This window comes from Macaca fascicularis, chromosome 16, assembly GCF_037993035.2.
Source record: "Macaca fascicularis isolate 582-1 chromosome 16, T2T-MFA8v1.1".
Classification (NCBI taxonomy): domain Eukaryota; kingdom Metazoa; phylum Chordata; class Mammalia; order Primates; family Cercopithecidae; genus Macaca; species Macaca fascicularis.
The window spans coordinates 41,778,699-41,839,646 of NC_088390.1; the positions used below are offsets into that span (position 1 = coordinate 41,778,699).

Here is a 60,948-nt window from a genome sequence, read left to right on the forward strand (position 1 = left end):
AGGTTTGTCTCTATCCTGTCTCAAGGAGGCTACCAAGTCCTGGGGTCTCTAGCATATTCACACGCAGAAGGGAGTGACGTCCCCTGTCCTTGGTCCCTTGCCAGATGCCATAGTGCTGGAGGAGGTCACCTCTCCCCCAGACCCCTTGGCTACCTGGGAAGCTCCTTTGGATTGACTGAGTGAAGAGCAGTAGAAGTTCACAAACTATATGAATGCCACTGCCAACCACCATACGTGATGGAGCTAGGTGGAATATTACTGAATGCTGGATGCCCTGGCCAACAAATGGCCCCATCTCCACATTCTTTATGAAGAGTTGAGCCATTGCCTAATGAATTGTCCCTTTTAGATTAAGGAACACTAAGAACCTCTTTCCTCTTAGATATCCAAAATCACATGCCTGTGTATATTAAGGCCACCATATGAGGCCTTACAATTACCGAGGTGATAACCAAGGCAGACATTTCACATTGCAAAATACACCCTGAATGGGCTCCTGAAAGAGGCATTCAATAAAACTTTCATGACTCTAATAGGTCCCAAATAGCCATTTTAACTGAGAAACATAAGAGTCTCTCCAAACAACTTCTTTTAAAGTTCCAGTCCAACAAACGGACCTCTCAATGTGTCTTTATCTTGCCCCAGGCTTTAACTTAATTTTATAGATTTTCAATATCAAACCCCTCCCATCAGGGGGACACAGCAAGTGTGTATATTCTCTGGGGACCAATTAATAGTGATTGTCCAATGGGCTAGGCAGCTGCTTATCTGATATGAGACCCGTTTGAGCCTAAACTTCAACCATAAAACAAGCAAGCAAGAAAAACCAAAACTCTGTCAAATGCAGCTGCACACCATTCTGTTTTGTTTATCTTTTTTGTTTTGTTTGTTTGTTCTTGCTTTTTGTTTTCGTCTGAGACAGGGTCTCACTCTGTTACCCAGGCTGGAGTGCAGTGGCATGATCATGAATCACTCCCCTCCTCTACCTCCTGGGTTCAGGCAATCCTCTCACCTCAGCCTCCCGAGTAGCTGCAACCACAGGCACACGCCACCACACCCAGCTAATTTTTTATGGTTTTTGTAGAGACAGGGTTTTACCATGTTGCCCAGGCTGGTCTTGAATGCCTGAGCTCAAGCAATCCACCTTCCTTGGCATCCCAAAGTGCTGGGATTACAAGCATGAGCTGTCATGCTCAGCCTGCTGATCTTACTATTGATGTGGGTGCTTTTGTTGTTTTACCATCTAGAGGCACCAACCCTCCATACAAGCCATTGTTTCAATCAATCATGGCAAATGCTAAGCCCCACATCAACCTGAGTCTGTATCCACTTAAAAGAAACACTCAAGACCTATATCCTAGATGACATTTTCCTGCATCGGAGCTCAATTTTAAGCAGAGAAACAGCAAGATGTGATTCCAGTCTTCATGTAAATTTTGTGGTGTTTAGAGAAAGGACTGGAGATGATGCTGCCTCAGATGACACTGATCCAGCTTACCATCAGAGATGAATTTACTCCTGCACCAGACATGGCATCACCCTAGACACAAAAACCTTCGCCCCAGTGACATCCATGGACTGTCTCTTCTCAGGCACAAACTGGACACAGAACATTTGGCCTTTTTTCCTCTGATATCAGGGATTCTATTATGTTTCTGAGTGTACTGTCTGCTTAGCCTATCATCCTGGCATACTCCTTGTCTCAGCCAAAACATACACCCCACACTCCCATGCCTGAAGGAAAATTTAACAGTAGTTACCACTACCTATGCCATTCTAAAAATTAATGGAGGGCCAAGCACAATGACTTGTGCCTATAATTCCAGCACTTTGGGAGGCTGAGGCAGGAGGATTGCTTAATTCCAGGAGTTCCAAGCCAGCCTGGGCAACATGGGGAAACCCCGTCTCTACAAAACATATAAAAGTTGGCTGGGCATGGTGGTGTATGCCTGCAGTCCCAGCTACTCAAGAGTCTGAGGCAGGGGAATCTCTTGATGTCGGGAGGTCAAGGCTGCAATGAGCTGTGACCACACCACTGCACTCCAGCCTGTGACAACTCTTGACCTCAAGTGATCCACCTACCTCCGCAAGTTCTCCATTTTGATTAATCTCTTCATTGGCTGAATTTCATTGCAATGTAGTTTTCAAGAAGATATTAGAGAACTATGTTTTCCATGTCCATTGGATAAGAATGTCGGATATTTCCTTTATAGTCAAATGACATCTTGGTATGGCAAAACATGCGTAGATAATTAATTTTCCTAATATCCCTTAAGGAATATCTATAAAGAACTTATGAAGAAGTGAACATAGGCTAATCCCAGTTTTCCAACATCACGTCAAGTTGCTTAACTTGCAAAGTTTTCAAAGACGTATTTTTAGAGAATTAGAGAATGTTATCAAATATATAATGAAAAATATTTCTGTAGCCCAGTCCATCTTCCATGATCCAAGTGAGCATTGGACAAGATTTAAACATCCTTATCTATACTGATTATCTGGGAGACACTGGAAAATGTCAAAGGCGAATTGGTCTGTAAAAGAATTGATTCTCTGGCCGGGCGCGGTGACTCACATCTGTACTCCTAGCGCTTTGGGTGGCTGAGGCGGGTGGATCACGATGTCAGGAGTTCAAGACAGCCTGGTCAAGATGGTGAAACCCCATCTCTACTAAAAATACAAAACAAAATAGCTGGGTGTGGAGGCGGGCACCTGTAATCCCAGCTACTCAGGAGGCTGAGGCAGGGAATTGCTTGAATCCAGGAGGCAGAGGTTGCAGTGAGCCAAGATCATGCCACTGCACTCCAGTCTGGGCAACAGAACGAGATTCATCTTAAGAAAAAGCAAACAAACAAAAACAAAATGAACAAACAAACAAACAAAAAGATTTGATTCTCCTCGGGTAAGATATTTGAAAGAGCCTCTTCCAAGTCTTTCACTGTTCGAGTTGTTGTCCGATAGTAGGATTCAGGGTAAATTACTTGCAAGTTTAAATCATACTGGCAGCTTGTCTTGCCTTCAGGACTCAAGTAGAAGATCTTTGTCATGACACACACTTTTTCAGTGTAACCACCAATTTTTGCCAGTTTCTGTTTTAAAGTTTGGGCAGTTTGTGTAGAATAGCCTTTAAACTCCTCATCCTGTACCATGTGGAAGGTGTATAGGACTGGAGGCTTGTCCTGGGAAATCAGAAGAGCATCACAGAGGACTTTGTGGTTCTCTTGCAAGCCCAGATCCAAAGACCAGCTCCTAGAGAAGATTAGTGAGCCCTTACTGACAGAGCCCATTTCTTCACATATTAATTGCTCAAGTCCTTCATGCTGTGAGAACAGATTTCTGCAGAGGGTTTCTGGAGTACAAGTTATCTTTTCTGATAGCCCTAGATGGGGAAATAATGATAAATTATAAAAGATTGAGAACTTCCAACTTAAGCCATGAATACAAAGCAGCTTGTATCAGATTAATTCTCCCACCAAAAGCAACTATAAAAGCTGTGTAAAAGTGTATCAGGGCCAAGCATGGTTGCTCACACTTGTAATAACAACACTTTGGGAGGCAGAGGCAGGAGGATCACTTGTGCCCAGGTGTTCAACACCAGTCTAGGCAACATTGTAAGACCTCTTCTCTACAAAAAGTTTAAAAAGTTAGCCAAGCACGGTAGTGCATGTTGGTAGTCCCAGCTACTCAGGAGGCTGAGGTGGGAGGATCACTTGAGCCCAGGAAGTTGAGGCTGCAGTGAGCTGAGATCATGCCACTACACTCCAACCTGGGCAACAGGGTGAGACCCTGTCTCAAAAAATATATACATTTATATATATTTTTTAAATTTTATATATATATGTGTGTATATATAACATAAAACTATAATTTAAAGGACTGGAGAGCAACCAATACAAGCAGGACTTAAAGGTCTACAATCTTTAATAGAGAAGAAGCACAGGAAGTAGCTTCACATTCACCTCTGCTTTTTCCCTAAGGAGATTTTCCATATCACAGCATTGGTAAATAGAGCCCACACAGAAATCAGCAGTTTTACTAGGCGAAAGAAAAAAGAGGTCAGAATTCAGGGTGGCCAGAGGAGCTGGGATTTCAGAAGCAAAATCCCAGAGAAGATGAAACTGCAGAGAAGCCAAAATCTACCTACAAATTTCCCTCAACTCACTGGCTAATACAGGTGAGATGAAACACAGAAGAAAATATAAACTGGGGCTGGGTGCAGTGGCTCATGCCTGTAATCCCAGCACTTAGGAGACAGAGGCAGGTGGATTGCTTGAGCCCAGGAGTTTGAGACCAGCCTGGGCAACATGGTAAAATCCTGTCTCTACAAAAAATACAAAAATTAGCTGCAGTTAACTGTAATCATGCTATTGCATTCCAGCCTGGGCAACAGTGTGAGACCCTGTCACAAAAAGAAGGGAAGGGAAGGGAAGGGAAGGGAGGGGAGGGGAGGGAGGGGAGGGGAAGGGAAGGGAAGGGGAAGGGAAGGGGAAGGAAAGGAAAGGAAAGGAAAGGAAAGGAAAGGAAAGGAAAGGAAAGGAAAGGAAAGGAAAGGAAAGGAAAGGAAAGGAAAGGAAAGGAAAGGAGAAAATATCAACTGATCAACTGGGAGATTAAAGAGCTGAACATCAATTTCATCAGCTTCATGGTGCTCAGGAGACACAAATTGGAATTCAACTCCCAGCCAAGTAGAGGGGTCTTGGTAAATATCCCAGACTTTAAGACCCCAGAAGAGCCATGACCTAGTAATTGTGCAAAATTAAAAGCTACTATACCTAGAAAAGCATAAAACAAAACTTCAAAAGAATAAAAGTAATCACTGGTGCTCTACCTGCCTGCCAAAAAAAAAAAAATGTGTAACCCTATCTGGAGAAATGCAACATCTACTGAAGTCTCTACAATTTGTAATCCATGATACTATACAAAATTAAGAGACAGGATAAAAATCAGAACAAATTACTAGAAAATAAGAGAAAAACTGGATGAGAGAAAAAGACTGGCAAGTGCTTCAGATATTGGAGTCATCAAAGAGGGACTTTAAAATTACTATAATATCTTTTTTAAAAGCCCCCAAAAGAAAAAATAGATGAAAAGATAAAGATATCCTGATTCTCTTACAGGCTCAGAAAATTGAAATCAATGGATAAAAATCATCAGGGGTTTGATACCCGTAAGCCCCGCTTTGTTCAAGGGTCAATTGTATGTAGTAATATCCCAGAGGTAGCGTGACAGATCAGTGGGTGAAACTGAGTTTTCAGTAACTGGATCTAGGAAAAGTGGTTATCCACATGGGATAAAATGAAATAGCCCCCTACATCACTGCTTATGGATGTGGATTACATATTTAAATGTTAAGTGCAAAATTTTAAAATTTTTAAAAGAAAATAAACAGAAATATCTTGATAACCCCAGGGTAGGGAAAGATCTCTTATACAAGGCACAAAGAGCACTAAATCACAAAATTTTCAAATGGTAAGTTTGACTATATCCAATTTAAAACTACTAAGGAGAATATGCCTTGCAAAAAGAAAAGATGCAAGTCATGAACTTGGAGAAGACATCTGAAATCCATAATATCTGTGACTAAATGAGAATTTTATGTTAGAATATGTGAATTGCTCCTAGAAATCAGTAAGTAAAAGACAAAACCTATTACAAAAATGAGCAAAAGACAGAATCGCCACTTCATAGAAGATACAATATCTTCTATGGCAATAAGCATATGGAGAGGTGCTCAACCCAATCAATAACCAGGGAAAGGCATACCAAAAAGAGAGAGCATTTTATACCCATTTGACTGAGGGAGAAAAGAAGTTCAAGAGGTGAACAAGCAGAAAGATGAAGAGAGAAGTCTGGCATTGGAAGAGACGTGGCATTTCCAATATATTGCTGGTGGGAGTAAAGTGAGCCACCTACTTTGGAAATTATCTTATTGGCATTATCTTATTACTTAAATATTCACACACTGCCTGAACCAACAATTCTACCCCTACTTAGGCACCCAAGAGAAACTCTTGCACGTATGCATCAAAAGACTGAATAAGAATATTAAAGGTAACACTGTTCACATAGCAGAAAACAGGAAGTAACTCATTGCCTATCAACAACAACAGGTGAATAAATCAGAGATGCTGAGTATTTCTTCAGTAACTGAATATAGCCTGCCTGAAGCTGGGTGCCAGTCCAGACTGCTCAGTGACATGATGTATATTCTTCCTTTTCTGCTTAAACTAAGCTGAATTGGGTTGCTCTTATTTTCAAGTAAAGAAGTTTCTATTACACCAAGAAAATTATAATCCAAAGCTAAAGAAATAGAATTTGACAAATTCAATGACTAAAAACACCAAAGAATTTCCATAAACACAAGAATGTGTTTCCATAGCAAATGTCAAGACAGAGCTAGTTTGAAGAGGAGGAGGCTTAAACATAGTCACACCAACAACTCCATGGAAGCCAGAATTAAACTACCTGGAAGGTGATATCTCCGTGGCTGAATTTTGAAGTTAATATATTCACGAAGAGGACAACTCTGGGAGACAGGCGATGATGTACTCGCTGGAGAGGGCAGTTCTTCATATACTAGGGAATAATATTAGAAAACAAAATCACACTCTTAATTTGGCACAAGAGAGATTCAACCTAAGTAATGAAAAGTCTACTTAGAACTGACCCTGCATTCCCAATACAAAATATTAGATATTGTGGTTACATATTGTGGTTAGATTCCTAGGTCAGATACAAATTGTAAAATTAACCCTTGATGCTGCTGAAACACTCTATACTTGGAATGAAAATTAACAGTAAAAATGCTTTGATAGCAACTTAATACATTGCCATATAACTGACTTTATTTTAAAAGAAGTTAAAATTAGAAGAATGTGATGGCTAGTGAAGGAAAGCTGGGTTTTATGCAGATTCTGAGGGACAAGCTTGCATTTTCAGAGATTTTGTTAAGTTGCTAGTTTTGGTCTAATTTCACTGGAGTCTTTCCTTTTCCAAAACCAGATAAAATCTCAGCATTATTCTTCGCTCATTGGTACAACTTAGGGTTACTCTTTGGCTCATAAATGTGAGAGGAAGAGGGAAAAGGCTTTACAGGAAATAAATGGAAAGGGGGTAAAGAAAGATGAAAGAGCAAGTAAGTAAAAGAGTAAGTGTTCCCGAAAGAAAGCAATGGTTAGTTACAGAAGCTAAGCTCTGAAAGAAAAAGGAAAAGAATTGAACAGGCTTTCCTTGAAAGTGAGCAAAGATGTGGTAGAGAAGAAACATCTAGATCTTTGCATCAGATAAGGCTACTAAGAGTAGATATTTACTTATTGTATGAAATATCTGTCTTCTAAGTGTGTAGAAGAAAACAAGAGGCAGGGAAGTATTGATTATATCCACCAGAGATTAGTAAATTAGATGTTGAAATTTGAAGACTTTTAATCTCGTCCCTAATCCCAAAGATACAATAAAACCTTCCTGCCACCCAAGCCAAGTGTGTCCTTATTGCCAATCCTCCTTCCTCAACCTCGTTCTGAATCCACCATGAACTGGATCCATTCCTTCTCGGTCAGCTGCTTCACTCTGTTATCTTTCACGTGCCAGGAATCAGGCTTTTTAGCAAACACTGCACAGCAGAAGCGCTCCACTCTGAGTGCATACACATATCCACAAAGACTTCCTTTATCATATACTCCAAGGAATTTGCATAAGTAATTTATCGTCCCCTTCTCCATACAGAAGTGATGCACAGGCAGTTTCCCAATGGAATTTTTTGTTACTTCTTCTAACTTAGTAAGGTAACTCTTCTCTGATTTAAAGCCAATTATTTCTTTATCTTTATTTAGACCAACGAATAAATATCCTCCATCAGTATTTGCAAATGCAGAAACATATTGAGGGAGAATCTCTCTAATTCGTTGTAACAACTTTTCTGTTGAGAAGTTTTTAATTTCAACGTGTGTGGATTCAGTAAAGGTCAATTTTTCTTTATAATTAAGTTCTGTTCTGTTAAAAAAATCAGCAGCCAAGGCTTCCATGTTACTTTCTTCTTGTACATCAACACAGGCCCTCTTTGCGGGCAATTCTGGTCTTAAATATGCTCTCCCTCCAGTTTTTTCCTTGTCTTTGAGGAACTCCAGTGCAGCAGAAGCATTCATGACTTTTGCAGACGTTACATCTCTCTTGTACAAACTGGAGCTCAACGTGGCAATCTGCAGACTAGAGGTGTCCAGGCTCCATGATTTCACAAAAATGTGAAAGTAGTTACCATTCTGCATGAAGTCCAGGAAATTAGGAACAAATGGCAGCATATTACTAAAAGAATTTTCCAAATCTAGTCCTATTCCATCTTTTTTGTAACTGTAGTCTTCATTCTCAACTTCAGCCTTGATCACTCCCCCTCCAGAATTCAGCAGAGCACACACAGCTCGTGAGATATTTTCATTCTGCTGTTTACTCAGTTGACGATCCTTCATTTTGTTTCTATTGTTCTCTCCAAGAGTGACTCTTCCCACATTTAGAACCAGCTCAGCATAATTTGTGTCTAAATCAATACTGATGTTCATTTTCCCAGCAGTTAAGCAGTTTCCAAGCAGAAGTTCTTTTCTGTAAAATAGACAGAGTCGTTAGAATAGGAGCTAAACCAGACAGACAGCACATTCTGCATTATGAGGCAAACACAGAAAAATCCTTTACTGTATATTTTCCACTAGACTGGTAAGTATATGAGTCTGAGATAACTAATTTCTGACAAATTTTGAGCTCAGGCGGTCATAATTTATATGCCTACTGAATTTTCAAATTTGTTACAACTGTTTTATATGATCTTATTCTAATAATTTTAATTTTGTCTTTATATGTCCTTGTGTCCTTTCTCATCACTAATATTGTACAATTTGTTTTCTCTTTTCTTTCTTTAAGTAAATCCCTGGAGGGATTCTACGTTTTTATCTTCCCAGTGGACCAGGTTTTAGTCATACATATTATTTCTGCTTTACTTTTTATTTTAGTAATTTCAGCTTTTACCTTCATTGATTATCTCCTTTTATGGGAAATCCTTTTGGAAAACTGCCAGATAGGGTCTAAGAGAGTCCAGCAATAAAAATCTTAATTATTTTTTATTCTTATAAGAATGAATTAGATTCACAAATGTTGGGCATTGATCTCAAGCAAAGTAGAACAACTCACTGTGCCCTTTCCCTATCAAACATCCATGTTTTAAATGAGGTAATTGTGGCGGCAAGCCACCCAGGTGCCAAGGCAAGAGACCAAGGGCACTAGCTGTTCCAGTATAATAAAGAAAAAATATAGAATTAAGAATAGGTATACTAAAAATAGATTATAGATATGATTCTATATGATTATCATTAATCATTAGTTTGTAGTATTATTCTTTATTCCAATACTATAATAATCTTTGTTCTACAATTATAACCTAGAAAAAAACAGGCCATACAGAGATAGGAGCTGAAGGGACACAGTGAGAAGTGACCAGAAGACAAGAGTGTGAGCCTCTGTCACACCCTGACAGGGCCATTAGAGGGCTCCCTGGTCTACTGGTAACGCCAGCACCTGGGAAGGCACCTGTTATCTAGCGGACCTTGGTCTAGTGGTAGCGTCAGTGCCTGGGGAAGGCACCCATTACTCAGCAGACCGGGAAAGGGAGTCTGCCTTCCCCAGGGGAGTTAGAGAAGACTGCTCCACCACCTCTTGTGGAGCAGCCATCTGGAGGCCTAACCATCTCCCTGTGATGCTACGCCTCAGCAGTCACGTTCCTGGTCCACTTTCATGTTCCACGCTGTACACCTGGCTCTGCCTTCTAGATAGCAGTAGCAGAATTAGTGAAAGTACTAAAAGTCTTTGAAATGCATAGAAAAAATAATGGCATGAGCTGTCCTCTCTCCACCTTGGCTACCAAACAGGGAAGGGCCCCCTGTCCAGTGGACACGTGACTCACATGACCTTACCTATCATTGGAGATGGCTCACACTCCTTACCCTGCCCCTTTGTCTTGTATCCAATAAATAACAGTGCAGCCTGGCATTCGGGGCCACTACTGGTCTCCACACCTTGGTGGTAGTGTCCCCCTGGCCCAGTTGTTTTTGTTCTATCTCTTTGTCCTGTGTCTTTATTTCTATGATGTCTCATCTCCACACATGAGGAGAAAAACCCACAGACCCTGTAGGACTGGACCCTACAGGTAATATTGGTTTTTTTGTTTGTTTGTTTTGTTTTGTTTTGTTTTGTTTTGTTTTGTGACGGAGTTTTGCTCTTGTTGCCCAGGCTGGAGTGCAATGGCACAATCTCAGGTCACTGCAACCTCCACCTCCTGGGTTCAAGGGATTCTCCTGCCTCAGCCTCCCAAGTAGCTAGGATTACAGGCACCTGCCACCACACCTAGCTAATTTTTTTTTTTTTTTTTTTTTTTTTTGTATTTTTAGTAAAGACAGGGTTTCACCATGTTGGCCAGGCTGGTCTCCAACTCCTGACCTCAGATGATCCGCCTGCCTCAGCCTCCCAAAATTCTGGGATTACAGGTGTGAGCCACCATGCCCAGTCAAGGTAATATTCTTATATACAAAACACCTGTGCCCTACCTTGAATGTTTGTGTCTTCCCAAAATTCATATGTTGAAATTCTAATGTCCAACATGATGGGGCCTTTGGGAAGTGATTAGATTAAAGGGTGGATCCCTCATGAATGAGATTAGTACTCTTCTAAAAGGGACCTTAGAAAGCTAGCAATGGCAGCCTGCCATCACAAAGGCAGAAGCAGGGAGGTGCAGTTAGGGTTGCACACTTTCTGGAGCCCATGGGAGCCCTGCCTCTTCCAAGCCGGGATGTGAGCTTCCCAGGTGCTTCTGCAGCCACCCAGACCACCACTGTAGACCCAGGCCTTCCGCTCTAAGGAGCATGCTGGAATCCTGCCCCACAACCCTGCCCCATGCAGCTGCAGTCACCCAAGTCGAGATTGCAGATTCAGGCATCCCTGCAATCTTGGGGCCTGGGAAGACTCCCCTGCCCTCGCAGGCTCAGAAGTGGCTGCTCCCACTGCCTGGCTTCTCCTTCTCCCTGCTACCAATGCCCACTCTGGTCTGAGAGCAAAGACTGGCCAAATTCCGGAGACATAAATGGTAGTGGGAGGCAGACAGATTCCTGGGTCAAAGGAAGTAGTCCCTGGTAGGGCCACATCTTCAGGGCCTGAAGGCTGGGGACCGGGCTGCCAGTCCTGTGGACTGTGGGGGCTTGTGGTGCCTCTTCTGGGGCTGCATGTGGACTGATGGCACACACTTTCTCCACTCTGAGGTCTATAAAAGCCTTGGGCTCAGCCAGAGCAGGGTCAGAGGAGGAAGAGACGAAGAGAGGACCAACTTCAGAGAGGAACTACCCTCTCTGCTGATAGCAGGAGAGGACAGGACAACAAGCTGCAGAGAGGAACTATCCTCTCTGCTGAGAGCTTCAGAGACCTGCAGAGACGTTGGGACTACAGCTGCAGAGAGGAGCAACTGTCCCCAGGGCCTCCTCTCTGCTGAGAGCAGCAGACGTAGGAAGGACCAGTAGCAGAGAGAAGCTACCCTCCCCAGGGCCTCCCCTCTGCTGACAGCTGAACATTCCACAGGATGACCTGCCTGCAGAGAGAGGAGTTACTCACTGCAGGTCTCCGTTGAGCTGTCCTAACACTTAATAAAATTCATCTTCGTCTTGTTCACCCTTCATTTGTCTGCATACCTCATTCTTCCTGGACACAGGACAAGAACTCTGGCAAAGGTGCCACCAGCCACAGAGGTTTCTGGCCAGAAAATCGACACCCCAAAGATCCCGTAACACTAGTTCACCCCTTCTGCCATACGAAAAACACAGAAGAAGTTGACAGTCTGCAATTGGAAGAGGGTCCTTACTAGAATCCAATGATGCTGGTATCTTGATCTTGGACTTCCCAGCCTCCAGAACTGTGAGTAATAAATTTCTGGTATTTAAAAGCCACTCAGTTTATGGTATTTTGTTATGGCAGGCTGACTAGACTAAGACAGTGTGCTTTAGTCTATGTATACCTAATCCATTAGCTCTTTTCCTTTAAAATCTATTGGGATCACTGTATTGCTATAGACGAAAATCTAAAAATATTGTAGGTTTTTCAAGTGGCCTAGAGACAGTTGAGAGTAAAGTCCATCATAGGTAGTAATCACTACACTAGGAAAGGGCTATAAAGGGGTCAGAATATTCCTGTCCACTGCTAGACCAATATCATGCAGATACTCAGCTAAGGTTGTGGATACCACCTGTGTCTCTATAAATTTCTGATCATGTGTAAACAATAAGAAAATTGAGGCCCCAGATCATTTGGACAACTGGGGTTACATCAAGAGAATTTATATGCAAATCATGGTAGTAACATACAGAGGGAAAAAGTACCATCTATTCCATATAACATTTAACAATTTACAGGGACCAGACTAGATGTTCAATAAATGACACAACTCCTTGTGCACCAGAGTAGTCACCACTCCACATGTGATTTGGGGACTCTGTGCTTTTGCATAGGTGTGCTCTGAGACTAACGTTTTCCTCCACCTTTGTCGCCTGATAAACTCTTTATCATCCATCCCAGAACTCCCATATTTGTCCTTCACTCTCTGCTACTCCCACTGAGCTTTGTACTTGTACTTGGCACTAATTTCATCATAGATCTAGGGAAATATTTAGAAACAAAGCAGTGAAGTGGCCAGAGCAGTTGTTTTCTTTTCTTTTTTTTTTTTTTTTCACTCAAGAAATTATTTTATTCTAATAAATAATTTCAGAATTACATAAAATTCATAGTTAATGAAAACATAGCAAATAATTAGGATTTAACTTCTATACAGAAATGAATGAGCTCAAATATTAATTTAATTTTAGAAATTAAAGAAATTTTATATGGAAACTTTAGAAACATAAAGTTTGACCTCATAATAATTCTCACTGGAATTTTAAAGTAGTTTAAAGTTTAAAGTTTAAAGTAGTAACTTTATAGTCCTATAGTGCTATTGACAACATTTTGGATATTCAGGTTAGTGAACATCATTTTTTCCCAATTTTAATAAGATTTCCTAAAACTGCAGCAACATAGTTTCTTTCAACTTTGAGTTAAATGTCTTTCTATGACTGCTTGAATAGTTCGCAACCTCCAGCATAAATGGGTTAACTATTCATAGATATTACTTTATGTGGGAGTTAAAAATATAAGAGGTAATCAGACTCACACTTTGTGTAATCAAAAATTTCATAGTTATCCAAATATAATTTACTTTATAATATAGTTACATAAATGTTGATTGTAAAACTTCCTCATTTTTGTTCATATATCTATTTTTTCCCATTACCTAATAAAAATTGTCCTATTTAATAAGCTACTAAATCTAAGGTTTGTGTAAAATTTTAAAATATTAGTCCTTCTATCTTCTTTATCTTTTCAGTTGTTTTCAAACTGCAGGAAATCAAGCAAGGAGTCCTAATCATTTAAGATACCAGAAGGAGAAGCTTTGGTTCAGTTCCTACCTTAGACATTGAACCTCAGGGGGTTCAAAGCACTTTCTGTGTTCTGGAATGCCCTCCTTGAAATTATCTAAGCCATTTTCAGTGCCAGGTACCAATCAGCACCAGCAGTGTCATCCTGGCAGGGTGCCCCAGACTGGACAGAACTACCCACATCCCCATTCCTTCCATTTGGGAAACTCAATGGCCCTTCACCCAAGAAACCCTGGGACTTGTGCCTGTGAGGTTGTCCTAGGACCTCATGGCTAGGTCCTATTCCAGGAGAATAGCCTGGCAAGTGCATTGCTCTCACCACCTGGAGCAGGATTTCTTTCACAGGATCAAGTCAGATTGGATTGCCAGGATGGTGCTGATAATGCTGATTTGGGTTGATTCAAATTGTTTATATTGACAGAGGCGCACAAAAAAATATTTACTCAGGTAAAATTTATTACTGAAGCCATCTGGTCCATGGCTTTTCTTGGTTGGGTTTTTGATTACTGATTCTATCTCCTTACTAGACATAGGTCTCTTCGGATTTTTTGGCTTTTCCTGATTCAGTGTTGGTAGGTGATGTGTTTCTAGGAATTTGTCCATTTCATCTAGGTTATTTGATTTGTTGGCATACAACTTTTCACAGTACACTCTTATAATCCTTTTGATTTCTATAAAATCAATAGTAATGTCCCTTCTTTCATTTCTGATTTTAGTTGAGATTTTTCTTTCATTAGTCTAGCTAAAGGTTTGTCAATCTTGATCTTTTCAAAAAACCAACTCTTGATTTTTCATTAATTTTTCCTACATATTTTGACTTTTTAGTATAGTCATTCTGACTAGTATGAGATGGTATTTCATCGTGATTTCACTTTGCAGCTCTCTGGTGACTAGTGATGTTGACATTTTTCACGTTTGTTAGCAACTTGTATGTCTTCTTTTGAGAAGTTTCTGTTCATGCCCTTTGCTCATTTTTTAAATGAAGTTGTTTGGTTTTTTCCTGATTCATTTAAGTTCCTTATAGATTCTGGATATTAGTCTTTTGTTGGATGCATGATTTGCAAACATTGTCTCCCATTGTACAGGTTCTCTGTTTACTCTGTTGAGACTTTTGCTGTGCAGAAGCTGTTTAGTTTAATTAGGTCTCATTTGTCTATCTTTGATTTTGTGGCATTTGCTTTTGACATCTTTATTATAAATTATTTGCCTAAGGCAATGTCTAGAAGAGTATTTCCTAGGTTTTCTTCTAGAACTTTTATAGTTTGTGGTCTTACATTTAAGTCTTAATTTTGAGTTAATTTATGTATATGGTGAGAGATAGGGATTCAGTTTCATTCTTCTGCATATGGTTAGCCATTTATTGAATAGGATGTCCTTTCTCCATTGGTTATTTTGGTGGACTTTATCAAAGATGAGTTGGTTGTAGGTGTGAAGCTTTATTTCAGGGGGCTCTATTCTGTTCCATTGGTCTACGTGTCTATTTTTGTATTAGTACTATGTTTTGGTTACTGTAGCCTTGAAGTGTAGTTTGAAATGCAGTAATGTGATGTAAGGCTCCCTACCCATTTTGTTCTTTTTGTTTAGGATTGCCTTGGCTATTCAGGCTCTTTTTTGGTTGCATACACATTTTAAAATCATTTTTTCTAATTCTGTGAAAATAACATTGGTAATTTCATAGGAATAGCATTGAATCTGTAGATTGTTTTGGGGAGTGTGAACATTTTAATGTTATTGATTCTTCCAACCCATGAGCATGGAATGCTTTTGCATTTGTTTGTGTTATCTGTGATTTCTTTCAGCAGTGTTTGATAGCTCTCCTCGTAAAGTTCTTTCACCTCCTTGATTAGGTGTATTCTTAAGTTTATTTTCCTTTGGCTACTATAAATGGGATTATGTTTTTTATCTGGTTCTCAGCTTGAACATTATTGTTGTATAGAAATGCCACTGATTTTGTACATTTATTTATTTATTTATTTATTTTATTTTGAGATGGAGTCTTGCTCTGTCACCTAGGCTGGGGTGCAGTGGCACAATCTCGGCTCACTGCCAACTCCACCTCCTGAGTTCACGCCATTCTCCTGCCTCAGCCTCCTGAGTAGCTGGGACTACAGGCGCCCACTATCATCCCCGGCCAATTTTTTTTTTTTTTTTTTTTTTTTTTTGTATTTTTTAGTAGAGACGGAGTCTCACTGTGTTAGCCAAGATGGTCTCAATCTCCTGACCTCGTGATCTGCCCAACTAGGCCTCCCAAAGTGCTGGGATTACAGGCATGAGCCACCGTGCCCGGCCTGTACATTTATTTTTTATCCTGAGAATTTGCTGAAGTCATTCATCAGGTCTAGGAGTTTTTGGCAGAATCTTCAGGATTTTCTAGGTCTACAATCATATCATCAGCAAAGACAGATAATTTGACTCCCTCTTTTCCTATTTGGATTACTTTTATTTCTTTTTCTTGCCGGATTGCTCTGGCTAGGACTTCCAGTATTATGTTGAATAGGAATGGTGAGAGTAGATGTCATGATACTATTCTAGTTCATAAGGGAAATGCTTCCAGCATTTTCCTGTTTAGTATAATGTTAGCTGTGGATTTTCTCATAGATGGCTGTTGTTATTTTGAGGGCTGTTCCTTCAATGTCTGGTTTGTTGAGAGTTGTTAATCACAAAGGGATGTTGGATTTTATTGAATGCTTTTTCTGTGTCTATTGAGATGATCACATAGTTTTTCTTTTAATTCTGTTTCTGTGGTGAATCACATTTATTGATCTGCGTATGTTGAACCATTCTTGCATCCCAGGAATAAAGCCCACTTGATTGTGGTGAATTAGCTTTTTGATGTGCTGCTGGAATCAGTTTTCTAGAATTTTGCTGAGGGTTTGTGCATCTATGTTTATCAGAGATATTGACCTGTAGTTTTATTTTTTCTTGTGTCCTTGTCAGATTGTGGTATCAGGATATACTGATTTCATAGAATATGATTTAGGGAGGAGTCCTCCTACTCAATTTTTTAGAACAGTTTCAGTTGGATTGGTGCCAGGTCGTTTTGTACCTCTGGTAGAATTTGTCTGTGTATCCATCTTGTCTAGGGCTTTTTTTGGTTGGTCGATTTTTTATTACTCATTGAATTTCCTTACTCATTATCTATCTGTACAGGATTGCTGCTTCTTCCTGGTTCATTCTTAGAGGTTGTGAGTTTCCAGGAATTTATCCATTTTCTCTAGATTTTCTTTTCTTTTCTTTATTTCCTTCTTTCTTTCTTGCTTGCTTTCTTCTTTTTTTTTTTTTTAACAGGGTCTCACTCTATCACGTAGGCTGGAGTGCTGTGGTACAATCAAGGTTCACTGTAGCCTTGAACTCCTGGGCTCAAATGATTCTCCACCCTCAGCCTCCTGAGTAGCTGGGACTACAGGCATGTGCCACCATACCTGGCTAACTTTTTAAATTTTTTTGGTAGAGACAGAGTCTCACCATGTTGCCCAGGCTGCTCTTGAGCTCCTGGGCTCAAGCAATCCACCTACCTCAGCCTCCCAAAGTGCTGGGATTATAGGTGTGAGCCACTACACCCTGCCATTTCCTCTAGATTTTCTAATTTGTGTGCATAGAAATGTTCACAGTAGTCTCTGAAAATCTTTTATATTTCTGTGGGATTGGTCATGATGGCATCCTTGTCATTTGTGATTGTGCTGATTTAGATCTTCTCTTTTTCTTTGTTAATCTAGCTAGTAGACTATCAATTTTGTTTATCCTTTCAAATAATCAAGTATTTGTTTCATTGATCCTTTGTATAAATTTTTGAGTCATAGTTTCTTTAGGTTCTGCTCTGATTTTAGTTATTTTCTTCTGCTAGATTTGGGTTTAGTTGTTCTTGTTTTTCTAGTTCCTTTAGGTGCAAGGTTGGAGTGTTATTTCTTAATACAGGCAGTTAGTGCTATAAACTTTCCTCTTAACACTGCTTTTGCCATATCGCAGAGGTTTTGGTATGTTGTATCTCTATTTTATTTTGTTTCAAAAAACTTTTTGATTTCTGACTTAAATTCATTGCTTACAGCTAAGCATGGTGGCACATGCTTGCAGTCCCAGCACTTTGGGAGGCTGAGGTGGGTGGATCACTTAAGCCCAGATGTTTGAGACTAGCCTGGGCAATATGGCAAAACCCGATCTTTACAAAAAATACAATTAGCTGGGCACGGTGACACATGCTTGTAGTCCTAGCTACTCGGGAGGCTGAGATGGGAGGACTGTTTGAGCCTGGGAGGTGGAGGCTGCAGTGAGCCAAGATCATGCCACTGCACTCCAGCTTGGGTAACAGAATAAGACCCTGTCTCAAAAACAAAAGGTAATTATTACATGTTTTCATTATCATAATAATGTTAAAAAGTAAAAAAAAAAATCATTGTTTGTCCAAAAGTCATTCAGGATTATGTTGTTTAGTTTCCACATATTTGTGTGGTTTTGAGAGTTCCTCTTGGTATTGCTTTCTATTTTTATTCCATTGTGGTCCATGAAGGTGCTTAGTATGATTCTGATTTTTTTGAAATTATTAAAATTTGCTTTATGACCCAGAATGTGGTCAATCTTTCAGTGTGTTCCATGTGCAGATGAGAAGAATGTATATTCTGTGGTTGTTGAGTGGAGTATTCTGTAGATGTCTATTAGGTCCAACTGGTTACATGTCAATCTTAAGTCTAGAATTTATTTGCTAGATTTCTGCCTTGATGGTCTCTCTAATGTTGTCAGTGGGGTATTGAAGTCTCCCACTATCATTATGTGGCTGTCAAAGTATTTTATTTGGTCTAGAAGTACTTGTTTTATGAATCTGGGTGCTCCAATGTTGAGTGTGTATATATTCAGGATAGTGAAGTCCTCTTGTTGAATTGAACCCTTTATCATTATGTAGTGACCTCTTTTGTCCTTTTTTTTTTTTTTTTTTTTTTTTTTTTTTTACTATTGTTGACTTAAGGTCTATTTTATCTGATACAAGAATAGTGACCCTTGCTCTTTTTTGTTTTCCATTTGTGTGATAGATATTTCTCCATCCATTTACCTTGAGCCTATGGGTGTCATTACATGCAAGATGACTCTCTTGAAGACAGCAGAAGGATGGGTCTTATATTTTTATCCAATTTGCCAGTCTGTGTCTTTTAAGTGAGGCATTTAGGCTGCTTACATTCAAGGTTAATTTGATATGTAAGGTTTTATTTCTGTCACAGTGCTGTTAGTTAAATGATTTGTAGTCTCATTTGTGCAGTTGCCTTACAGGGTTTGTGGGCTATGTGCTGGTAGCAAGTATTGTTCTTTTGTTTCCATATTTAAAACTCCCTTGAGCATCTCTTGTAGGGCTAGTCTGATGATGCTTAATTCCCCTAGCAATTGTTTGCCTGGGAAATACTTTATTTCTCATTTGCTCATGAAGCTTAGTTTGACAGAATATGAAATTCTTGGCTGGCATTTCTTTTCTTTGAGAATGCTAAGAAGGGGATCCCACTCTCTTTTGGCTTGTAAAGTTTCTGCTGAGAAGTCTGCTGTTAGTCTGATGGGTTTCCCTCTTAGGTAATGTGGCCCTATTCTCTAGCTACTTTTAAGATTTTTTTCTTTTGCATTTACCTTGACTAGTCTGATGACTATGTACCTTGGAGATGGTCATCTTGTATAGCATCTTCTCAAAGGAGTTATCTGGATTTCTTGTATCTTCATGTCTACCTCTCTAGCAAGATTGGGAAATTTTCCTGAATTACATCATCAACTATGTTTTCCAAGTTGCTTACTGTCTCTTCTCTCTCAGGAATGCCAATAAGTTGTATACTTAGTCAATTTACATAATATCATATTTCTCAAAGGCTTTGTTCTTTTTTATATATTCTTTTTTCTTTGTTTTTGTCTAACTAGTTTGATTTAAAGGAAATGTCTTTGAGTTCTGACATTCTTTCTTCTGTGTCATCTCATATGTTGTTAACACTTCCAACTGTTTTGAAATTCCTGTAGTGAATTTTTCAATTCCAGAAGTTCTGTTTGTTTCCTTCTTAATATATCTTTGTCATCTTTCAAACCTTGGATCATTTTTCTGTTTTCTTTGTGTTGGATTTCAACTTTCTCTTGGATTTCTTTGCCATTCATCTTTTGAATTCAATATGTGTCACTTCAGACATTTCATTCTGATTACGATTCACTGCTTGGGAGTTACTGGGATCCTTCGTAGGAGAAGAAATGCTCTGGCTTTTCGTATTGCCAGAGTTCTCACACTGGTTCTTTCTTATCTGAGAGAGTTGATGTTTCCCCTGTTTTTGAATTTGCTGTTATTTAGATGGGTCATCTTGATATTTTATTCTTTTTTCCCTTGGGGGTATTACCATGGTATATACCTCCATTATATGGCTCCAATATATGACTCCATTTCTGGGTGTTTTCAGAGTGCCAAGGCTCTGTACAGATTACCTTGTTGCAGATAGGTTTGTGCAGTGGCTTTCTCAGACATTACTTGTTGTAGTGATGTAATATTGTTTGGTGGTGTAGTTCAGGCTGCAGTCCAGTATATGGTGCTTAAAAGTAAGAGCCAGAGGGTAGGGCTAAGGGCAGAGGCAACAAGAAAGCATGCACTCCTCCATCTCACCTTCAGTGGGGGAGGAGCTGCTGCAGAAGCCCAAGAAACAGTCTTTTTCACCTTTATATTTTCAGTGTGGCATTCAGTCACTGGTTAGTGTCCTTTCATTTCAACTTGAAAAACTCCCTTTAGCATTTCTTGTAGGGCAGGTCCAATATAACGAACTCTCTGAACTCTTGTTTAGGAATGTCTTAATTTATCCCTCGTTTTTGAAAAGTTTTTGCCAGATATGGAATTCTCAGTTGATAGTTTTTTTGTTTTTGCTTTTTGTTTGTTTGTTTGTTTTTGTTTTTAGTACTTTAAATATATCAGCCTTTTCCCTACTGCCTTTTGGCCTTCAATGTTTCTGCTGAGAACTTGGCGGTTAATCCTATTGAGGACAACTTATACATGATGAGTGTCTTCTCTTTTGCTGTTTCCAAAAGTCTCCCTTTATCTTTGCATATTGACAGTTTGATTATAATGTGTTTTGATGTAGGTCTCTATGGATTTATCCTACTCAGAATTAATTTAGCTTCTTGGAGTTGTAGATTCACATCTTTCATAAAATTTGGGACATTTCCAGCCATTATTTCTTCAAATCATTTATCTGATCCTTTCTCTCTTCTCCTTCTAGGGTTAATATAATGCATATATTGGTGTCCTTGATATTATTCCACAAGTCTCTTGTGCTCTGTAGGCTTTTTTCTTTTTCTTTTTTTTTTTTTTTTAATGGAGCTTTGCTCTTTCACCCAGGCTGGAGTGCAATTACTCAATCTCAACTCTGCAATCTCTGCCTCGGAGTTCAAGTGATTCTCCTACCTCAGCCTCCCAAGTAACTAGGATTATAGGTATGTGCCACCAGGCCCCCTAATTTTTGTATTTTTAGTAGAGATGGGGTTTCATCATTTGGCCAGGCTGGTCTCAAACCCCTGACCTCAGGTGATCTGCCCACCTTGGCCTCCCAAAGTGCTAGGATTACAGGCATGAGCCACCACACCCATCGCCTTCATTCTTTTCTTTCTGCTCCACAGGCTTGATAAGTTGTATTGTCTTGCCTTCAAGTTCACTGATTTTCTTATTTCTGCCTGCTCACATCTCTTATCGAAACTCTTTAATATAATAATTTTTTTCCATTCAGTTATTTTTCAGTTCCACAGCTTCCATTTGGCTCCTTTTTAAAATTTCTAGTTTGTTTGTTTGTTTATTTGTTTAGATGGAGTTTTGCTCTTCTTGCACAGGCTGGAGTGCAGTGGCACTCTCAGTTCACTGCAACCTCTGCGTCCCCGGTACAAGCGATTCTCCTGCCTCAGCCTCCCAAGTAGCTGGGATTACAGGTGCTCGCCACCACGCCCAGCTAATTTTTTTGTATTTGTAGTAGAGACAGGGTTTCACCCTGTTGGCCAGGCTAATCTGGAACTCCTGACCTCAGGTGATCCACCCGCCTCAGCTTCCAAAGTGCTGGGCTTACAGGCATGAGCCACAGCGCCAGGCCAATTTCTATTTTTTGTTGATATTCCTATTTTGCTCATAAATTTTTCCTAATTTCCTTTAGTTCTTTGTCCATGTTTTCCTTTATCTCTTTGAAAATATTTAATATAGTTGTGTGGTTTTTGTGTTTTTAAAGTTACAGACAAAATTACATATATTGGTTATGTACAAAATGTTTTCTTGAAAAATGTGTACATTATGGAATGGCTAAATTGAGCTAATTTCCATATGCATTACTTCACATACTTATTTTTTGTGGTGAGCACAGTTAAAATCTACTTTTTAAGCAATTTTCAAAAATAAAACACATTAATTATTGTCACTATGTTTACAGTAGAGCTGTTCAACTTATTTCCTCTATCTAACTGAAATTTTGTATCCTTTAACCAACATTTCCCCAACCCACCTCCACCCACTCCATCAATCTACTCTCTATTTCTAAGAGTTCAATTATTTTTAGATTCCACATATAAGTGAGATCATGCAGTATTTATCTTTGGCTGCCTGGCTTACTCCACTTAACATCCTCCAGATTCATCCACATTATCACAAATTACAGAGAATCTAAGAAAAGAGACTCAACTCCTGGTAGATGAACAACAGTGAAGCCAGGTAAGCACAGTCATTTAAGTTTAAATTTAAAATTTGGCCAAGTGTACTGGCTCATGTCGGTAACACCAGCACTTTGGGAGGCCAAGGCAGGAATATTGTGTGTGCCCAGGAGTTCAAGGCTGCAGTGAGCCATGATCATGCCACTGCACTCTAGCCTGAATGACAGTGTGAGACCCTGACTCAAAAAGAAAAAGTAATAATACTCTTAATGTGGCAAAGTTACACAAAAAAGCAAAGGGAGATATATGATCCCACCATGCCAAACTTTCTCCACAGTACTCTACCACAATTAGCATCCTTTAGACCCAATTTCTTCATATTTCTTAGACACGAGGATGCCCCAAGGGCGAGTCCACCTTCCATGCTGACCTGACAGAAAAGAGTCTTCATTCTTTTTACTCCCGCAAAAGCAGCAGGGGAATCGGTTCCACATCTGCCCAGTCACACAGCCCCAGCCCTACCATTTTCCGGTAATGCCTGGCCAAGCAGCCCCTGCTCTCCAATTCTTCCTGCAGCCTCTGTAACTGGAGTCCTGTCCCCTTTCCTCCCTGCCCACCTTCCTGCACTGTCTGCATCAGGCCTTGCTCTGGATGAACCCTTTTGGTTTACCCACCATACACAGAAGGGGACAGAAATCACATCTCACCCTCAGATTGCTTAAGGAGGGTGCCCATACCCCTCGGAAACTTGGAACCCATGGGAGCTCAGTTGAGCCATCTTATAGAGGACTCAGCACTCGTGGACTAGCCTGGGATCCTGGCCACTCCAGTCCAACACCTGCAGCCATGTAAAACTTTCCATGGTTCAAAACCTCTGGCTTCAGGCATACATCTGGAACACAATGCTAAAAATTAATTAATTAATTAATTAATTAATTAAAATAAATAAAAATGAGCTGGGGACTGAGCCGACCAAATCCCTAGGGCCTAAAATTCACTGGCCTCCCTTAAACCTTGGGTCTAGGTTTACAGGTTAGATGTTTCCACTGAAATCCTTTATACTTTTGACTATAGGGGAAATTCTATCAGAATTCTATCAGAACTCACGATTTAGGCTATATTGTTGGCTATCTTTAATGGGAATGGGGGTGGCATTCATATCTCCTTAGAGTTATGCCAGAACAGCAGGTTGGAAAGAACTACAACCCCCAAGGGTGGAACAGGAAGCATAAGAGCCACCTCCTGGGGAACAAAAAGCATGGAGCGTGATTTGTGATTTGCCCTCCTCGGATACCATTTTGCATTTAGTTCGGGACAGCACTGCTCTCACCCTTCCCCTCTTCTAGATGATAAATCAGCAGCGCAAGAGGGTGACTGGTTTTTTTCTTTCAGGATCTAGCGACGCAGTTCGTCAGTGCCCGGTCACATTTCCCTAAATAACCCATTCCCCAACTCCCTGAATGCTCAGGACTCCAGGAGGATGGGCAACCCCCATCCGACGGATACCTGCCAAGTCTGGCCTGTCCATACAGCACTCCCCGCTTCTCTAGCTCTGCTCCAACACCGCAGATCCCCGCGGCTCTCCCTGCGGCTCCCCTCGCCCGCCCTGCGGCTTTTTAAGGCGCTCCCCAGCCCACGCAGGGGCAGAAGTTTTGTCACCCACAGCTTTCAAGTCTGACATTGCTAAGTCCACCACAGCCTGCGGTTTTGACAGACGTTGCTACAGAGACAGGAGCCAAGGAGCCAAAATGCTCAGAAAGGAGAGAAAGCAGCCCCGGCAGGTTTTTTTTTGTTTTGTTTTGTTTTGTTTTGTTTTTGCGCTGGCAGCACCCCACCTCGTCCCGGAGCCAACAGACCCCCCTGGGAATAAGAAACGGAGGCTGGAAGGTTTGGCAATGGAACGGGACGAATTTATCTCCGCACAATTCCCTGGAAACAGGATACCTTGCAGGCGCGAGTGCACCGCAGGTGCCAGCGCCCTTCCCTTGAGCAACTGAAAGTTAAACGCCCACGTGAATAGCTCTGCGGGATCAACGGAAATTCCCGTTTCGTCTGTACCTATTTGTATTTTCTAAGCGGAAAAAAAAAAAAAGTCATTTAAAGAGACCAAAGAAAGAACGAACCTGGAGACGTCCACTTCTGTGCACTCTTCACCGAGTAAGGGGACCTGAGTTCTTATCCACTTTCCCGCTGTCGGCGTCTGATGAGCGGCTAGCCCCTCCCTCAGCTGCATTTCTATTGGGCAGTCCATGCTCCGACGCTCCGGAAGTGGTGGCCGCACGCGCTTTTAGGGACTCTGCGCCTTTGCAAAATTGTGTCCTCAAAATTGACGCAGCACTGCTATCCGCTTGCTTGAAAGCGCAATTGACGCCAGAAACGCGGGGAGAGCAGCTGCTACTGTACAGGGGAGGAGGGAGGTGCGAGGAGCGGGTTGCTCCCAGACAGACAGATTGGGACCCCTTGCGGTGTAGGGAGTATATTGCGGCCATCTAGGCCCATTAGTTGGCTTCGGACATTCCAGTGGCTCCTCCAACTGGATACAGCCCTCCTGCCACATTGCTTTCGTGGGTAATTATGATAATTACGATAATACAGAATTCTCCAGGCAACACGTCTAAGAATTGTTGCGAAAACCCATACCTTTTGAAATGCACACAGACCAAAGTGACTCACTAACTGAGGAGTTCACCAGTCTGAATTGCCCTTTCTCCCTAGCTCCATCCCACTCCGGACTCAATTAAGGGCCTGCCATTGAAAGTCCCATCTAGAATCTCAAGGTAGAGGCAGAGTACTTCTTCACATTGAATGAGCACATACATTGAAAGCATATAGCTGGCAGGGCCCGGTGGCTCACGACTGTAATCCCAGCACTTTGGGAGGCCGAGGTGGGCGAATCACCTGAGGTCAGGAGTTTAAGACCAGCCTGGCCAACATGAAGAAACCCCGTCTCTACTAAAAATACAAAAATTAGCCGGGCGTGGTGGCACACGCCTGTAATCCCAGTTACTCGGGAAGCTGAGGCAGGAGAATCTCTTGAGCCTGGGAGGCAGAGGTTGCAGTGAGCCTAGATTGCGCCACTGCATTCCAGCCTGGGCGACAGAGCGAAACTTTGTCTCAAAAGCAAAACAAAACAAAACAAAGTACATAGCTGTGCTTTTCTTCATTTCATCTGATTCTCATGCCAGCTCTAAGGAAACAGTTTCACTGAAGTAAGGAAACTCTTCTTCAGTCACTGACTTAAAAAATTTAGTGCAGGGATTTTCCCAGAGCACCAAGAAGGCGTCCAAGAAGTAAGCAAAAAGATTACGATGTTGTTCCTATGCCGTCGCAGTGACTCACCCCTATAATCCCAGCACTTTGAGCGGAGGAGACAGAAAGGTCGCTTGACCCCAGGAATTCAGGACTAGCCTGGCAATATAAGGAGACGTCATCTCTACAAATAATTTTTAAAAATAACCGGGCGTGGTGGCAGTGCACTTGTGGTCCCAGCTACTAAGGAGGCTATCATGGGAGGACCACTTGAACTTCGGCTGTTGAGGCTGCAGTGAGCCGTGATCAGGCTACTGCACTCCAGCCTGAGTGACAGAGTGAAACCCTGTCTATATATATATACACACACACACATATATATGTAAAATGAAAGCAGCAATGTACCCCCAAAATTGTATTAAGACCAACAGAGGTTTACTCCAGGTATCCAAGAGTGATTTAGATGTGAAAATCAATCAGCCTATTCACTGCATTAATGAAAAAAGGAGCACCACACGATTATTTCAATAGATGCCAGAAAAGCATTTGACTCTTGAAAGTTACGCTCAGAAAGAGTACACCTGACGTTTGCACTTATTCCATAGGTCAAAACAAGTCACCTTGCCAAGCCTAATATCAATGGGGCAGAAAACTATCATCCACTTCCAGAGAGGAACACCAAGCTGTGGAACATTATTACAGTTTATACAGCACAGCATCTTATGCTCCAAGTGGGACAAAAATCCCACAACCAGTCATGATTTTTAAAAAGAACCCTTAGCAAATTAGGAATAGAAAGAAATATCCGACATCCAGATCCTCACCACCAACACTTCCACCATTTCCTGTTCCTCCTTCCTCCAAAGGGCTCCGTAGCCACCGGCCCCCTCCTCCCCAGTGCCCCCAGCAATGGGGGACATTTAAGCATTCCTGTGGTACCCATCGTCATTTCAATTTAATTGTTTACTTTGAAGCGGTTTTTGCAAATTCACATTACTTAAGCAGAGGGAGAGAACCTGTACTGATCAGAACATGTAACCCTGTGTGATCTAAGGTTTGTCAGCCTCTGCAAGGAGCTTTGTTCCATTGTCCTTCCATTCCCAGGAGGAGGAGCTTGAAGCGAGTCAGTCCTGTGGCTTGCTGACATGGGTGGCCCATTGGAAAGGAGAACCAGGTGAGGTGAAGCAGCAGGCATGAGTCCCTCCACCCTTGGGCTTCCCGGACCCCTGTGATAGGAGAAAGGGCTCTCTTAACACCGCACTCAGGGAAACCATTTCTCAGGGTGGGGTCTGATGGAGAGACCTCTAGGGAGAAAGACATCCCCGTTGTGTGAGTGGCATTTCCTTAAGCTGGCAGGAACAGGGAGCTCCCACTGTGTCGGGGGGTGAAATAGTTCTGGGCAGACCCTGTTCCCCTTCCTCTATGAAGGAATAAGTTGGACCAAGGTAAGTCGGGGACGTAGAAAATGAACCAAAACAATGCCAGGGCGTCTCCTACTTTACTCTTCAGGAATGGTGTCCCAAGTTGGAGGCTTTGTGTCAGCTGCAAATCCTACCAGTTATGTCCAAGAATGGCTTTCCCTCAGGCAGGTGGCAGTGGTCATCTCCCACTGGGAATATGGGGTAGTATCTCGGGTCCATTCCTTGGATGCTAAGGACTGCGGGATGAGGGGGTCAGATAAAGAACAAACCTCAAAACGAACAATTAAATTGAAATGCTATGTGCCTGACCCAATGGTAGACATGTAGTAGGCACTCAATTCATATGTTTAATTGAATTGAATATACCCCTTAGGAAAAACACACCCACACACACACACACACACAAAACCACAGGAGCCCCAGCCAGTTTACCCCAGGTAGATTTCCACAATATGCAAAGTGGTGGTGGGGTCAAGGCAGATGACACCAGCACTCTAAACTCTGTGTGTGCGTATGCGTGGGTGTACGTTTGGGAAGAAAAACAAAGGTGCAGACTATCTTCCTTTTTTCTTCTTCAGCTTCCATCCCTGGCTTCCTCCCCTCACACACACTGGACTTGGTAGAAAATGTCGGTGTGGTTCTAGATGAAGCATTGGGGTGGGGGCGGGAGAGGGAGCTTTGTGTCAAGTGCCTACTGGAAATGCACTGTGGGGTTTTTTCCTGTATAGGAAACCATTTATGACAAACTTTTCCCCATTTCCCATATTTATCTCATCTGGTTAACTGCCTCTGCTTCCAGCTTAGTGTAATTCTCTTTGCCAGCTGCAGAAAGCTGATTTTTTTCCAAAGTCTAAAGACTGAGCTCACCTGGCCAGGTTGTTGTGTGTTTTGTTGAAATTTTTCATAATGTAACGCTGTATTTATTGTTTTAAAAATGAAAGGAATACTAATAAGTCTTAAAAGTTCCTTCATGCATAAGATTTTTTTCCAGTTACTGGGCTTAACTGGTGTACATTAATTAGATGTCCATACTGTATTTTGTTTGCATTAAGTAATTTTCTTTTTGACTTAGTATCCGGCACACAAAGTGGGTTAGTACTACAGTATTTGCATTACTTTAAGTACTAAGTATGCAGGTTTCCTGGTACCATTGAGTTGCTGCTATTAAAGCTCACACACAAAATGGCTAAAAGTTACAAGTGTGCAGATTATGATTGCATGAACCTTAGAACATAAAATGTATAAAGGGCAACACATGAGCTGTCAAACAGTGTTAGGTATGTGTTTATATGAGAGTTGGGCATAGCAATCGTTTTATTTAAGTTGATATGTAGTCTACTCACATTTTCATTATTTAGTAATTTTGTACAAAAATAGCAATTAATTTGTAAACATTACCAGAATACTTTCTAGCTGGTTTGTAATGTTTTAAGAGTGTTATTTTGTTTTCTTTTTTTTTTTTTTTTCCTGTGTCTTTGTTGTGGTTCTTGTTTTCATTTTTGTTGTACGTGTAGATCTGTAAATAAAATTGTAGTATTTAAAGCTTAAGCTTTCTGGAAAAAGAAAATAAGAATTCAATGTGTGCATGACAACTTGTGTGTATGAGAAGGAGGGATTTGAAGGAAGATGGCTTGCAGAGTAAGTCGGGTGGCAATTGTCAGGGTGTGGGAATTTCTTTTCCTACGGGGTACGTGATTTTGTAAAAAGATAGTATTTCTCCCAAAACTGGGAGTGGGCAAACTACTAATCAGTTTAGCTTTGTGCTGTATGCTAGTTTAAAAAAGAAAATATGTAATATAATGTAAAAAACAACAAAAAAAGCTTTTATGACGGATTTTGTAAATAGATTTGTTACAGGGTGACCTGTTCTCTAGCTGTGATCTTACCACTTCAAATGGGTGTAATCTGAATAAATTTTGTATAATAAAGGATCAAGAAAATTATTTCTTAGAAAAAAAGAAATATCCTTAATCTGTTAAAGGTTATTGATAAAACACAAACTTTTAAAAATCACACTCAATGAGGAAATATTAAACACTCTCCCAGGAGTTTTAGGAATGAGGCAAGGATACTCTTTACTTTCACTTCCATTGCGGCTTGTGCTGGAGGCCTTGGGCAGTGCAATAAGGCACACATAGCTGAACAACCCTGAAAAGCAATAAAGCTCTAATACGACAGCAATGTGCCTGGGCACACAAATAGACCAGCAAACCAATGGGACAGTCGGGAGGATCCAGAAGCAGGCAATGTACAGGCACCTGATTTAGGATGCAGGAAGGGAGCATGCTGGAGCAGGGGAGGGAGGGCTTCTGTGGTGGGAGGAGGACTAGTTCAGGGCCAGGACGGGGGTGAGGAAAGTGACACATGGCCAGGCAAAGGCAGGGTTGGAGCCTGTGTTTATTTAACATTTTTATGTTTTATTCATCACCAATTTTTGCGTTAATTTTGATGTATTTATTTAGTTATTTTTATTTTTTGAGACGGTATCCCTTTGTTACCCAGGCTGGAGTGCAGTGGCCTGATCTCTGCTCAAGGCAACCTTCACCTCCCAGGCTCAGATGATCCTGAGCCACTGGAGTAGCTGGGACTACAGGGGCGCCCCACCACACTGACTCATTTTTGTTTGTTTTCTGTAGAGATGGGGCTTTGCTATGTTGCCCAGATTGGTCTCAAACTCCTGGGTTCATGCAATTCGCCCGCCTTGGCCTTTCAAAGTGATGGGATTACAGGCATGAGCCACCACGCCTGGCCACATTAATTTTGATTTTTTAAATGTTGTTTATCTTGTTCACTGAGAGGTGGTGTTTCTTTGGTGTTCCCTTCAATTTTGGACTAGCAAGTGCTTCACTCTCCTTACCCAGTCCTCCCCGTAGGTTCATTGTCTTAAGTGCCCTGATGGTTTCAAGGGTTTCTAGGTAGGTCGATATCCTTCATATTGTACACTTCGAATACATGCAGTTTCAAGTATGTCGATTATAGCTCAATATAGCTATTTTTAGAGTAACATATAAAGCAATAGAGTGCAGGCTCTGTGCACTGGCCGCCTTTTCCTGCAGCTGTGGTCTCCCGCCCAGTTTGTGACATCTCCAGAACACAGGCCAAAACAATCCCCCAGGGCAATAGCGTGGGACTTGAGACTCCTGCTGCAGGTGTCTCCACTCCCGGCGCCTTCTTTGACTCTGCCCGGGGTGGGGTGCTGCGCTCAGAAGCTTAGGCCCGCGCCCACCTCCTAACCCCATCCCACCCCCACCAGTCCGCTTCTGCTTGCGAGCGGCAGAGATTGGTGCCCACCCAACCCTTTTCGGGGCAGGCAAGGATTAGACCGAGATCTGACACCAACGGGCGCTGGCCTTTGCACCCACTAACAACTGGTCAGGGTGAGGACCCCCAGACCCGCTGGGATGAGGGCAGAATCTGAAGTGCGCAGCGTGAGCGAAAGAGACTGGAGAAAGCTGGTTCGAAAAAAAAGACAAAAACAAACAAAACAAAACAAAACAAATACGCCAAGACATGACAGTGTCTACAGCGCCTTCAGGAGCATTAAATTCCCCACCAGGAAACCGAGACCAGACCGATGCTGAGGTCTCGCCTATTCCTGGGTGCGCAGTGAGGTCGCCCCCACCCCCGAAATGGCTGTCACAGCACGCAGGAGAGCAGCCCTGGGAACTAAGGACGTGACCAGTTACCAGGGAAACATCCTGGCGACACCACCTGTGGCCATCCCTGGGGAATGAGGTTCAGAACTATTCCTTAGTCCAGGCACGGTGGCTCACGCCTGTAATCCCGACACTTTGGGAGGCCAAGGTGGGTGAATCTTACGAGCCCAGGAAATCAAGGCTGCATCGGCCGTGATCGCACCACTGCACTTCAGCTTTGGCGATAAGAGTGAGACCCACTCAAAAAACAATGATTTTCGCCGGGCGCGGTGGCTCAAGCCTGTAATCCCAGCACTTTGGGAGGCCAAGACGGGCGGATCAGGAGGTCGAGACCATCCTGGCTAACACGGTGAAACCCCGTCCTACTAAAAAATACAAAAAACTAGCCGGGCGAGGTGGCGGGTGCCTGTAGTCCCAGCTACTCGGGAGGCTGAGGCAGGAGAATGGCGTGAACCCGAGAGGCGGAGCTTGCAGTGAGCTGAGATCCGGCCACTGCACTCCAGCCTGGGTGACAGAGCAAGACTCCGTCTCAAAAAAAAAAAAAAAAAAAAAAAAATGATTTCTTAAATGTTAATTATGAAATATTTCAGACGTACAAAAAAGTGTACAACCACCAGCGCATCCACTACCACCTTAAAAAATGAAGCCCCGCATTTCCTCCTGGACCTGTTTCCCTCCCTCGCGACCCTTCCTTCTTCCGACTTCCCACCGCCCCATCGTCCCTCCGGCGCCTCCTTTCCCTTCCCTCCCCTCATGACCTCGACTCCCTTCCCTTCTCCCTGGAAGGAGCGGGGCGGAAGATCCAGCCCCAGCGCTGCCCCACGCCCACCCTGGATTTAAAGTCCACGCAGTAGTCGTCTGTCTCCACGGTGGCAGCATTTTCCTGTCCTCCCCAGGAATGAGAGAGTGCAGCGCTCCTCTTTCCCTTTGCAGGTGTATGAAAGCAAGATCGCCTTCTCAGCCTTCTCTTTGCGCCTCCCCAGACCCTCAGCTCTCAAGTGATTCTTTTGGCTTTGTGCAGGGAGCGGGTCACCCATTCAGCAAAAAGTCACCGAGGGCCCAAAATGTTTTGCCAGAGAAATAGAACGGCTGAAAACGTTACTCTGACGGTACAAATGGAATAACTCTGTAGGCGCACGTAATTAGCTGTGTTTTCCCAGGGTATCAAAAGCCACTGTAGGCTGGGCACAGTGGCTCAGGCCGGTAATCCCAATAATTTGGGAGGCCAAAGCGGGAGGATTGGTTGAGCCTAGGCAGCCTGGGCAACAAAGCTAGACTCCTGTCTCTACAAAAAACAAAACTAGGCTGGACGCGGTGGCTCACGCCTGTAATCCCAGCACTTGGGGAGGCCGAGATGGGCGGATCGCCTGAGGTCAGGAGTTCAAGACTAGCGCTGGGTAAAATAGCGAAACCCCGTCTCTACCAAAAATACAAAAATTAGTTGGGCGTGGTGGCACACACCTATAATCCCAGCTACTAGGGAGGCTGAGGCAGGAGAATCGCTTGAACCCGGGAAGCGGAGGTTGCAGTGAGCCGAGATGCACCACTGCACTCCAGCCTGGGCGACAAGAGTAAAACTCCATCAAAAAACAAAAACAAACAAAACTAGCCACCTAGGCTTAGCAGCACTGTCTGTAGTACTAGCTACTCAGGAGGCTGAGCAGGGAAGATAGCATGCTAATATTCTTTCCATTATAACCCCATTTAGTGGAAGGCCACGTTTATATTCTCATACTGTTCTATTTAGTGCAGGGAATACACTGGTCTGACTTGGTAACTAAGTGTAGTTATTTTAGAAGTTCCAAAGCAATCCGACAGTCTTGAAAATGCCTTCTTTGGATTTTCAAAGAAAATGTTTATTTCACCCCAGGGAGAATCAGGGAGAAGATTCATAAGCATTGTGTAAACCTTGGATTCATGAAACAATTTTAACAAAGGGTATAACTTTAGAAGCATTACATTTGATTTTCTTGTATTTTTGTTACTAAATAATACTAAGACCCTCTAAATCTTCATGAAAAATCTTAGTAAAGAAAGGATTCTTGGGCCAGGCGAGGTGGCTCATGCCTGTAATGCCAGCACTTTGGGAGGCCAAGGTGGAAAGATCGCTTCGGCCAAGAGTCTGAGATCAGCCTGTACAACATAACGAGACCCTCTAAAAAATAATAATAATTAAAAGAAAGAGTCAGGGAGCGGTCGCCCAGAGCGGCGGCGGGAGCGGAGGGGCGCGGGGCTCGGAGGCCCAGCTGAGCCGGCAGTCGGAGCAGAGACAACGGAGGCGGAAGCAACTCGATCCGAGAGGTGGAGGCTGCGGGGGGCCGCGGTGGGAGGAGCCGGAGCCGCCTGGGATGTTCAGTCATGAAATGAGTGCGTACAGAGCAGATCCAGATGGTAGTGTCTTGCTACCTCAAACGCTGGCAGTACATGGACTCAGAGGGTCCCCTGAAGCAAGGACCGCGGCTGCCACAGACTGCTGAAGAGATAGTGGCCAATCTCACAGCACAATCAGAATCTCGTTGTGCCAACATAATGTCTGCAGCCCCTTGTCTGCCCCCAGGCAGAATCCCAGCAATATAAAGTACAGTTTGGACGACAGCGGAATTTTTTCTCATCGATTCCGATTCACAGCATAGCCACGAAGTGAAGCCTCTCCTCTACCCTCTCTTTGTCTACCTTCATCTCAACCTGGTCCAGAACGGTCCAAAGAGCACAGTGGAAAGTTTTTACAGCCGCTTCCATGGAATGTTTCTGCAGAACGCTAGCCAGAAGGAGGTCATTGAGCAGCTACAGACCACTCAAACTATCCAGGACATCCTATCTAACTTCAAGCTTCGAGTATTCCTAGATTAAAAGTAGGTGGTCCGTCTCCAAGAAGACAGCTACAACTACCTTATCTGCTACCTCCAAAGTGACAACAATATCGCCCTGTGCAAAGTCCTCACCTTACATATTCATCTGGACGTGCAGCCTGCCAAGACAACAGACTACCAGCTGTATGCAAGTAGCAGCTCCTCCCCAAGTGAGAATAACGATTTGGACGCCCCTGACACGCCCAGCCCTATTCTGCAGAAGGAGGCTGCCCTGGAGGTCTTACAGGAGAGCATTAAGCAAGTCAAGGATGGGCCTCCCTCCCTCACTACCATCTGCTTCTATGCCGTCTATAACACCTAGCAGCTGTTGAACACTGCAGAAATCTCCCCCAATAGCAAGCCGCTTGCTGCTGGATTTGACAACTCCTGTATGAAACTTTGGAGCTTACAATCCAAGAAGTTAAAATCAGAGTCCCATCAAGTAGTCATGTCCCACATCTATTTGGCTTGTGATATTCTGGAGGAGGAGGTATGAATACCATTTTTTCTTCCATGCACCTGTCTTCCTAATTTGCTTAGAATGTCCTTACCAAACACGACATATCTTAGAAAGGACTTCCTAATTTTCCTCATCATATAGCTAAAGCCAGACTAATGCCATGTAACTTGTAGCCATTGAATTCCTGCACATGCCTAACCTAAGGTGTAAAAACAATTTTTAGCAACATTGCCTTAACATTAATAATGAATGGTAGTATTTATACTCTCTGAAATGTGGATAACAACCCTAAGCCTAATTAAAGACCTTTAGCTAATATGACTTTAGCTGAGATTTGCAGCAAATATGCACTTATGTGTGTGCACAATTGCTCGGGTATAAATAATTAGAAGTAGGATTACTGAGTCGAAGGGCCTGCATTGTAAACTGTAATGAATATTACTTTTCCCACAGAAAGTTGTACCATTTCACAGTCTCAGCAGCAGTAGTGAGAACACTGGTGTCCCTGCACCCTCACCACACTGGATGGTATTGCCTTTCTGAGGCCAGTGCATATCCTGTGGATCCAAGTACCCCAGGGTGTTCCCAGACCCCACTTTGAGAAGTAACACAGGAAGTAGAGTTGCCAGCTCTCCCTCGTCAGTCAGTGTTCAATCTTTTTTGGTTTGTAACCACTTAGTCATTGAAAAGGACAGGCGCAGCTTGGGTTTCAGGTCACCAAAAATCACTACCTTAGAAAAAATGTAGGCCAAGGAAGATAGAAATTAAACCTCACAGGGTTAACTTTCCTTCAGAGTGGTCCTGCGAAAGCTGTGGGTCAAAATATTTTTGTCTTATCGCCACTGAAATTCAGGTAGCTCCGCCTCACGTTACTTTGGATGGAAAATTCTTTATACTTACAATGTTGAAAAAATAAGGAGCAAAAATATTACTCTAATTAAATTATGGTTAATGATAAGGATATCAAGAATATTGAATGTACTAAATTAAGCCATTGTTTTCCTGTTTCTATTTTCTGAGTCTGCTTCCAGTTAGTATGGCCTTTGAATTTTTGATTATTGCAACGGAAACAGTATAATTCAAGGATTTCATTATGATGAGTAAAGAGTCTGATTCCCATGTGGAAACTTTAATTTCTAGAAAATTTTTTTTTTTTTAGATTAAGGGAGGAGACCACCCCTCATATTGTTTTTCAACACTGACCACTGGGTGTTTTTAACATAAGCAAGGCCATATGTACATTATAATCGCATGTTTTAGAAATGAACAAAATCTGTGATATTTCAGTAACTCATAGTGTACTTATAAAGTGAAAAGATCTCCATCAAAATATGCTTTTCACTGGAAAAAATAGACCAAATGGATTTACACAAAGTAAACATTAACTTTGGTAGATTTCAGCATAGAATAGCTCATAACAAGCATATTTGCCCTTATGCTCAACTACCAAGTTAAGAATTTTTGGACATGGATGCAGCTGGAAACCATCATTCTCAGCAAACTATCGCAAGAACAGAAAACCAAACACCGCGTGTTCTCACTCATAGGTGGGAACTGAACAATGAGATCACTTGGACTCGGGAAGGGGAACATCACACACCGGGGCCTATCACGGGGAGGAGGGAGGGGGGAGGGATTGCATTGGGTGTTATACCTGATGTAAATGACGAGTTGATGGGTGCTGACGAGTTGATGGGTCGTCATGTATACAGCACGCCAACATGGCACAAGTATACATATGTAACAAACCTGCACGTTATCCACATGTACCCTAGAACTTAAAGTATAATTAAAAAAAAAAAAAGAATTTTTAAAGTATTTTAACTGAGATTTTATTATGTTGACATTTGTTTCTCATTCCACATTGTCTTCAGCCAAGCGCTGAAGTGTCTGATTAACTGGTACGGGCTTTGTCAGAAGCATCTGGATCACTGGTGGTGGAGGAGTTTGTTGTAGCACTTGCAGTAACTGCTGTGGCTGTCCACACACAGCACTTGGATTTGTCAGGTGGCCTACACCTTGAGCTAGGCTCTCTTCACCAAAGCTGTGTCTCTTCAAGGCAGAATTTCTGAGCAGCTTCAGCATCTTTAAGGTCAGCAAACTTGGAAAGCTCAACTCTCTCCTCGGCCAGCTTCTGTTTCTTTCTTTCCTCTGGAAGCCTGTTCTTTAAGTTGGGTCACTTCGTCTTCTGCGGTCGAAGTAGATGCAGTACCCGATGAAGAGGGCTCCGCATACCTCAGCGGCGACAGCTCCGTTCCGACCCAGCCTTTTCCCCAGAACACGGAGTGTGGACTGCGGCGGTGGGGGAAAGGAGCTGATGCTCACGAACCATCTGAGCACAGGGAGCCGCGCAGACCCGACGCCTGCAGGACAGGCACTCCGAAAGCAAGATTCAGGGTTCTGAAGATTAAAATCGTTAATGCATTTATTATATTTGTGCAAGTTTCAGAGAGAGTCATGCGTATAGGATTACCACTGAGTTTATATTATTTTCTCCATGCCTGGAGAGTGTTTTTGTTTTTGTTTATTTGTCTGTTTTGATTTTTTGCTTGTTTGTTTTTGAGACACATTCTTGTTCTGTCACTCCAGGTTGGAGTGCAGTGGCTTGATCTCAACTCACTACAACCTGCGCCTCCCAGACTCAAATGATCCTTTCACCGCAGCCTTCCGCATAGCTGGGATTACAGGCACAGCCACCACGCCCAGCAATTTTTTTTTTTTCTTTTTCTTTTTTTTTTTTTTTTTTTTTTTTGAGAGAGAGTTTTGCTCTTTGTTGCCCAGGCTGGGGTGTAGTGGCACCATCTCGGCTCACTGCAACCTCCATCTCCCGGGTTCAAGCGATTCTCCTGACTCAGCCTCCCAAGTAGTTGGGATTACAGGCGCCTGCCACCACACCCAGCTAATTTTTGTATTTTTAGTACAGACGGGGTTTCATCATGTTGGCCAGGCTGGTCTCGAACTCCTGACCTCATGATCTACCAGCCTCTGCCTCCCAAAGTGCTGGGATTACAGGCGTGAGCCACTGCACCCCGCCACTGTTTCTTAAAGAGTTCGCATATTTAAAGAATTAGATGTTTTGGGCTTAATTTCTTAATTTTTCCCTGGGATTCTTAGAGACCCCCTCTACTAGATTTATATAAATACTTAGTAACATCTTGAAACTGATCAACATAGGACCATAGAATTTGAGAGACATTAATGTCCTTATTTTCTAATATCCACTGAAGATAGTCTACTTTTCTGAGGAAACTACTTCCCTTAGTTGTCTTCGACATATCACTACCACTTCACAAGAACAGTTTTTGCAACTCTATTACTTCAGCATCAAAAAGACTGGGGTCCTTACTGGGGGCATGGAATCCCCTAAGATTCTTCATTCCGTTTTCCAGCTCCCCAGCATATAAGAACCTCAGTGCATCAGCATTAATTGTCCTAAAGCAAAACATTCCGTCACTGTGATCAGATTAAAACTCTAACCAGTTCTGCCCTTCCATTCTGGAATACATATTTAAGGAGGATAGAAATATACTCCTTCTTCTTATAGTACAGGATTTGTCAGCCTTGGCACTATTGAGATTAGGGGGTGGAAAATTCTTTCTTGTAGGGGGCTATCCTGTACCTTCTAGGATGTTCAGCAGTATCCCTGGCCTCCACCCATTAGGTACCATTAACACACTCCCCTCAAGTGGTGACAATCGGAAGTATCTCCAGATATTATGTCCCTTGGAGGGCAAAATCCACCACCCCCACCCCCACCCCCACTCTATTAAGAGCCACTGGTCTAGTCTAATGAAGAGCAGATTAATTTTAACAATTAGCAGACCTATTTTAATGATCCATATACTAGTGCCATCCAACAGAAATATCATGCAATACATAAATGTGATTTTAATATAGTAAGCACATTTTTTAAAGGTAAAAATAAATAGGCAGCATTACTTTTAATAAAATATTTTATTCAACTAAATATTTCCAAAATATTATCATTTTGACATGTAATCCATTTAAAATGATTCATGTAATTTTTCATTCTTTATCACACTAAGTTTTTGAATCCCAGTGTATATTTTACACTTACATATCATCTCAATTTGGACCAGCCACATAGCAAGCACTAATTTGCTACACATGGCTAATGTGTGCCATGGGCACTGCAGCCATATACAGTGACATCTGGCAAAAGCCAGAATAGTCAACATCAACAAATTAAGCAAACAAACAAATAGCAGTGAGGGCACAGATCTTGGTTTTGCCACTCTTCAATAAAAGGAACCAGAGATTCATGGAGAAATGGCTGATTTTAGGGCTGGGGCAGAGAAAAAAAAATCACAAGCATTCCTATACACCAACAGTATACAAGCAGAGAGCCAAATCATGAGTGAACTCCCATTCACAATTGCTACAAAGAGAATAAAATACCTAGGAACACAACTTACAAGGGACATGAAGGACCTCTTCAAGAACTACAAACCACTCCTTAAGGAAATAAGAGAGGACACAAATAAATGGAAAAACATTCCATGCTCATGGATAGGAAGAATCAATATTGTGAAAATGGCCATACTGCCAAAGTAATTTATAGATTCAATGCCATTCCCATCAAACTACCAGTGACTTTCTTCGCAGAATTAGAAAAAAACTACTGTAAACATAAAAAGAGCCCACATAGCCAAGACAATCCTAAGCAAAAAGAACAAATCTGGAGGCATCACACTACCTAACTTCAAACTATACTACAAGCCTACAGTAACCAAAACAGCATGGTACTGGTACCAAAACAGATACATCAACCAATGAAACAGAACAGAGACCTAAGAAATAACACCACACATCTACAACCATCTGATCTTCAACAAAACTGACAAAACAAACAATGGGGAAAGGATTCCCTATTTAATAAATTATGCTGGGAAAACTGGCTAGCCATATGCAGAAAACAGAAACTATACTCCTTCCTTACACCATACACAAAAATTAACTCAAGACGGATTAAAGACTTGAATGTAAAGCTCAAAACCATAAAAACACTAGAAGAAAACCTAGGCAATATCATTCAGGACATAGGCATGGGCAAAGACTTCATGACTAAAACAAAAGCAATTGCACCAAAAGCTAAAATTGACAAATGGAATCTAATCAAACTAAAGAGCTTCTGCACAGCAAAAGAAACTATCATCAGACTGAACAGGCAACCTACAGAATGGGAGAAAATGTTTGCAATCTACCCATCTGACAAAGGTCTAATATCCAGGGTCTACAAGGAACTTAAGCAAATTTACAAGGAAAAAAAAAAACATCAAAAAGTGGGCAAAGGATATGAAGAGACACTTCTCTAAAGAAGACATTTATGACCAGGTGCAGTGGCTCATGTCTGTAATCCCAGCACTTTGGGAGGCTGAGGCGGGCGGATCACTTGAGGTCAGGAATTCGAGACCACCCTGGACAACATGGTGAAACCCCATCTCTATAAAAATACAAAAATTAGCTAGGTACCATGGCGGGTGCCCTTAATCCCAGCTACTCAGGAGGCTGAGGGAGGAGAATTGCTTGAACCCGGGAGGCAGAGGTTTCAGTAAGCCGAGATCGCACCACTGCCCTCCAGCCTGGGTGACAGAGTAAGACTCTGTCTCAAATAAAAAGACATTTATGCACCCAAAAAACATATGCAAAAAAGCTCATCATCGCTGGTCATTAAAGAAAAGCAAATTAAAACCACAATGAGATACCATTTCATGCCAGTTAGAATGACGATTATTAAAAGTCAGAAAATAACAGATGCTGGAGAGGATGTGGAGAAATAGGAATGCTTTTACAATGTCAGTGGGAGTGTAAATTAATTCAACCATTGTGGAAGACAGTGTGGCAATTCCTCAAGGACCTAGAACCAGAAACACCACTTGACCCAGCAATCCCATTACTGGGTATATACCCAAAGGATTATAAATCATTCTATTATAAAGACACATGCACACATATGTTTATTGAGAAGTGTCTCTTCATATCCTTTGCCCACTTTTTGATGTTTTTTTTTTTGTCCTTGTAAATTTGTTTAAGTTCCTTGTAGACCCTGGATATTAGACCTTTGTCAGACTATTTACAATAGCAAAGACTTGGAACCAACCCAAATGCCCATCAATGATAGACTGGATTAAGAAAATGTGGCACATACACACTATGCAACCATACAAAAGAATGAGTTCATGTCCTCTGCAAAGACATGGATGAAGCTGGAAGCCATCATTCTCAGCAAACTAGCACAGGAACAGAAAACCAAACACCGCATGTTCTCACTCATGAATGGGAGTTGAACAATGAGAACACACGGACACACAAAGGGGAACATCACACACTGGGGCCTGTCAGAGGGTAGGGGGGCAAGGAGAGGGAGAGCATTAGGACAAATACTTAATGCATGCAGGGCTTAAAGCCTAGATGACAGGTTGATTGGTGCAGCAAACCACCATGGTACATATATACCTATGTAACAAACCTGCATGTTCTGCACATGTATCCCAGAACTTAAAGCAAAATAAAATAAATAAAAAAAGAAAGAACTTCCAATGGCTAATACTAGAACAATTTGAGCAACTAAATAAATAATGTAGTATTCAAATATAACACAAAATATTAAATAAGTACCTATAAGTTCATTCATATGAGTAAAGGATTGAATGAATGAGTAAATGGTCTCCTATACAGAAGACTTCCAAATAACATATGTATAATAGCTTCATCCTCTCTCCCCACATGAAGGAAGTGGCACTTCAATCCCCACCCTTTGAGTGTGAACTGCACTTATGACATTTGAGGGAGGGAAAGTAACTACAGTGGATTAACCTGGCAAACACTTCCTGACTTATGTGGTCAAGGTTAATATCAACATGATAAGACATGTTGATCGCATACAAGCTTGATATGATATGATGACAATTACAGTTCACCCCTGTGGTTCTCCTCTTGAAAACCTTGAGTATGAAAAATAAAATCCTAAGCCCCCTAACCACTGAACAGAACCCCTCTTGGCCAAGGGGACCCCAGAAAAACCTTAAAAGCTGAATTTGCAAGCATGATGGGATGGCCGGTCAGCTGCACCTCATTATAACCGCTCTCTTTTGCAGTTTAGACACAACAACTGACCAGCACTCAGATTAAAATAAACATTATAAGACTGATGAAACAGTCTCTTTGTGGCAATAAGATACCAAGTTATAAATAGGACCAAGTTAAGTCACACATCCCTACACTTAAAGAATAAACTATGTTCTAATGGCCACAAGCTTTTTCTTTTCTTCTATCAGCTAAACAAGCACTGGCCTGGAGATAAGCAATATTAAAACAACTGCAGCTCATCCACTGCCAGACATGAACCAACTGACCCCCTGCTCCACCAGTCATAACTACAGCTTTTGACTGGACAAGAGACTGATTTTGTAACTTTCTCCTAATAACAAGACCACCAACCGTGGACAGGTTCTGGCTGGTTTCGAGTCTGAGCACTTGAGTGCCTTCTTGTCCTGAAAAGACTTTTGATGTATAGGGTCTAATTGTAATAGATATAAAAGTCAAAACATATAGGGTCCAATTGTAATACATATAAAAGTTAAGTCTCTATTGGCTGGGCGCGGAGGCTCACGCCTGTAATCCCAACACTTTGGGAGGCTAAGACAGGTGGATCACCTGAGGTCAGGAGTTCAAGACCAGCCTGGCCAACATGACGAAACCCCGTCTCTACTAAAAACACAAAAATTAGACAGGTATGGTGACACACGCCTGTAGTCCCAGCTACTCGGGAGGTTGAGGCAGGAGAATTTCCTTGAACACAGGAGGCAGCAGTTGCAGTGAGCTGAGATCATACCATTGCACTCCAGCCTGGGTGACAGAGCAAAACTCCGTCTCAAAAAAACAAAAAAGTTGTCTCTACTAAAAAGTGAACGTGGGACAATACACACGATAAGCATGTTTACTCTCCATGCATATGCACAACCCCCTCTCAGGAGTATTCATAGCTCCTCCTATAACCTGATGAATATGTATAGTTTCCCAAGCCATTCAGCACAAATCCCTGTTCCATCCTCCCCTCTCTCAAAGTGCTGCCTTTCTGCCTAAGCTTCCCCCCAATCAGGATGGCCAGCCTGCAGGTTGTAACACTTTATAATAAATAAAATCTCCTTTCTAAACGTATAAATTGTGTGATTTTTAAGTTGACAACCTGTAACTCCAGCCTAACTATGAGAAAAACATGAGACAAACCCAAAAGGAACATTCTACAAAATGCCTGAACAGTGCTTCTCAAAACTATCCAGATCTTCAAAAATAAAGTCTGAAAAATTATCATAGATCCAAGGAAGCTAAGGAGACATAACTGCTAAATGTCATATGGTGTCCTGGATGGGATCCTGGAACAGACAAAGCACAATAGGAGAAAACTGGGAAATCCAGATAAATTGTGGAGTTTAGTTCACAGCACTGTACCATGGTTGTGACAAGTGAACCACAGTAATGTAGTAATGAAAGAGGGAACTGAGTGAGGGGTACACAGGAACTTTCTGTACTATCTTTGCAACTTTTCTGTAAGTCTATGAATATTCTAAAATAAAAAGTTAACTTAAATTTTAAAAGCATTTTGTTTTATTTTACCATGGCTGGGTGGATTTTGAGATCTTTAATGAAGTAAGTCCCAGCTAGCTAAAGCCAGATTGCAGAGGTAGGCAGGCACCATCAAAACCCAATTGAGCCTGGCACAGTGGCTCATGCCTATAATCCCAGCAATTGGGGAGGCTGAGGCAGGAGGATCACTTCAGCCCAGGAGTTCAGGGATACACTGAACTATGATCACTCCAGCCTGGGCTACATAGTGTTTTTACAAAAAATATTTTTAAATTATCCAGGCATGATGGCATGCAACTGGGTTCTAGCTTCTCAGGAGCCTGAAGTGGGAGGAATGCTTGACCTCAGGAGGTTGAGGCTGCAGTGAGTCATGATGGCACCACTGTACTCCAGCCTGGGTGACAGAGCAAGACTCTGTCTCAAAAAAATGAAAAACGACCTGAGTCGGTTTTCTTTAGCTAAAAAAGGTAGAAAAAATTACCCCATTCTGCTCTCCTAAACACAGTTTGTTGTCGCAGATAATTTTACCACTTAATTTTCAAGGAACAAGGTTACTTAGCAGAGAAAATTAAACCCAGATTAAATAATGCTTAGAGACATAAGTCCAATTGCTTACCTGATGAAGTTCCTCAGAGACTGACTTTCACAAACGTAGAGAATTCTGTGTGCCTCACAGTGAAACACGTTCCTGATCTTCTCCATGATCTTCATGGCCATGATGGTCTTCCCTGAGCCAGGTAAGCCATGGACAAACAATTCTCGGTTCTTGCGGAGGTTTTTGGAGAATATCTCATACTGCTGGGCCGTGAGCAGGTTTAAAACCTCACAGCCGAGCTGGTCACTCAAGAGAGACCTGAAGCCGAGCAAGACAATCACGAGGGACTGCAGCAGGGCTTCCATGTGCTGGGTGCCCGCAAGGCTATAGGACGTGGGGTAATCCATCGGAGACACTGCAGCCTCCAAGGCCTCTGCGCTGCTCTCAGGACTCAGGCAGAGGACCTTGGCCCTGACACACACCTTCCTGGTGTAGCCCCCCCAGGTTCACCAGGTTCTGCTTCCAAGTAAGAGCAGTGCAAGTGCGGTAGTCCTGGCCCTGCCAGGGCTGTTCCATGCTATCAGCAGAGCATCACGGATGACTCCTGGCTTCTCCTGCAAATTCAGGTCCACAGCCCAGCTTCTAGAGAGGATCATAATTCCCCAGGAGAAAGGTTGTGTTTGCTTATTTATTAACTCCTCTAATCCTTCATGCCGTGAGGACAGCTCCTTCCAGAGGGATTCCAGAGTACATCGCAAATGTCCTGATGGCACTAGATGTGAAAAGAATGATAAATTAGGGGAAGCAGAAGAATCATACAGATTATGACAATTAGTTATAATTAATTGATTAATATATTTGATTATTAATTACAGATATTTCAAATATTCTTCTATAAACATTATGTTACAATTATAAAGGAAAAGAAGCTTTGAAATATCTGGTAAACCTCATCTAAACCCATGTGTTTATTATGCCTTTGACCTTGGGAAATTCCCTAACCTCTCTGAGACTTTGCTCTCTCATTTGTAAAACAAAACTAAGAATAGCACATTTCCTATAGAGAGGAATAAATGAAGTAACATAAAGTGTCTGGCTCATTGCAGCTGCTTGAAAAAGATGAGTCCTGTTCCCCATCCTACTCTCAAAGTGTATGAATCTCCAAATGTCCCTGAACAGTCCCCACTGATGGGGGTAGCAGGAGCCTTCCCAGGAAGAAGGTACTCATTAGCACGATATTTGCAGAGAAGAGGGAGTCATGTAAAAAGCTTTTATTGGTAGTTAATTGTCTGCAGTCCTCGACTGGGAGACCCTTGAAGCCATCTTTCCTGAAACATTCTTGCATCATATACAGATCAATCTGAGGCTCCCCCCATTACAAAAGGTCTTCTCTTTGTCATGGGCAAACAAGGAACAATTACATGACATGAGAATATACTTGTGCTACAGAGTTATAAACTTATTTTAGGCTTGATACGGTGACTCACTCTTGTAATCCTAGCACTTTGAGAGGCCAAGATGGGTGATCACTTGAGCCCAGGAGTTCAAGACCAGCCTGGGCATCATGGTGAAACCCTGTCTCTAGAAAAAATACAAAAGTGAGCTAGGCGCAACGGTGCAAGCCTATAGTCCCAGCTCCCCAGGAGGCTGAGGTGGGAGGATTGCTTGAGCCCAGGAGGCAGAGGTTGCAGTGAGCTGAGATTATGCCACTGCACTCCAGCCTAGGAGATAGAGCCAGATCTTGTTTTGAAAAAAATATATATATATTTCAATGATCATGGGGTCCAAAGGGAGAAAAACAAGAATGTTTTTACCCTGTTGTGGCAGTGTCAGAATACAAACCAGAATCAAGATTTGTAAGTGGTAATTTCAAATGAAATTACTCAAATTTTATTGGTAATTGTTTATTGTTCATTGTTGCCGGTGCTTTCTCATTCACACCAGGCGTTCACACAACTTGATTATGCCTGCAACCTGGATGACAGTGAGTAGGAGATGGTATCTATTATGAGACACATCCAGATTTTAGAGATGTTAAGAAGTTGGGGGAGATAAATAAAACCCCCATCTCCCTGGGACAGAGCACCTAGGGGAAGAGGCGGCTGTGGGTGCAGTGTCAGAAGACTTAAGTGTACCTGCCTGACAGCTCTGAAGAGAGCAGCAGATCTCCTAGCACAGCGTTCGAGCTTGCTAAGGGTCAGATGGCCTCCAGGGAGGATGGCCTCCCTGGCCCCTGTGTATCCCGACTGGGAGACACCTCCCAGTAGGGGCCAACAAAAACCTCATACAGGAAAACTCTGGCTGGCATCTGGCATGTGCCCCTCTGGGATGAAGTTTCCAAAGGAATGAACAGGCAGCCCCCACTGGTGACACCCAGGCAAACAGGGTCTGGAGTAGACCTCCAGCAAAATCCAGCAGACCTGCAGCAGAGAGGCCTGACTGTTAGAAGGAAAACTAACAAGCAGAAAGGAACAGCACATCCACTCAGACAACCCATCCGAAAGTCACCACCATCAAAGACAAAACATAGATAAATCCATGAAGATGGGGAGAAACCAGCGCAAAAAGGCTGAAAATTCCAAAAACCAAAATGCCTCCTCTCCTCCAGAGGATCACAACTCCTCGCCAGCAAGGGAAGAAAACTGGGCAGAGAATGAGTTTGATGAATTGACAGACGTAGGCTTCAGAAGGTGGGTAATAACAAACTCCTCCGAGCTAAAGGAGCATGTTCTAATCCAACACAAGGAAGCTAAGAACTTGAAAAAAGGTAAGACGAATTGCTAACTAGAATAGCCAGTTTAGAGAAGAACATAAATGACCTGACGGAGCTGAAAAACACAGCACGAGAACTTCGTGAAGCATACACAAGTATCAATAGCCAAATCGATCCAGCAAAAGAAAGGATATCAGAGATTAAAGATCAACTTAATGAAATAAAGCAGACAAGATTAGAGTAAGACTCTGTCTCAAAAAAAAAAAAAAAAAAAGAGGAAGGTCTTTGGGGCTACTTGATTCAGACCTACCACCCCAGGCCCGACTTTCTTCAGTACCAATAACCCCAGTTATAGACAAAATTTGTTTGAGACAGTCATTATCTTTCTTCTAAGAGAAGCACTGACAATGTTGAATCTGAAGCCAAATTATTGTCAATCAATTCTAACAATTAGTGCACTAAGAACATCTCTATTCTTTTCTTTTGAACTCTGTCACCCAGGCTGGAGTACAGTAATACGATCTTGGCTCAGTGTAACTTCTGCCTCCTGGGTTCAAGCAATTCTTGTGTCTCAGCTACCTGGATAGCTGGGATTACAGGCATATGCCACCATGCCTGGCTAATTTTTGTATTTTTAATAGAGACAGGGTTTCACCATGTTGGCCAGGCTGATCTCAAACTCCTGATCTCAAGTGATCTGCCCGCCTTGGCTTCCCAAAGTGCAGGAATTACCGGTACTTTGGCCCGTAATTTTGGTGCAAGATTGCGCCATTGCATTCCAGCCTGGGAGACAAAAACGAAATTCTGTCTCACATAATAATAATAATAATTTTAGAACATATTCCATGCCAAATACCAAAGCACTCCTACTCCCATCTTCCCATTTCCTGCCTTCCCAGTCTCACCCTTCTCACTTACTACAGACACTTTTTTAAAGTTTCTTGCCTATGCTTCCAAAATTTCTTTACTCAAATACAAACAAATATTTTCTCCTTTCTTATACAGTAAGTACCCACTTTTTCGACAGTGAATTTTCAGCCATCTTGGACTGAGAGACCCTTAGAGCTACCTGTCCTGAAGCAGAATTCTTGCATCACTTACAGATCAGTATGAGGCTCCCTCCATTACACAAATCTTCTGCTTGCCACAGGCAAACAAAGAACAATTACGTGACATGAGAATAACTTAGCAATATACATTGGATACCTTTCCATATCAATACACAAAGAACTTCCTTATTCTTTTTTTTTTTAACATCGAACATGCTCTTTTATGGATGTATTATATTCAGCTAGTCCCTATTGATGGACACTTGGGATTTTTCCCCCAATCTTTTGCTGTTATGAATAACCTTGTATATTTGGTATGTATGCAGGCACATGTGTGTGCATGTGTGTGTGTGTGTGTGTGTGTGTGTATTATATAAAAGTATATGTAAGTCCTAAAGGGTAAATGTATTTTTTAATTCCAATAGATATTGCCAAATTGTCTTGCACTCCAATAAAAAGATAGCCTCCCCCAGTGTTTGCAAATGCAGACACATACTCTGGAATTGTGTTTTTTACATGTTCTTGGGCAGTTTTGGCAGAAAACTGTTTAAACTCTACAAATTGAAATACGGGAAAAGGCAAGATTTCACCATATACCAGATGGTCTTTTTAGAAAACTGAGTCAGCAGGATCCAAGTTATTGAGGTCTTGATGTATAACCTCGAGACTTTTACCAGAAGATTCTTTCCCCAAGATTTTTGCATTCCTTTTCTTGGTTTTTAGGGAATAGAACGCCTTTCTTGAATCCATGAAAAGCACAGAGGTCCCAGATCTACAGTATAGTGAAGATCTCAGGCTGCAACTGTGGGGCTTGAAGGAACTGTCTTCCGGGAAAGGATCACTACTCCAACGTTTAACAAAAATGTTATAAGACCTTCCTTGTTGCTTGGGCTCGACAAAGGCTTGCAAATCTGAAGACTGAATAAGCTCTCTCAGAGACTGTACTAAATCCAGTCCCATCTCCATGAGACACTCATCCTTCTTGGCCATCTGAATCACTCCTTCCCCTGAGTTTAAGAAACTTCATGCGGCCCATATAACTCACACCCTTTCTTGGTCTTTCTGAGTTTTCTGCAATTTTTTACTATTTACTTCTCCAACAGTCATTTCTCCTACATGGATGAATAAGCCTGGGTAAGATAATTCTACCATCAAAGATGATTTATGTTCATTCTGCAAATAAAACGATTAAAACACGAATCTCAGCTAGGCGTTGTGGCTCACACCTATAATTCCAGCACTTTGTGAGGCCAAGGCAGGCAGATCACTTGAGGTCAGGAGTTCAAGACCAGCCTGGCCAACATGGTAAAACCCTGTCTCCAAGAAAAATACAAAAATTAGCTGGGCGTGGTGGTGGGCACCTGTAGTCCTAGCTACTCAGGAGGCTGAGGAAGAGAATTGCTTGAACCCAGGAGGAGAAGATTACAGTGAGCTGAGATCGCGCCACTGCACTGCAGCCTGGTAGATTTTGGCTGGGCACAGTGGCTCACACCTGTAATACTAGCACTTTGGGAGGCCAAGGCAGGCAGATCACTTGAGGTCAGGAGTTCGAGACCAGCCTGGCCAACAGGGTGAAACCTCGTCTCTACTAAAAATACAAAAATTAGCCAGGCGTGGTGAATTAGCTGGGCGTGGTGGTGGGCGCCTGTAATCCCAGCTACTTGGGAGGCTGAGGCAGGAGAATTGCTTGAACCTGGGAGGTGGAGGTTGCAGTGAGCCAACATCATGCCAGTACACTCCAGCCTGGGCAACAGACGGAAACTTTCTCTCAAAAAAAAAAAAAAAAAAAAAAAAGAAGTAGACTGTAGGTAAACACAAAATACATTTATTAATTTATGCAAAAATATTTACTGAGTTCCTGCTAAGTGCTGGGGGCTGGAGATTCAGCAGCAAATCAAGGGTGGACATACCCCCCACCTCTCAGAGCTTATAGTCTGGAGGAAATATGGTTGAATAAAACAACTGTAGTAATGCACAATAAGTACTCTGAAAGGGGAAGCACTTAATAGCAACCATCAACCTAATATGAATACGGAAACCTTCCAGGAGAAAAAGACATCTAAGCTAAGATCTAAATTAGCCCAGTAAAGGAATCGATGATTAGGAGAAGGAATTAAAGCAATGAAATCAGAGTGAATAGTATGTGAGAAGGCCTGAAATCAGCAAAGAAAATAGTGTATTAAAGCAATAAAGAAATACTCAGGCCAGTGCAATGGCTCTCGCCTTCAATCCTAGCACTTTGGGAGGCCAAGGTGGGAGGATCATTTGAGCCAAGGAGTTTGAGACTAGCTTGGACAACATAATAAGACTCCATCTCTAAAAAGTAAAAATTAAAAAATTAGCCAGGAGTGGTGGTGAACATCTGTAGTCCCAGCTACTCAGGAGGCTGAGGCGGGAGGATCATGTGAGCCTGTGATTGCACCACTGCATTCCAGTCTAGGTGACAGAGAAAGACCCCGTCTTAACAGAAAAGAACAACAGACAGACAGAGAAGAAAGAGGAAAGAAAGAAAGAAGGAAGGAAGGAAGGAAAGAAGGAAGGAAGGAAGGAAGGAAGGAAGGAAGGAAGGAAGGAAGGAAGGAAGGAAGGAAGGAAAGAAGGAAGGAAGGAAGAAAGGAGAGAAAGAAAGAAAGAAAAAGAAAGAAAGAAGGAAAGAAAGAAAAGAAAGAGAAAGAAAGAAAGAAAGAAAGAAAAGAAGAAAGAAAGAAAGAAAGAAAGAAAAAGAAAGAAAGAAAGAAAGAAAGAAAGAAAGAAAGAAAGAAAGAAAGAAAGAGAGAGAGAGAGGAAGGAAGGAAAGAAAGAGAGGAAGGAAGGAAAGAAAGAGAGAAAAGAAAGAAAGAAAAGGAAAGGAGAGAGAGAGAGAAGGGAGGGAGGGAGGGAAATGCTCAGTCCGGCCAGAACTTAAGAGTGATGGGGGGCCAGGCACGGTGGCTCACATCTGTAATCCCAGCACTTTGGGAGGCTGAGGCAGGCAGATCACCTGAGGTCAGGAGTTAGAGACCAGCCTGGCCAACATGGCAAAACCCTGTTTCTACTAAAAATATAAAAAATTAGCCAGGTGTGGTAGTGGACTTCTGTAATCCCAGCTACTCGGGAGGCTGGGGCAGGAGAATCGCTTGAACCCGAGAGGTAGAGGTTGCAGTAAGCTGAGACTGTGCCACCGCACTCCAGACTGGGTGACAGAGTGAGACCCTGTCTCAAGAAAAAAAAAGAGCAATAGGGGGCGGGTGGTGACGTGACAGATGGTGAAAGAGGAGGCTAGGGAATTAGAAAAGGGCCACTACTTACAAAAGTGGAAAACCAAAGAAGAGTTTTAAGGATGGGAGTGGCATGAACACACAGAAGTTTTTAAAAAACACGTGATGGACGAAAAACAGACCTGCGGTTGCCAAAGGTTATGAGAAGGGGGAGGATACGATTACAAAGGAGTAGCACAAATAAGTTATTTATGGTTATAGAACTGTTCTGTATCCTGACAACATCGCAAGACTTAACAGCTCTAAAAAATGTGTTAGGGCCAGGTGCGGCGGCTCACGCCTGTAATCACAGCACTTTGTGAGGCCGAGGCAGGCGGACCTCTCACAAGGTCAGGAGTTGGAGATCAGCCTGATCAACATGGTGAAACACCATCTCTACTGAAAATACGAAAATTAGCCAAGCGTGGTGGCGCGCGCCTGTAGTCCCAGCTACCCAGGAGGCTGAGGCAGGAGAATCACTTGATCCTGGGAGGTGGAGGTTGCAGTGAGCCGAGATCGTGCCACTGCACTCCATCCTGGGTGACAGAGTGAGACTCTGTCTCAAAAAAAAAAAAAAAGAAAAGAAAAAGAAAAAAAGTGTTAAAACTCATAGAACTGTACATCAAAAAAGTTAATTTTACCGTATTCTAATTTTTTAAGGGGTAGAGGCACATTATTAATCCAGGGTGGAGAACCAATTAAAGAGGAGGAAACCAGTAGGGAGGTTCTGCAGTAATCCTGTGAGTATGATGGTGGCCGGGGCCTGAGTGGTAGCAGTGGGGATGAAAAGAATTGAGCACATCTGGGAGATATTTAGAAATGGTGCTGTGATTGACTAGATAGAAATAGGGAGAAAGGGTTAAAATTTGCCAATAAGTGATATCACTTATTGGCAAAATATCAATGATTATTGAAAGTGGGTAATTCACTAATAAGTATAAGTGGGATAAGTGGGAATTCACTATCCCATTCTCTCTACTTTTGTGCATATTTTTAAAGTTTCCATAAGTTATCAAACTGACCTCATCTATTAAATTTGGGTGGCAGACACATTGGTGTTTATTACATTGTTCTCTTTAATTCTTTGTAAGTTTGAAATAATTCATAACATTAAAAAATAAAAGGGAGGGTTGGTGGTAGCGGCTTGGGGAGGTGCTCGCTCTGCGCTCTGTGGGTCTCGCTCTCTCGCACGCTTCCCTGGCTCCCTTCGTTCCCCCGCCCCCTCCCCCGTCACCTGCGTGCCTAGTGTGTGCGAGGGAGGGGGAGGGCGTCGGGGGGGTCGGGAGAGGCGTTCCGGTCCCGAGAGACCCGCGGAGGGAGGCGGAGATTGTGAGGGACGCCGGAAGCCATGGACGTCGAGAGGCTCCAGGAGGCGCTGAGAGATTTTGAGAAGAGGCGGGGAAAGGAAGTTTGTCCTATCCTGGATCAGTTTGTCACGTAGCCAAGACTGGAAAAACAATGATTTAGGGGTCCCAATTTAAAGGCTATTTTATTTTCAAACTGGAGAAAGTGATGGATGATTTCAGAACTTCAGCTCCTGAGCCAAGAGGTCCTCCCAACCCTAATGTCCAATATATTGCCTTTGACAAAATCAAGGAAAGAATACTGAAAATTGTCGCTGGATTTAATGGTATCCCTTTTACTGTTCAGCGACTGTGTGAATTGTTAACAGATCCAAGGAGAAACTATACAGGAACAGACAAATTTCTTAGAGGAGTAGAAAAGAATGTGATGGTTATTAGCTGTGTTTATCCTTCTTCAGAGAAAAACAATTCCAATAGTTTAAATCGAATGAATGGTGTTATGTTTCCTGGAAATTCACCAAGCTATACTGAGAGGTCTAATATAAATGGGCCTGGGACACCCAGGCCACTTAATCGATCAAAGATTTCTTTGTCAGCCCCCGTGACAAGAAATGGCTTGCCTGAGAGCACAGACAGCAAAGAGGCAGATTTGCAGCAAAATAAGGAGAAAAATCACAGTGACTCTTTGACATCTGAATCAGAAGTTTCCTCGGTGAGCCCTTTGAAAAATAAACATCCAGATGAATATGCTGTGGAAGCTGAGGGGCATGAGGTAAAAAGACTCAAGTTTGACAAAGAAGGTGAAGTCGGAGAAACAGCCAGTCAAACGACTTCCAGCGAAATTTCTTCAGCTATGGTAGAAAAAACAGAAGCATCATCATCTCAGGATAAAGACAAAGAAAGCCCTTGTACCCAGCAGCACTGTCCAGAAGAGGATGAAGAAGAGGATGAAGAGGAAGAAGAGTCTTTTATGTCATCAAGACAAATGATCCCAGAAAGAAAAACATCAAGAAAAAGAATCTGATGATGCCTTAACTGTGAACGAAGAGACTTCTGAGGAAAATAATCAAATGGAGGAATCTGATGTGTCTCAAGCTGAGAAAGATTTACTACATTCGGAAGGTAGTGAAAACGAAGGCCTTGAAAGTAGTGGTTCTTCTGACTGTCGTGAAACAGAAGAATTAGTAGGATCCAATCCCAGTAAAACTGGAGAGATTCTTTCAGAATCATCCATGGAAAATGATGACGAAGCCACAGAAGTTACCGATGAACCAATGGAACAAGACTAACTATTTAGAAACATTTAGATGCAGTATTTTACATACAGTTCTGGTTTTAACACTGTATAAAACTTTTATGGAATAAAGTGGACCTTTAGTTTTACAAAAGAAGCAGGTTGTAAAATGAAGTACTTTATGGATAATTCCTGAAAGAGTTGTACATGTAAGAACTGTGAACATCAGCTCCTCTGGGTCCTGCTTACTTTCCCACTGACTTTCTTTCTTTCTTTCTTTCTTTTCTTGGTCTGGGCAAATCAGTGGTTTGTGTATAGATTTTTTTTTTTAATTTAGGATTAAAGTTTTGAAACTGGAAGGTAATTATAATTTTGAAAACTTTTTTGAGATTATCACATTTAGTTTATACATATGCAAGAAGCTTTTTGTCTCTTTCTGATAGCTCTAGCAGTTTGCATATTTTGGTTATAGTTTCAACATTTTAACGTGTGAATTATAGGGTTTCATGCCGGTTTCCAGATTTTATTGTTTGGCTACATACAATGGAACTTTAAGTCATATATACATATGTTTTATATATATATATATAATTAATCTAAGGGGGGAATGTTATATTTTTCTGTTTCTATAAGAGATGAAAACAGTGGATACTTTTTCTATTGGTAATGATTGAGTTCACCTCTTTCAGAACACATTTTATTTCTCTTCTGAGTAACTGAAATAAAATCTGGTCCTTATGCTATAATCCCAGCACTTTGGGAGGCCAAGGCGAGCTGATCATGAGGTCAGGAGATCGAGACCATCCTGGCTAACACAGTGAAACCCCGTCTCTACGAAAAATAAAAAAAAATAGCTGGGTGTGGTGGCAGGCACCTGTAGTCCCAGCTACTTGGGAGGCTGAGGCAGGAGAATGGCGTGAACTCAGGAGGTGGAGCTTGCAGTGAGCCAAGATGGTGCCACTGCACTTCAGCCTGGGTGACAGAGCAAGACTCTGTCTCAGAAAAAAAAAAAAAAATCTGGCCCTTGTGAAACCCTGGAAGTCTTGAGTCTGTTGAATGGAATGTGTTAAACACATTCCAAGAAAGCTGTTCAAACTCAAATTCTTTTGTATACTTCTGAGGTGCCTGAGAAAAAGACTTCATTATTTATGAGAAAATATGCTTTATCTTGGAAATTGTGTTCAAATGTTAGCTTACTATTTTGTAGAATGAATGTTTATGAAGCTGATATGAGACCGTGTCAGAAGAACCAAGCAGGTTCCTTGATCTTTTGCTTGCTTTCTGAACATTGTGAATATTACACGTCTTTCTAAATTATTCTAGTGTATGCAAATGTGAATGGTATGAAACACCACTGTACTGGAAGAATTAACATATTACTTTAGTATGCACCTGAACTAAATGACTGAAGCTTTAGGGGTGCATAGAAACCACCATAATTTGTATGACATTTTGAAGTGAATTAAATATTTTTGAACATGCTTCTTTGACAGCCAGTGTTATATTTTTCAGATCAACACAAAGCACAATGATTACTCTAAATTCAATATTTTCAAATTTACATATTTAAAGTCATGGAAGCTGCAACTTCCCTGTCAAAATTACTGGCTGCCAAATTTATACCTGTTTCTTCAGCTGTACCTTTTTATATTTAGAGTTTTAAAATTTCTGTAAAGTAGATTTTGTAGAATGTAATGTGTTCACTGCCTTTGTGAAGTGGTATATAATTGTATAATTTCTGTGTATAAACTGAGTGCTTGGGCTTTCAATACTAATATTCAAATAAAGCAATAAATATTAATGTTATTTAAAATTTTAAAAAATCCTTTACCTCCAAAAAATTTGAAGGGGAGTGGGACATAGGCATTTAGAATATTGGTAAGAAAGTAGTTAAACTCTTTGGGAGGCCAAGGCAGGTGGATCACATGGTCAAGAAATCAAGACTATCTTGGCCAACATGGTGAAACACCGTCTCTACTAAAAATACGAAAAATTAGCCGGGCATGGTGGCAAGCTCCTGTAGTCCCAGCTACTCGGGAGGCTGAGGCAGGAGAATCACTTGAACCCGGGAGGTGGAGGTTGCAGTGAGCCGAGATTGTGCCACTGCACTCCAGCGTGGCGACAGAGCGAGAGTCCCGCTCTTTTTCAAAAAAAAGAAAGAAGGAAGGAAGGGAGGGAGAGAGGGAGGGAGGGGAGGGGTGGGGAGGGAGAGAGAGAGAGAGAGAAGAAAGAAAGAAAGAAAGAGAGAGAGAGAGAAAAAGAAGGAAGGAAGGAAGGAAGGAAGGAAAGAAAGAAAGAAAGAAGAAAGAAAGAAAGAAAGAAAGAAAGAAAGAAAGAAAGAAAGAAAGAAAGAAAGAAAGAAAGAAAGAAAGAAAGAAAGAAAGAAAGAAAGAAAGAAAGAAAGAAAGAAAGAAAGAGAAAGAAGGAAAACAGAAAGAAGAGAGAAGTTAAACTTTTGGACTATACATTCTTAGGTGGATAGTGGGGGAAATGAAGATGGTCGAGGGAGGTGGTAAATCTGACAAATGAAGTAAAAGGAAGATCAATGATTCTTAGTCTTTTTTATTTCAAAGAACTTGTATTTGAGAGTGGTTGTGCAAATCAATAAAACTTAGCCATGCTGTAGTGAGAAGGGGGCTCTTAAGACTCTCGGAATTGTGCCACAACCTGCACAGTCACTTTCTCTTTTGCTTGACTATGCATTCGTGCATGCCATGAAAACATTTCATTATTTGATTCAGTCATGCAGGAAACATTCAATGAAAGCTCACACTAAACACAGTGCTGTGAGAGATACAAAGAATCTGCCTGCTGGGGACAAATGGTTTAGGTCACATCAAATTGCCATGACATGGCTTAAACATATCTGGAGAAAAATCCATAGCCCCAAATGCCTATATTGGTTAAAGAGAAAGATAAAAGTAGAGTGAATTGTATCAACATTTACAGAACTTAGAATAAGAACTAGATCACAGAGGAATACAAAATAAAGGGAATAATAAGTGTAAGGGCAGGAGGAAATTGAAAAATCAGAAAGCAATTTATTTGATTACTTAATAAGATTAAAAGTTTTGTTTTTCCTTGTTTTGCTTTTTTGTCTAGTTTTCCATCTTTTTAGACAACTCACTAATGTCTTTATTTTTTTCACTAGCATCTTTATTATTTTTTAAAAATGAATAAATAAAATGGTGGTTGATGCAGGTGCGAAAAGGAAATAGACTTCTAAGCAGGAAATTATGTAGAAGGTGAAATCTTTCACAATCTTACTCATATGTCTGATATGCTCCTTGTAATAAAACTTACAACTGTCTTCTTCTATATTTTATGACCATTAAAACAACCTTGTCAGATTATTTATGCAAAGTGCCATTTGTGACATATAAGCTTTAAAGTTTTAATGTTTATTCCTATGGACATATTCTTTCAAGTATAGCATGCCATTGGTTTCCTTGGATAAAATTTTCATATTGGCAGCTCTCTTCTTTTATTTTATTTATTTATTTATTTATTTATTTATTTATTTATTTTTGAGATGGAGTTTCGCTCTTGTTGCCCAGGCTGGAGTGCAGTGGCACGATCTCGGTTCACTGCAACCTCCATCTCCCAGGTTCAAGTGAGTCTCCTGCCTTAGCCTCCCAAGTACTGGAATTACAGGTGCCCACCACCATGCCTGGCTAATATTTATTTATTTATTTATTTATTTATTTATTTATTTTTAAATATTTATTTATTTATTTATTTTAATATTTATTTATTTATTTTTATTTATTTATTTTAGACGGGGTTTCATCATGTTGGCCAGGATCGTCGTGAAATCCTGACCTCAGGTGATCCACTCACCTCGGTGTGAGCCACCGGGCCCGGTCTGGCAACTCTCTTCTATATCTAAAATTATTTTGTATCAAATAGAAAATAATAGAAATAGAAATCGAAAAGTCTGAATTATTTTGTATGAAATAGAAACCTCAAGAACTGCTCATCTATTCTTCTCCCTTTAAGACCTAAAGAAAAAAATAAATACACAGAAAACTCTAGTAGATTTCTTCCTCTAAAATAATACCTGAGAAAGATTTGTTTCCATCAAAATATGTATTAAGAAATTTGAGGGCCGGGCGCGGTGGCTCAAGCCTATAATCCCAGCACTTTGGGAGGCCGAGACGGGAGGATCACAAGGTCAGGAGATTGAGACCATCCTGGCTAACACGGTGAAACCCCGTCTCTACTAAAAAAAATACAAAAAACTAGCCGGGCGAGGTGGCAGGCGCCTGTAGTCCCAGTTACTCGGGAGGCTGAGGCAGGAGAATGGCGCAAACCCGGGAGGCAGAGCTTGCAGTGAGCTGAGATCCGGCCACTGCACTCCACCGTGGGCGACAGAGCCAGACTCCGTCTCAAAAAAAAAAAAAAAAAAAAAAGAAATTTGAAAACATAAATGAATGGTTTTTAAAAATAGGCACAGATGGCCGGGCGCGGTGGCTCAAGCCTGTAATCCCAGCACTTTGGGAGGCCGAGACGGGCGGATCACGAGGTCAGGAGATCAAGACCATCCTGGCTAACACGGTGAAACCCCGTCTCTACTAAAAAATACAAAAAAAAAAACTAGCCGGGCGAGGTGGCGGGCGCCTGTAGTCCCAGCTACTCGGGAGGCTGAGGCAGGAGAATGGCGTAAACCCGGGAGGCGGAGCTTGCAGTGAGCTGAGATCCGGCCACTGCACTCCAGCCTGGGCGACAGAGCCAGACTCCCTCTCAAAAAAAAAAAAAAAAAATAGGCACAGGTCAGGCACGATGGCTCACGCCTGTAATCCTAACACTTTGGGAGGCTGAGGCAGGTGGATCAACATAGTGAAACCCCAACTCTACTAAAAATACAAAAATTAGCTGGGCGTGGTGGCGCATGCCTGTAATCCCAGGTATTTGGGAGGTTGAGGAAGGAGAATCGCTTGAACCCGGGAGGTGGAGGTTGCGGTGAGCCAAGATGGCACCACTGCACTCCCCTGCACAAAAGGGGGTGAGACTCCATTTCAAAAAAATAAAAGGCGCAAAAGCAAAACTTGTTTGATAAAAAAATTGGAGGATGTTAGGCAGGCAGACACGGCATCAGACGAACATTTTTTAAAGTTCTTTCTAGCTGAAGCAGGCTAGAGCAGTCATGGAAAAGACCTTTCAGGATATGGTTTCAGCAGCCCAAATGAGAACAGATGGTGACGTAGACTAAGGTGGTGACAATGGAGAAGTAGGCAGAGTTGAGAGAGATTTAGAATTAAGCCGGCAGAGTTGAGAGAGATTTAGAAGTAAGCCGAGGGGCCTGGCGATTGATGGCAATTCGTGTCTATTATTTTCATTGCTCCTCTTCCATCTCAATCCAATGGATAAGAACCAGAATGGGCCCAGTCACTGGTGGGAGCTGTTTATGAGATACGGCTTCTCACCCCAGATTAAAAACCGTAGCTTAGCCAAACACTGAAAGGGAGAAAGGATCCAAATGTGGAGAGAGAACCCGGATATATGCCAAAGCTTAAGCAGCCAGAAGCAGAAATCTCTACCAAGGCCTGGGATCAAGAATTCTGATATAAGAAGATCAAATCAATCAAGTCCAGATTAAAAACAAAGGGCATAGTAGGAAGATTGATGTTTGTGCTCCTCATGAGCTGAAAGAGCTAACATTTATTGAGCCAGGAACTGTACCAAAACCTTTATATACATAATCTCATTGATTCCTCACAACAAATACTGTTACCTTTATTTTATCAATGAGGAAGCGGAGGTTGGGGGACATATTCAGAGTCATATGAGTGAGGCTCAAATCCAGGAGTATTTGATTCTAAATGCTAGTGCTTCTAATTAAAACCTAGACTCTCTCTCTCTCTCTCTCTCTCTTTTTTTTTTTTTTTTTTTTTTTTTTTAGCAACAGGGTCTCGCTGTCATCCAGACTGGAGTGCAGTGGTGCAGTCATAGCTCACTGCAGCCTTCAGCTCCTGAACTCAAGCAGTCCTCCCACCTCAGCCTCCCAAGTAGCTGGGACTACAGGTGTATGCCACCATGCCTGGCTAGTTTTCTTGTTTTTCTTTTTGAGACAGATTCTCGCTCTGCTGCCCAGGCTTGAAGGCAGTGGTGGGATCTCGGCTCACTACAGCCTCCACCTCCTGGGTTCAAGTGATCCTTCCACCTCAGCCTCCTGAGTAGCTGGAATGACCGGCACGCACCACTACTCCCAGGTAATTTTTGTATTTTTAGTAGAGACAGTGTTTTACCATGTTGGCCAGTCTGGTCTTAAACCCCTGACCTCAAATGATCCACCTTCCTCGGCCTCCCAGAGTGCTGGGATTACAGGCGTGAGCCACCGCACCCGGCCCTGGCTAGTTTTTCTGTTTTTTTGTTTTGTAGAGATGAGGTCTTGCTATGTTACCCAGGCTGTTCTCAAACTTCTGGGCTCAAGCGATCCTCCCACCTTGACCTCCCAAAGTGCTGGGATTACAGGCATAAGCGACCACACCTGGCCCAAAATCTAGACTCTTAATCATTGTGCAAACTGGTCTCCCAAATTATTAGGCCTCTTGGAAGACAAGAGAGTTTTCATTACTCTGGTAAGAATAACCGTTCTGGAATAATCTCCCTGGTATTTGTGATAGCATTTATTGGCTGAGGCAGGAGAATGGCGGGAACCCGGGAGGCGGAGCTTGCAGTGAGCCGAGATCGCGCCACTGCACTCCAGCCTGGGCAACAGCGTGAGACTCCGTCTCAAAAAAAAAAAAAAAAAAAAAACACATTTGATAACAAGAACAACATGGGTCTATTTCTGTTAAACACAGGCAAGCAAAAGTCATACGTAAAAACATAGCTAGACAGAACACATAGGGCTTTCACAAGTATCTACTTTAATTAATGTCAGTAAACAACATAACCCAATGCAGTGACGCACTTGCAAAAATTACATCTCAATCCAACTAGATCATAGTTTCCCAGTCAACACAGCTTAAGTTTCTCTGAAAACAAAACAGTATATATATTATGAAAAACAAGAAAACACAGTTGGGCTCAGTGGCTCATGCCTGTAATCCCAGCACTTTGGGAGGCTAAGGTGGGCAGATTGCTTGAGCCCAGGAGGTTGAGACCAGTCTGAGCAGGGAAATCCAGTCTCTACAAAATACAAAAAAATTAGCTGGGTGTGGTGGTGCCTGGTCTATAGTCTCAGCTCCTCCAGAGAGTCTGAGATGGGAGGATCACTTGAGCCTGGGGAGGTCGAGACTGCAGTGAGCCACGATTGCATCACCGCACTCCAGCCTGGGTGACAGAGTGAGATCCTGTCTCAAAAAAAAGAAAAATCAAAATAAGAAAACCCTTTTCATAGCGATGAAGCAATCAGCTAACTGCTAAAGAATCTTCACAGGCACGGCCGGGTACAGTGGATCACGCCTGTAATCCCAGCACATTGGGAGGCCACGGCAGGACGATCGCTTGAGGTCAGGAGTTTGAAACCAGCCTGGTCAATCTAGCAAGACTTCCTCTCTACAGAAACAAAAAAAATTAGCCAGGTACCCTCGTGCTCAGTGCCTGTAGTCCCAGCACTTTCAAAGGCTGAAGCAGGAAGATGCTTTGAGCCTTGGAAGGTCGAGGCTGCAGTGAGTTGTGATTGCGCCACTGCACGCCAGCCTGGGTGAAAGAGCAAGACCCTGTCTCAAAAAAAAAAGAATCTTCACAAGCATCCCTTCCTCCCAAGGCTCCTCCCTTGTCTCATCTGAAGGTTTGCTCCCCAGAACTATGAGAACCCTCTACATCTCTCTTTCTCAGCCCAGCCAGGATGCGGGACTCTCTGGGCTGGAGTCCTACATCCCAGGCCTCAGCTACAAGGTGAGTCCAGTCTAAGGGCCAGCTCCTCTCATTGTCTATTTCATTTATTTATTAAAAGTGTAGACGTGAAGTGTCTACTTCGTCCTCTCTTGCTTAAAGTGGGTATGTCTCGAAGGGTCTACAGCCACAGAGGGGATTTTCATCTGAGAGTTATGAGGTCTCTTTGAGAGACTCTGCATTCCATTGAATAGGCATGGCTTAGATCTCTCCGGACAATCTGTACTTACCTTGCGAATTAAAAGATTCCACAGGGTTGAGATGCTGAAAAGATGAGAAAGTTCCACGAGTTCTGATATACTTAGGAGTCCCTGCAGTTTGGCTGAGGACAGTGGTAACCCTCAAAGGCTAGAAATGGCTCTCAAATCTGAGCTCTCTGCAGAAAAACAAGCCCAGGAAAAAGACTGCTTTGGTATTTCTGAGACTGAAACTGGAAGGTTGCCGCCTTTTTTAAGTTTCCATTTCTCAGAATGCTCCTACTCACTTTAGGCCTGCCTTTCTAGCTTCAAGGGGGAAAAAAAGTGCTATTTCCTGCTTATCAGTAGAGTAAGTGGGTCAAAGACTAGTTCTGGCTAAAGACTAAAGAAACTTTATCAGAAGAAATCCTTCAAACACTCTGGAGAACAATGCTACAAAAAAGTTTTTTTTGGATACACACCAAACTGTTATTAAGGATTACTCTCTCAGGAG

General features: G+C 42.1%; 1 protein-coding gene and 4 pseudogenes across 2 annotated transcripts; 2 read left to right on the forward strand and 3 right to left on the reverse strand.

The window, feature by feature from the left end:
• Positions 1 to 2,698: 2,698 nt before the first annotated feature.
• On the reverse strand, positions 2,699 to 60,651 carry SLFN12L (schlafen family member 12 like). Of its 2 annotated transcripts, XM_015438179.4 has the most exons (5): positions 60,489 to 60,651; positions 42,962 to 43,652; positions 7,511 to 8,589; positions 6,466 to 6,576; positions 2,699 to 3,379 (listed from the first exon to the last, which is right to left on the reverse strand). In XM_015438179.4, the coding sequence occupies exons 2-5, from the start codon at positions 43,285 to 43,287 to the stop codon at positions 2,829 to 2,831; spliced, it is 2,067 nt and encodes a 688-aa protein (XP_015293665.3). In that variant the 5' UTR covers positions 43,288 to 43,652; positions 60,489 to 60,651; the 3' UTR covers positions 2,699 to 2,828. The 2 variants fall into 2 exon arrangements, with proteins under 2 accessions (XP_015293665.3, XP_045232067.2); XM_045376132.3 differs by lacking the exons at positions 42,962 to 43,652; positions 60,489 to 60,651 and adding an exon at positions 24,227 to 24,472.
• Positions 32,788 to 33,774, forward strand: LOC102121308 (TAF5-like RNA polymerase II p300/CBP-associated factor-associated factor 65 kDa subunit 5L pseudogene; annotated as a pseudogene).
• Positions 35,546 to 37,184, reverse strand: LOC102137942 (mitochondrial import receptor subunit TOM20 homolog; annotated as a pseudogene).
• On the reverse strand, positions 46,918 to 47,749 carry LOC107127793 (schlafen family member 11-like; annotated as a pseudogene).
• Positions 51,196 to 52,562, forward strand: LOC102120932 (serine/threonine-protein phosphatase 4 regulatory subunit 2 pseudogene; annotated as a pseudogene).
• Positions 60,652 to 60,948: the final 297 nt, after the last annotated feature.

Excerpts from the sequence above, each read along its gene's own strand:
- SLFN12L (XM_015438179.4), bottom strand. The coding sequence starts at position 43,287 with ATGGATTACCCCACGTCCTATAGCCTTGCGGGCACCCAGCACATGGAA. Across the intron at positions 8,590-42,961 it reads TCTCTGAGGAACTTCATCAG|AAAAGAACTTCTGCTTGGAA; the intron begins GTAAGCAATTGG and ends TCTATTTTACAG. Across the intron at positions 6,577-7,510 it reads CATGGTGGATTCAGAACGAG|TATATGAAGAACTGCCCTCT; the intron begins GTTGAGGAAGGA and ends ATTATTCCCTAG.